Raw genomic sequence first — 72,089 nt, 5'->3', positions numbered from 1 at the left:
TTTTCTTGTGTAATGTGGCTGCCAGAGCTCGGTTCGTGCTAAATCTTAAGGTCCTAGGTCAACTACAAGGCAGCAAAAGCGGCTAAAAATGAGTTTTCAATAACTAAAAGTTGACTTGCTGTGCTCCTTACTTGTCGACTGCAACAATTTAGATGCTTAATTTACGTACAGGGTGGTGCACCCGCAAGGCTCATCACGCGACTTTAACTGCCAGAAGATAAATGTAAACGTTTCCGAGAGAAATGCGTCCATTGTGACGATTTGCAGTTACGTCATTTCGAAAACAAATGTATTAAACTTAAGATTTTCTGCGGTTTTTCTACACATTGCCACTTTTGGCGTTTTCTTGTGTAATGTGGCTGCCAGAGCTCGGTTCGTGCCAAATCGTAAGTTCCTAGGTCAACTACAAGGCAGCAAAAGCGAATAAAATTTGAGTTTTAAAAAACTAAAACTTGACTTGCTGTGCTCCTTACTTGTCAACTGCAGCAACTTAGATGCATAAAATACGTACAGGGTGGTGCACCCGCAAGGCTCATCACGCGACTTTAACTGCCAGAAAATAAATGTAAACCTTTCCGATAGAAATTCGTCCATTGTGACGATTTGCAGTTACGTCATTTCGAAAACGAATGTATTAAACGTAAGATTTTCTGCGGTTTTTCTACACATTGCCACTTTTGTCGTTTTCTTGTGTAATGTGACAGCCAGAGCACGGTTCGTGCCAAATCTTAAGGTCCTAGGACAACTACAAGGCAGCAAAAGCTGCCAAAAATTGAGTTTTCAAAAACTAAAACTTGACTTGCTTTGCTCCTTACTTGTCGACTGCATTAACTTAGATGCTTAAATTACGTACAGGGTGGTGCACCCGAAAGGCTCATCACGCGACTTTAACTGCCATAAGATAAATGTAAACGTTTCCGATACAAATGCGTCCATTGTTACGATTTGCCGTTACGTGATTTGGAAAACAAATGTATTAAACGTAAGATTTTCTACTCTTTTTTCTTAACATTACCACTTCTGGCTTCTTCTTGTGTAATGTGGCTGCCAGAGCTCGGTTCGTGCCAAATCTTAAGGTCCTAAGTCAACTACAATGCAGCAAAAACGGCCAAAAATTGAGTTTTCAAAAAATAAAACTTGACTTGCAGTGCCCCTTAGTTGTCGACTGCAGCAACTTAGATGCTTAAATTACGTACAGAGTGGTGCACCCGCAATGCTCATCACGCGACTTTAACTGCCAGAAGATAAATGTAAACGTTTCCGATAGAAATGCGTCCATTGTGACGATTTTCAGTTACGTTATTTCGAAAATAAATGTACTAAACGTAAGATTTTCTGCGGTTTTTTCTACACATTACCACTTCTGGCTTTTTCTTGTGTAATGTAGCTGCCAGAGCTCGGTTCGTACCAAATCTTAAGGTCCTAGGTCAACCACAAGGCAGCAAAAGTGGCCAAAAATTGAGTTTTAAAAAACTAAAATTTGACTTGCTGTGCTCCTTACATGTCGACTGCAATAACTTAGATGCTTAAATGACGTACAGTGTGGTGCACCCGCAAGGCTCATCACGCGACTTTAACTGCCAGAAGATAAATGTAAACGTTTCCCATAGAAATGCGTCCATTGTGACGGTTTGCAGTTACGTCATTTCTAAACAAATATATTAAACGTAAGATTTTCTACAGTTTTTTCTTCACATTACCACTTCTGGCTTTTTCTTGTGTAATGTGGCGGCCAGAGCTCGGTTCGTGCCAAATCTTAAGGTCCTAGGTCAACAACAAGGCAGCAAAAGCGGCCAAAAATTGAGTTTTCAAAAACTAAAATTTGAATTGCTGTGCTCCTTACTTGTCTACTGCAACAACTTAGATGCTTATATTACGTACATTGTGGTGCACCCGCAAGGCTCAGCACGCGACTTTAACTGCCAGAAGATAAATGTAAACGTTTTCGATTGAAATGCGTCCATTGTGACGATTTGCTGTTACGTCATTTCGAAAACAAATGTATTAAACTCACGATTTTCTGCGGTTTTTTCTACACATTACCACTTCTGGCTTTTTCTTGTGTTATGTGGCTGGCAGAGCTCGGTTCGTGCCAAATCTTATGGTCCTAGGTCAACTACAAGGCAGCAAAAGCGCCAAAAATTGAGTTTTCAAAAACTAAAACTTGACTTGCTGTGCTCCTTACTTGTCGACTGCAACAACTTATATGCTTAAATTACGTACAGAGTGGTGGGCCCGCAAGGCTCATCACGCGACTTTAACTGCCAGAAGCTAAATGTAAACGTCTCCGATAGAAATGCGTCCATTGTGACGATTTGCAGTTACGTCATTTCGAAAACAAATGTATTAAACGTACGATTTTCTGCGGTTTTTTCTACACATTACCACTTCTGGCTTTTTCGTATGTAATGTGGCTGCCAGAGCTCGGTTCGTGCCAAATATTAACGTCCTCGGTCAAGTACAAGGCAGCAAAAGCGGCCAAAAATTGAGTTTTAAAAAACTAAAACTTGTATTGCTGTGCTCCTTACTTGTCAACTGCAACAACTTAGATGCTTAAATTACGTACAGGGTGGTGCACCCGAAAGGCTCATCACGCGACATTAACTGTCATAAGATAAATGTAAACGTTTCCGATAGAAATGCGTCCATTGTGACGATTTGCAGTTACGTCATTTCGAAAACAAATGTATTAAACGTTACGATTTTCTGCGGTTTTTTGTACACATTACCACTTCTGGCTTTTTCTTGTGGTATGTGGCTGCCAGAGCTCGGTTCGTGCCAAATCTTAAGATCCTAGGTCAACTACAAGGCAGCAAAAGCAGCCAAAATTGAGTTTTCAAAAACTAAAACTTTACTTGCTGTGCTCCTTACTTGTCGACTGCAACAACTTAGATGCTTAAATTACGTACAGAGTGGTGCGCCCGCAAGGCTCATCACGCGACTTTAACTGCCAGAAGATAAATGTAAACGTTTCCGATAGAAATGCGTCCATTGTGACGATTTGGAGTTACGTCATTTCAAAAACAAAAGTATTAAACGTAAGATTTTCTGCGGCTTTTTCTACACATTACCACTTCTGGCTTTTTCTTGTGTAATGTGGCTGCCAGAGCTCGGTTCGTGCCAAATCTTAAGGTCCTAGGTCAACTACAAGGCAGCAAAAGCGGCAAAAAATTAAGCTTTCAAAAACTAAAACTTGACTTTCTGTGCTCCGTACTTATCAACTGCAACAACTTAAATGCTTAAATTACGTACAGGGTGGTGCACCCGCAAGGCTCATCACGCGACTTTAACTGCCAGAAGATAAATGTAAACTTTCCGATAGAAATGCGACCATTGTGACGATTTGCAGTTACGTCATTTCGAAAACAAATGTATTAAACGTAAGATTTTCTGCAGTTTTTCCTACACATTACCACTTCTGGCTTTTTCTTGTGTAATGTGGCTGCCAGAACTCGGTTCGTGCCAAATCTTAAGGTCCTAGGTTAACTACAAGGCAGCAAAAGCGGCCAAAAATTGAGTTTTCAAAAACAAAAACTTGACTTGCTGTGCTCCTTACATGTCGACTGCAACAACTTAGATGCTTAAATTACGTACAGATTGGTGCACCCGCAAGGCTCATCACGCCACTTTAACTGCCAGAAGATAAATGTAAACGTTTCCGATAGAAATGCGTCCATTGTGACGATTTGCAGTTACCTCATTTCGAAAACAAATGTATTAAACGTAAGATTTTCTGCGGTCTTTTCTACACATTACCACTTCTGGCTTTTTCTTGTGTAATGTGGCTGCCAGAGCTCGGTTCGTGCCAAATCTGAAGGTCCTAGGTCAACTACAAGGCGGCAAAAGCGGCCAAAATTTGAGTTTTAAAAAACTATAACTTGACTTGCTGTGCTCCTTACTTGTCGACTGCAACAACTTAGATGCTTAAATTACGTACAGAGTGGTGCGCCCGCAAGGCTCATCACGCGACTTTAACTGCCAGAAGATAAATGTAAACGTTTCCGATAGAAATGCGTCCATTGTGACGATTTGGAGTTACGTAATTTCAAAAACTAAAGTATTAAACGTAAGATTTTCTGCATTTTTTTCTACACATTACCACTCCTGGCTTTTTCTTGTGTAATGTGGCTGCCAGGGCTCGGTTCGTGCCAAATCTTAAGGTCGTAGGTCAACTACAAGGCAGCAAATGCGGCAAAAAATTGAGTTTTCAAAAACTAAAACTTGACTTGCTGTGCTCCTTACTTATCTACTGCAACAACTTAAATGCTTAGATTACGTACAGGGTGGTGCACCCGCAAGGCTCATCACGCGACTTTAACTGCCAGAAGATAAATGTAAACGTTTCCGAGAGAAATGCGTCCATTGTGAAGATTTGCAGTTACGTCATTTCGAAAACCAATGTATTAAACGTAAGATTTTCTGCGGTTTTTTCTACACATTACCACTTCTGGCTTTTTCTTGTGTAATGTGGCTGCCAGAGCTCGGTTCGTGCCAAATCTTAAGATCCTAGGTCAACTACAAGGCAGCAAAAGCAGCCAAAATTGAGTTTTCAAAAACTAAAACTTTACTTGCTGTGCTCCTTACTTGTCGACTGCAACAACTTAGATGCTTAAATTACGTACAGAGTGGTGCGCCCGCAAGGCTCATCACGCGACTTTAACTGCCAGAAGATAAATGTAAACGTTTCCGATAGAAATGCGTCCATTGTGACGATTTGGAGTTACGTCATTTCAAAAACAAAAGTATTAAACGTAAGATTTTCTGCGGCTTTTTCTACACATTACCACTTCTGGCTTTTTCTTGTGTAATGTGGCTGCCAGAGCTCGGTTCGTGCCAAATCTTAAGGTCCTAGGTCAACTACAAGGCAGCAAAAGCGGCAAAAAATTAAGCTTTCAAAAACTAAAACTTGACTTTCTGTGCTCCGTACTTATCAACTGCAACAACTTAAATGCTTAAATTATGTACAGGGTGGTGCACCCGCAAGGCTCATCACGCGACTTTAACTGCCAGAAGATAAATGTAAACTTTCCGATAGAAATGCGACCATTGTGACGATTTGCAGTTACGTCATTTCGAAAACAAATGTATTAAACGTAAGATTTTGTGCAGTTTTTCCTACACATTACCACTTCTGGCTTTTTCTTGTGTAATGTGGCTGCCAGAACTCGGTTCGTGCCAAATCTTAAGGTCCTAGGTTAACTACAAGGCAGCAAAAGCGGCCAAAAATTGAGTTTTCAAAAACAAAAACTTGACTTCCTGTGCTCCTTACATGTCGACTGCAACAACTTAGATGCTTAAATTACGTACAGATTGGTGCACCCGCAAGGCTCATCACGCCACTTTAACTGCCAGAAGATAAATGTAAACGTTTCCGATAGAAATGCGTCCATTGTGACGATTTGCAATTACCTCATTTCGAAAACAAATGTATTAAACGTAAGATTTTCTGCGGTCTTTTCTACACATTACCACTTCTGGCTTTTTCTTGTGTAATGTGGCTGCCAGAGCTCGGTTCGTGCCAAATCTGAAGGTCCTAGGTCAACTACAAGGCGGCAAAAGCGGCCAAAATTTGAGTTTTAAAAAACTATAACTTGACTTGCTGTGCTCCTTACTTGTCGACTGCAACAACTTAGATGCTTAAATTACGTACAGAGTGGTGCGCCCGCAAGGCTCATCACGCGACTTTAACTGCCAGAAGATAAATGTAAACGTTTCCGATAGAAATGCGTCCATTGTGACGATTTGGAGTTACGTCATTTCAAAAACTAAAGTATTAAACGTAAGATTTTCTGCATTTTTTTCAACACATTACCACTCCTGGCTTTTTCTTGTGTAATGTGGCTGCCAGGGCTCGGTTCGTGCCAAATCTTAAGGTCGTAGGTCAACTACAAGGCAGCAAAAGCGGCAAAAAATTGAGTTTTCAAAAACTAAAACTTGACTTGCTGTGCTCCTTACTTATCTACTGCAACAACTTAAATGCTTAGATTACGTACAGGGTGGTGCACCCGCAAGGCTCATCACGCGACTTTAACTGCCAGAAGATAAATGTAAACGTTTCCGAGAGAAATGCGTCCATTGTGAAGATTTGCAGTTACGTCATTTCGAAAACCAATATATTAAACGTAAGATTTTCTGCGGTTTTTTCTACACATTACCACTTCTGGCTTTTTCTTGTGTAATGTGGCTGCCAGATCTCGGTTAGTGCCAAATCTTAAGGTCCTAGGTCAACTACAAGGCGGCAAAAGCGGCCAAAAATTGAGTTTTCAAAAACTAAAATTTTACTTGCTGTGCTCCTTACTTGTCGACTGCAACAACTTAGATGCTTAAATTACGTACAGGGTGGTGCACCCGCAAGGCTCATCACGAGACATTAACTGCCAGAAGATAAATGTAAACGTTTCCGATAGAAATGCGTCCGTTGTGACGATTTGCAGTTACGTCATTTCAAAAACAAATGTATTAAACGTAAGATTTTCTGCGGTTTTTCCTACACATTACCACTTCTGGCTTTTTCTTGTGTAATGTGGCTGCCGGAGCTCGGTTCGTGCCAAATCTTAAAGTCCTAGGTCAACTACAAGGCAGCAAAAGCGGCCAAAAATGGAGTTTAAAAAAACTAAAACTTGACTTGCTGTGCTCCTTACTTGTCGACTGCAACAACTTATATGCTTAAATTACGGACAGAATGGTGCACCCGCAAGACTCATCACGCGACTTTAACTGCCAGAAGATAAATGTAAACGTTTCCGATAGAAATGCGTCCATTGTGACGATTAGCAGTTACGTCATTTCGAAAACAAATGTATTAAACGTAAGATTTTCTGCGGTTTTTTCTACACATTACTACTTCTGGCTTTTTCTTGTGTAATGTGGCTGCCAGAGCTCGGTTCGTGCCAAATCTTAAGGTCCTAGATCAACTACAAGGCAGCAAAAGCGGCAATAAATTGAGTTTTCAAAAACTAAAACTTGAATTGCTGTGCTCCTTACTTGTCGACTGCAACAACTTAGATGCTTAAATTACGTACAGGGTGGTGCACCCGCAAGGCTCATCACACGACATTAACTGCCTGAAGATAAATGTAAACTTTCCGATAGAAATGCGACCATTGTGACGATTTGCAGTTACGTTATTTCGAAAACAAATGTATTAAACGTAAGATTATCTGCAGTTTTTCCTACACATTACCACTTCTGGCTTTTTCTTGTGTAATGTGGCTGCCAGAACTCGGTTCGTGCCAAATCTTAAGGTCCTAGGTCAATTACAAGGCAGCAAAAGCGGCCAAAAATTGAGTTTTCACAAACAAAAACTTGACTTGCTTTGCTCCTTACATGTCGACTGCAACAACTTACATGTTTAAATTACGTACCGATTGGTGCACCCGCAAGGCTCATCACGCCACTTTAACTGCCAGAAGATAAATGTAAACGTTTCCGATAGAAATTCGTCCATTGTGACGATTTGCAGTTACGTCATTTCGAAAACGAATGTATTAAACGTAAGATTTTCTGCGGTTTTTCTACACATTGCCACTTTTGGCGTTTTCTTGTGTAATGTGACAGCCAGTGCACGGTTCGTGCCAAATCTTAAGGTCCTAGGACAACTACAAGGCAGCCAAAGCTGCCAAAAATTGAGTTTTCAAAAACTAAAACTTGACTTGCTTTGCACCTTACTTGTCGACTGCATTAACTTAGATGCTTAAATTACGTACAGGGTGGTGCACCCGAAAGGCTCATCACGCGACTTTAACTGCCATAAGATAAATGTAAACCTTTCCGATACAAATGCGTCCATTGTGACGATTTGCCGTTACGTGATTTGGAAAACAAATGTATTAAACGTAAGATTTTCTACTGTTTTTTCTTAACATTACCACTTCTGGCTTCTTCTTGTGTAATGTGGCTGCCAGAGCTCGGTTCGTGCCAAATCTTAAGGTGCTAAGTCAACTACAATGCAGCAAAAACGGCCAAAAATTGAGTTTTCAAAAAATAAAACTTGACTTGCAGTGCCCCTTAGTTGTCGACTGCAGCAACTTAGATGCTTAAATTACGTACAGAGTGGTGCACCCGCAATGCTCATCACGCGACTTTAACTGCCAGAAGATAAATGTAAACGTTTCCGATAGAAATGCGTCCATTGTGACGATTTGCAGTTACGTCATTTCGAAAATAAATGTATTAAACGTAAGATTTTCTGCGGTTTTTTCTACACATTACCACTTCTGGCTTTTTCTTGTGTAATGTAGCTGCCAGAGCTCGGTTCGTACCAAATCTTAAGGTCCTAGGTCAACCACAAGGCAGCAAAAGTGGCCAAAAATTGAGTTTTAAAAAACTAAAATTTGACTTGCTGTGCTCCTTACATGTCGACTGCAATAACTTAGATGCTTAAATGACGTACAGTGTGGTGCACCCGCAAGGCTCATCACGCGACTTTAACTGCCAGAAGATAAATGTAAACGTTTCCGAGATAAATGCGTCCATTGTGACGATTTGCAGTTACGTCATTTCGAAAACAAATGTATTAAACATAAGATTTTCTGCGGTTTTTTCTACACATTACCACTTCTTCATTTTTCTTGTGTAATGTGGCTGCCAGAGCTCGGTTCGTGCCAAATCTTAAGGTCCTAGGTCAACTACAAGGCAGCAAAAGCGGCCAAAAATTGAGTTTTCAAAAACTAAAACTTGACTTGCTGTGCTCCTTACTTGTCGACTGCAACAACTTAGATGCTTAAATTACGTTCAGAGTGGTGCACAAGCAAGGCTCATCACGCGACTTTAACCGCCAGAAGATAAATGTAAACGTTTCCCATAGAAATGCGTCCATTGTGACGGTTTGCAGTTACGTCATTTCGAAAACAAATATATTAAACGTAAGATTTTCTACAGTTTTTTCTTCACATTACCACTTCTGGCTTTTTCTTGTGTAATGTGGCGGCCAGAGCTCGGTTCGTGCCAAATCTTAAGGTCCTAGGTCAACTACAAGGCAGCAAAAGCGGCCAAAAATTGAGTTTTCAAAAACTAAAATTTGACTTTCTGTGCTCCTTACTTGTCTACTGCAACAACTTAGATGCTTATATTACGTACAGGGTGGTGCACCCGCAAGGCTCATCACGCGACTTTAACTGCCAGAAGATAAATGTAAACGTTTCCGATAGAAATGCGTCCATTGTGACGATTTGCAGTTACGTCATTTCGAAAACAAATGTATTAAACGTACGATTTTCTGCGGTTTTTTCTACACATTACCACTTCTGGCTTTTTCGTATGTAATGTGGCTGCCAGAGCTCGCTTCGTGCCAAATATTAAGGTCCTCGGTCAAGTACAAGGCAGCAAAAGCGGCCAAAAATTGAGTTTTCAAAAACTAAAACTTGACTTCCTTTGCTCCTTACTTGTCGACTGCAACAACTTAGATGCTTAAATTACGTACAGAGTGGTGCACCCGCAAGGCTCATCACGCGACTTTAACTGCCAGTAGATAAATGTTAACGTTTCCGATAGAAATGCGTCAATTGTGACGATTTGCAGTTACGTCATTTCGAAAACAAATGTATTACACGTAAGATTTTCTGCGGTTTTTTCTACACATTACCACTTTTGGCTTTTTCTTGTGTAACTTGACAGCCAGAGCTCGGATCGTGCCAAATATTAAGGTCCTCGGTCAAGTACAAGGCAGTAAAAGCGGCCAAAAATTGAGTTTTAAAAAACTAAAACTTGTATTGCTGTGCTCCTTACTTGTCAACTGCAACAACTTAGATGCTTAAATTACGTACAGGGTGGTGCACCCGAAAGGCTCATCACGCGACATTAACTGTCATAAGATAAATGTAAACTTTCCGATAGAAATGCGACCATTGTGACGATTTGCAGTTACGTCATTTCGAAAACAAATGTATTAAACGTTACGATTTTCTGCGGTTTTTTCTACACATTACCACTTCTGGCTTTTTCTGGTGGTATGTGGCTGCCAGAGCTCGGTTCGTGCCAAATCTTAAGATCCTAGGTCAACTACAAGGCAGCAAAAGCAGCCAAAATTGAGTTTTCAAAAACTAAATCTTTACTTGCTGTGCTCCTTACTTGTCGACTGCAACAACTTAGATGCTTAAATTACGTACGGAGTGGTGCGCCCGCAAGGCTCATCACGCGACTTTAACTGCCAGAAGATAAATGTAAACTTTCCGATAGAAATGCGACCATTGTGACGATTTGCAGTTACGTCATTTCGAAAACAAATGTATTAAACGTAAGATTTTGTGCAGTTTTTCCTACACATTACCACTTCTGGCTTTTTCTTGTGTAATGTGGCTGCCAGAACTCGGTTCGTGCCAAATCTTAAGGTCCTAGGTTCACTACAAGGCAGCAAAAGCGGCCAAAAATTGAGTTTTCAAAAACAAAAACTTGACTTCCTGTGCTCCTTACATGTCGACTGCAACAACTTAGATGCTTAAATTACGTACAGATTGGTGCACTGCAAGGCTCATCACGCCACTTTAACTGCCAGAAGATAAATGTAAACGTTTCCGATAGAAATGCGTCCATTGTGACGATTTGCAGTTACCTCATTTCGAAAACAAATGTATTAAACGTAAGATTTTCTGCGGTCTTTTCTACACATTACCACTTCTGGGTTTTTCTTGTGTAATGTGGCTGCCAGAGCTCGGTTCGTGCCAAATCTGAAGGTCCTAGGTCAACTACAAGGCGGCAAAAGCGGCCAAAATTTGAGTTTTAAAAAACTATAACTTGACTTGCTGTGCTCCTTACTTGTCGACTGCAACAACTTAGATGCTTAAATTACGTACAGAGTGGTGCGCCCGCAAGGCTCATCACGCGACTTTAACTGCCAGAAGATAAATGTAAACGTTTCCGATAGAAATGCGTCCATTGTGACGATTTGGAGTTACGTCATTTCAAAAACTAAAGTATTAAACGTAAGATTTTCTGCATTTTTTTCTACACATTACCACTCCTGGCTTTTTCTTGTGTAATGTGGCTGCCAGAGCTCAGTTCGTGCCAAATCTTAAGGTCGTAGGTCAACTACAAGGCAGCAAAAGCGGCAAAAAATTGAGTTTTCAAAAACTAAAACTTGACTTGCTGTGCTCCTTACTTATCAACTGCAACAACTTAAATGCTTAAATTACGTACAGGGTGGTGCACCCGCAAGGCTCATCACGCGACTTTAACTGCCAGAAGATAAATGTAAACGTTTCCGATAGAAATGCGTCCATTGTGACGATTTGCAGTTACGTCATTTCGAAAACCAATGTATTAAACGTAAGATTTTCTGCGGTTTTTTCTACACATTACCACTTCTGGCTTTTTCTTGTGTAATGTGGCTGCCAGATCTCGGTTAGTGCCAAATCTTAAGGTCCTAGGTCAACTACAAGGCGGCAAAAGCGGACAAAAATTGAGCTTTCAAAAACTAAAATTTTACTTGCTGTGCTCCTTACTTGTCGACTGCAACAACTTAGATGCTTAAATTACGTACAGGGTGGTGCACCCGCAAGGCTCATCACGAGACATTAACTGCCAGAAGATAAATGTAAACGTTTCCGATAGAAATGCGTCCATTGTGACGATTTGCAGTTACGTCATTTCAAAAACAAATGTATTAAACGTAAGATTTTCTGCGGTTTTTCCTACACATTACCACTTCTGGCTTTTTCTTGTGTAATGTGGCTGCCGGAGCTCGGTTCGTGCCAAATCTTAAGGTCCTAGGTCAACTACAAGGCAGCAAAAGCGGCCAAAATTTGAGTTTAAAAAAACTAAAACTTGACTTGCTGTGCTCCTTACTTGTCGACTGCAACAACTTATATGCTTAAATTACGGACAGAATGGTGCACCCGCAAGACTCATCACGCGACTTTAACTGCCAGAAGATAAATGTAAACGTTTCCGATAGAAATGCGTCCATTGTGACGATTTGCAGTTACGTCATTTCGAAAACAAATGTATTAAACGTAAGATTTTCTGCGGTTTTTTCTACACATTACCACTTCTGGCTTTTTCTTGTGTAATGTGGCTGCCAGAGCTCGGTTCGTGCCAAATCTTAAGGTCCTAGATCAACTACAAGGCAGCAAAAGCGGCAATAAATTGAGTTTTCAAAAACTAAAACTTGAATTGCTGTGCTCCTTACTTGTCGACTGCAACAACTTAGATGCTTAAATTACGTACAGGGTGGTGCACCCGCAAGGCTCATCACACGACATTAACTGCCTGAAGATAAATGTAAACTTTCCGATAGAAATGCGACCATTGTGACGATTTGCAGTTACGTTATTTCGAAAACAAATGTATTAAACGTAAGATTTTCTGCAGTTTTTCCTACACATTACCACTTCTGGCTTTTTCTTGTGTAATGTGGCTGCCAGAACTCGGTTCGTGCCAAATCTTAAGGTCCTAGGTCAATTACAAGGCAGCAAAAGCGGCCAAAAATTGAGTTTTCAAAAACAAAAACTTGACTTGCTTTGCTCCTTACATGTCGACTGCAACAACTTACATGTTTAAATTACGTACAGATTGGTGCACCCGCAAGGCTCATCACGCCACTTTAACTGCCAGAAGATAAATGTAAACGTTTCCTATAGAAATGCGTCCATTGTGACGATTTGCAGTTACGTCATTTCGAAAACAAATGTATTAAACGTAAGATTTTCTGCGGTTTTTTCTACACATTACCACTTCTGGCTTTTTCTTGTGTAATGTGGCTGCCAGATCTCGGTTCGTGCCAAATCTTAAGGTCCTAGGTCAACTACAAGGCGGCAAAAGCGGCCAAAATTTGAGTTTTCAAAAACTAAAATTTTACTTGCTGTGCTCCTTACTTGTCGACTGCAACAACTTAAATGCTTAAATTACGTACAGGGTGGTGCACCCGCAAGGCTCATCACGCGACTTTAACTGCCAGAAGATAAATGTAAACGTTTCCGATAGAAATGCGTCCATTGTGACGATTTGCAGTTACGTCATTTGAAAAACAAATGTATTAAACGTAAGAATTTCTGCGGTTTTTCCTACACATTACCACTTCTGGCTTTTTCTTGTGTAATGTGGCTGCCAGAGCTCGGTTCGTGCCAAATCATAAGGTTCTAGGTCAACTACAAGGCAGCAAATTCGGCCAAAAATTGAGTTTTCAAAAACTAAAACTTGACTTGCTGTGCTCCTTACTTGTCGACTGCAACAACTTAGATGCTTAAATTACGTACAGAATGGTGCACCCGCAAGGCTCATCACGCGACATTAACTGCCAGAAGATAAATGTAAACGTTTCCGATAGAAATGCGTCCATTGGTACGATTTGCAGTTACGTCATTTCGAAAACAAATGTTTTAAACGTAAGATTTTCTGCGGTTTTTTCTACACATTAACACTTCTGGATTTCTCTTGTGTAATGTGGCTGCCAGAGCTCGTTTCGTGCCAAATCTTAAGGTCCTAGGTCAACTACAAGGCAGCAAAAGCGGCCAAAAAATGAGTTTTCAAAAACTAAAACTTGACTTGCTGTGCTCCTTACATGTCGACTGCAACAACTTAGATGCTTAAATTACGTACAGAGTGGTGCGCCCGCAAGGCCCATCACGCGACATTAACTGCCAGAAGATAAATGTAAACGTTTCCGATTGAAATGCGTCCATTGTGACGATTTGCAGTTACGTCATTTCGAAATCAAATGTATTAAACGTACGATTTTCTGCGGTTTTTTCTACACATTACCACTTCTGGCTTTTTCTTGTGTTATGTGGCTGCCAGAACTCGGTTCGTGCCAAATCTTAAGGTCGTAGGTCAACTACAAGGCAGCAAAAGCGGCCAAAAATTGAGTTTTCAAAAACTAAAACTTGACTTGCTGTGCTCCTTACTTGTCGACTGCAACAACTTAGATGCTTAAATTACGTACAGGGTGGTGCACCCGCAAGGCTCATCACGCGACATTAACAGCCAGAAGATAAATGTAAACGTTTCCGATAGAAATGCGTCCATTGTGACGATTAGCAGTTACGTCATTTCGAAAACAAATGTATTAAACGTAAGATTTTCTGCGGTTTTTTCTACACATAACCACTTCTGGCTTTTTCTTGTGTAATGTGGCTGCCAGATCTCGGTTCGTGCCAAATCTTAAGGTCCTAGCTCAACTACAAGGCGGCAAAAGCGGCCTAAATTTGAGTTTTCAAAAACAAAAATTTTACTTGCTGTGCTCCTTACTTGTCGACTGCAACAAGTTAGATGCTTAAATTACGTACAGGGTGGTGCACCCGCAAGGCTCATCACGCGACATTAACTGCCAGAAGATAAATGTAAACGTTTCCGATAGAAATGCGTCCATTGTGACGATTTGCAGTTACGTCATTTCAAAAACAAATGTATTAAACGTAAGATTTTCTGCGGTTTTTCCTACACAGTACCACTTCTGGCTTTTTCTTGTGTAATGTGGCTGCCAGAGCTCGGTTCGCGCCAAATCATAAGGTCCTAGGTCAACTACAAGGCAGCAAAAGCGGCCAAAAATTGAGTTTTCAAAAACTAAAACTTGACTTGCAGTGCTCCTTACATGTCGACTGCAACGACTTAGATGCTTAAATTACGTACAGAGTGGTGCGCCAGCAAGGCCCATCACGCGACATTAACTGCCAGAAGATAAATGTAAACGTCTCCGATACAAATGCGTCCAATGTGACGATTTGTAGTTACGACATTTCGAAAACAAATGTATTAAACGTAAGATTTTCTGCGGTTTTTTCTACACATTACCACTTCATGCTTTTTCTTGTGTAATGTGGCTGCCAGATCTCGGTTCGTGCCAAATCTTAAGGTCCTAGGTCAACTACAAGGCGGCAAAAGCGGCCAAAATATGAGTTTTCAAAAACTAAAATTTTACTTGCTGTGCTCCTTACTTGTCGACTGCCACAACTTAGATGCTTAAATTACGTACAGGGTGGTGCACCCGCAAGGCTCATCACGCGACATTAACTGCCAGAAGATAAATGTAAACGTTTCCGATAGAAATGCTTCCATTGTGACGATTTGCAGTTACGTCATTTCGAAAACAAATGTATTAAACGTAAGATTTTCCGCGGTTTTTTCTACACATTACCACTTCTGGCTTTCTCTTGTGTAATGTGGCTGCCAGAGCTCGTTTCGTGCCAAATCTTAAGGTCCTAGGTCAACTACAAGGCAGCAAAAGCGGCCAAAAATTGAGTTTTCAAAAACAAAAACTTGACTTGCTTAGCTCCTTACATGTCGACTGCAACAACATACATGCTTAAATTACGTACAGATTGGTGAACCCGCAAGGCTCATCGCGCCACTTTAACTGCCAGAAGATAAATGTAAACGTTTCCGATAGAAATGCGTCCATTGTGACGATTTGCAGTTACCTCACTTCGAAAGCAAATGTATTTAACGTTAGATTTTTTGCGGTCTTTTCTACACATTACCACTTCTGGGTTTTTCCTGTGTAATGTGGCTGCCAGAGCTCGGTTCGTGCCAAATCTGAAGGTCCTAGGTCAACTACAAGGCAGCAAAAGCGGCCAAAAATTGAGTTTCAAAAAACTATAACTTGACTTGCTGTGCTCCATACTTGTCGACTGCAACAACTTAAATGCTTAAATTACGTACAGGGTGGTGCACCCGCAAGGCTCATCACGCGACTTTAACTGCCAGAAGATAAATGTAAACGTTTCCGAGAGAAATGCGTCCATTGTGACGATTTGCAGTTACGTCATTTCGAAAACAAATGTATTAAACGTAAGATATTCTGCGGTTTTTTCTACACATTACCACTTCTGGCTTTTTCTTGTGTAATGTGGCTGCCAGAGCTCGGTTCGTGCCAAATCTTAAGGTCGTAGGTCAACAACAAGGCAGCAAAAGCGGCCAAAAATTGAGTTTTCGAAAACTAAAACTTGACTTGCTGTGCTCCTTACTTGTCGACTGCAACAACTTAGATGCTTAAATTACAGACACATTGGTGCACCCGCAAGGCTCATCACGCGACTTTAACTGGCAGAAGATAAATGTAAACGTTTCCTATAGAAATGCGTCCATTGTGACGATTTGCAGTTACGTCATTTCGAAAACAAATGTATTAAACGTAAGATTTTCTGCGGTTTTTTCTACACATTACCACTTCTGGCTTTTTCTTGTGTGATGTGGCTGCCAGATCTCGGTTCGTGCCAAATCTTAAGGTCCTAGGTCAACTACAAGGCGGCAAAAGCGGCCAAAATTTGAGTTTTCAAAAACTAAAATTTTACTTGCTGTGCTCCTTACTTGTCGACTGCAACAACTTAGATGCTTAAATTACGTACAGGGTGGTGCACCCGCAAGGCCCATCACGCGACATTAACTGCCAGAAGATAAATGTAAACGTTTCCGATAGAAATGCGTCCATTGTGACGATTTGCAGTTACGTCATTTCAAAAACAAATGTATTAAACGTAAGATTTTCTGCGGTTTTTCCTACACATTACCACTTCTGGCTTTTTCTTGTGTAATGTGGCTGCCAGAGCTCGGTTCGTGCCAAATCATAAGGTTCTAGGTCAACTACAAGGCAGCAAATGCGGCCAAAAATTGAGTTTTCAAAAACTAAAACTTGACTTGCTGTGCTCCTTACTTGTCGACTGCAACAACTTAGATGCTTAAATTACGTACAGAATGGTGCACCCGCAAGGCTCATCACGCGACTTTAACTGCCAGAAGATAAATGTAAACGTTTCCGATAGAAATGCGTCCATTGTGACGATTTGCAGTTACGTCATTTCGAAAACAAATGTTTTAACCGTAAGATTTTCTGCGGTTTTTTCTACAGATTACCACTTCTGGATTTCTCTTGTGTAATGTGGCTGCCAGAGCTCGTTTCGTGCCAAATCTTAAGGTCCTAGGTCAACTACAAGGCAGCAAAAGCGGCCAAAAATTGAGTTTTCAAAAACTAAAACTTGATTTGCTGTGCTCCTTACTTGTCGACTGCAACAACTTAGATGCTTAATTTACGTACAGAGTGGTGCGCCCGCAAGGCCCATCACGCGACATTAACTGCTAGAAGATAAATGTAAACGTTTCCGATTGAAATGCGTCCATTGTGACGATTTGCAGTTACGTCATTTCGAAATCAAATGTATTAAACGTACGATTTTCTGCGGTTTTTTCTACACATTACCACTTCTGGATTTTTCTTGTGTTATGTGGCTGCCAGAGCTCGGTTCGTGCCTAATCTTAAGGTCGTAGGTCAACTACAAGGCAGCAAAAGCGGCCAAAAATTGAGTTTTCAAAAACTAAAACATGACTTGCTGTGCTCCTTACTTGTCGACTGCAACAACTTAGATGCTTAAATTACGTACAGGGTGGTGCACCCGCAAGGCTCATCACGCGACTTTAACTGCCAGAAGATAAATGTAAACGTTTCCGATAGAAATGCGTCCATTGTGACGATTTGGAGTTACGTCATTTCGAAAACAAATGTATTAAACGTAAGATTTTCTGCAGTTTTTCCTACACATACCACTTCTGGCTTTTTCTTGTGTAATGTGGCTGCCAGAGCTCGGTTCGTGCCAAATCTTAAGGTCCTAGATCAACTACAAGGCAGCAAAAGCGGCAAAAAATTGAGTTTTCAAAAACAAAAACTTGACTTCCTGTGCGCCTTACATGTCGACTGCAACAACTTAGATGCTTAAATTACGTACAGATTGGTGCACCCGCAAGGCCCATCACGCCACTTTAACTGCCAGAAGATAAATGTAAACGTTTCCGATAGAAATGCGTCCATTGTGACGATTTGCAGTTACCTCATTTCGAAAACAAATGTATTAAACGTAAGAATTTCTGCGGTCTTTTCTACACATTACCACTTCTGGGTTTTTCTTGTGTAATGTGGCTGCCTGAGCTCGGTTCGTGCCAAATCTGAAGGTCCTAGGTCAACTACAAGGCGGCAAAAGCGGCAGAATTTTGAGTTTTAAAAAACTATAACTTGACTTGCTGTGCTCCTTACTTGTCGACTGCAACAACTTAGATGCTTAAATTACGTACAGAGTGGTGCGCCCGCAAGGCTCATCACGAGACTTTAACTGCCAGAAGATAAATGTAAACGTTTCCGATAGAAATGCGTCCATTGTGACGATTTGGAGCTACGTCATTTCAAAAACTCAAGTATTAAACGTAAGATTTTCTGCATTTTTTTCTACACATTAACACTTCTGGCTTTTTCTTGTGTAATGTGGCTGCCAGAGCTCGGTTCGTGCCAAATCTTAAGGTCGTAGGTCAACTACAAGGCAGCAAAAGCGGCAAAAAATTGAGTTTTCAAAATCTAAAACTTGACTTGCTGTGCTCCTTACTTATCAACTGCAACAACTTAAATGCTTAAATTACGTACAGGGTGGTGCAGCTGCAAGGCTCATCACGCGACTTTAACTGCCAGAAGATAAATGTAAACGTTTCCGAGATAAATGCGTCCATTGTGACGATTTGCAGTTACGTCATTTCGAAAACAAATGTATTAAACGTAAGATATTCTGCGGTTTTTTCTACACATTACCACTTCTGGCTTTTTCTTGTGTAATGTGGCTGCCAAAGCTCGGTTCGTGCCAAATCTTAAGGTCGTAGGTCAACTACAAGGCAGCAAAAGCGGCCAAAAATTGAGTTTTCAAAAACTAAAACTTGACTTGCTGTGCTCCTTACTTGTCGACTGCAACAACTTAGATGCTTAAATTACGTACAGGGTGGTGCACCCGCAAGGTTCATCACGCGATTTTAACTGCCAGAAGATAAATGTAAACGTTTCCGAGAGAAATGCGTCCATTGTGACGATTTGCAGTTACGTCATTTCGAAAACAAATGTATTAAACGTAAGATTTTCTGCGGTTTTTACTACACATTACCACTTCTGGCTTTTTCTTGTGTAATGTGGCTGCCAGATCTCGGTTAGTGCCAAATCTTAAGGTCCTAGGTCAACTACAAAGCGGCAAAAGCGGCCAAAATTTGAGTTTTCAAAAACTAAAATTTTACTTGCTGTGCTCCTTACTTGTCGACTGCAACAACTTAGATGCTTAAATTACGTACAGGGTGGTGCACCCGCAAGGCTCATCACGAGACATTAACTGCCAGAAGATAAATGTATACGTTTCCGATAGAAATGCGTCCATTGTGACGATTTGCAGTTACGTCATTTCAAAAACTAATGTATTAAACGTAAGATTCTCTGCGGTTTTTCCTACACATTACCACTTCTGGCATTTTCTTGTGTAATGTGGTTGCCAGAGCTCGGTTCGTACCAAATCTTAAGGTCCTAGGACAAATACAATGCAGCAAAAGCGGCCAAAAATTGAGTTTTCAAAAACTAAAACTTGAATTGCTGTGCTCCATACTTGTCGACCGCTACAACTTAGATGCTTAAATTACGTACAGGGTGGTGCACCCGCAAGGCTCATCACACGACATTAACTGCCTGAAGATAAATGTAAACTTTCCGATAGAAATGCGACCATTGTGACGATTTGCAGTTACGTCATTTCGAAAACAAATGAATTAAACGTAAGATTTTCTGCTGTTTTTCCTACACATTACCACTTCTGGCTTTTTCTTGTGTAATGTGGCTGCCAGAACTCGGTTCGTGCCAAATCTTAAGGTCCTAGGTCAATTACAAGGCAGCAAAAGCGGCCAAAAATTGAGTTTTAAAAAACAAAAACTTGACTTGCTTAGCTCCTTACATGTCGACTGCAACAACATACATGCTTAAATTACGTACAGATTGGTGCACCCGCAAGGCTCATCACGCCACTTTAACTGCCAGAAGATAAATGTAAACGTTTCCGATAGAAATGCGTCCATTGTGACGATTTGCATTTACCTCATTTCGAAAAGAAATGTATTAAACGTTAGATTTTTTGCGGTCTTTTCTACACATTACCACTTCTGGGTTTTTCTTGTGTAATGTGGCTGCCAGAGCTCGGTTCGTGCAAAATCTGAAGGTCCTAGGTCAACTACAAGGCAGCAAAAGCGGCCAAAAATTGAGTTTCAAAAAACTATAACTTGACTTGCTGTGCTCCTTACTTGTCGACTGCAACAACTTAAATGCTTAAATTACGTACAGGGTGGTGCACCCGCAAGGCTCATCACGCGACTTTAACTGCCAGAAGATAAATGTAAACGTTTCCGATAGAAATGCGTCCATTGTGACGATTTGCAGTTACGTCATTTCGAAAACAAATGTATTAAACGTAAGATATTCTGCGGTTTTTTCTACACATTACCACTTCTGGCTTTTTCTTGTGTAATGTGGCTGCCAGAGCTCGGTTCGTGCCAAATCTTAAGGTCGTAGGTCAACAACAAGGCAGCAAAAGCGGCCAAAAATTGAGTTTTCAAAAACTAAAACTTGACTTGCTGTGCTCCTTACTTGTCGACTGCAACAACTTAGATGCTTAAATTACAGACACATTGGTGCCACTGCAAGGCTCATCACGCGACTTTAACTGCCAGAAGATAAATGTAAACGTTTCCTATAGAAATGCGTCCATTGTGACGATTTGCAGTTACGTCATTTCGAAAACAAATGTATTAAACGTAAGATTTTCTGCGGATATTTTCTACACATTACCACTTCTGGCTTTTTCTTGTGTAATGTGGCTGCCAGATCTCGGTTCGTGCCAAATCTTAAGGTCCTAGGTCAACTACAAGGCGGCAAAAGCGGCCAAAATTTGAGTTTTCAAAAACTAAAATTTTACTTGCTGTGCTCCTTACTTGTCGACTGCAACAACTTAGATGCTTAAATTACGTGCATGGTGGTGCACCCGCAAGGCTCATCACGCGACATTAACTGCCAGAAGATAAATGTAAACGTTTCCGATAGAAATGCGTCCATTGTGACGATTTGCAGTTACGTCATTTCAAAAACAAATGTATTAAACGTTAGATTTTCTGCGGTTTTTCCTACACACTACCACTTCTGGCTTTTTCTTGTGTAATGTGGCTGCCAGAGCTCGGTTCGTGCCAAATCATAAGGTTCTAGGTCAACTACAAGGCAGCAAATGCGGCCAAAAATTGAGTTTTCAAAAACTAAAACTTGACTTGCTGTGCTCCTTACTTGTCGACTGCAACAACTTAGATGCTTAAATTACGTACAGAATGGTGCACCCGCAAGGCTCATCACGCGACTTTAACTGCCAGAAGATAAATGTAAACGTTTCCGATAGAAATGCGTCCATTGTGACGATTTGCAGTTACGTCATTTCGAAAACAAATGTTTTAAACGTAAGATTTTCTGCGGTTTTTTCTACAGATTACCACTTCTGGATTTCTCTTGTGTAATGTGGCTGCCAGAGCTCGTTTCGTGCCAAATCTTAAGGTCCTAGGTCAACTACAAGGCAGCAAAAGCGGCCAAAAATTGAGTTTTCAAAAACTAAAACTTGACTTGCTGTGCTCCTTACTTGTCGACTGCAACAACTTAGATGCTTAAATTACGTACAGGGTGGTGCACCCGCATGGCTAATCACGCGACTTTAACTGCCAGAAGATAAATGTAAACGTTTCCGATAGAAATGCGTCCATTGTGACGATTTGCAGTTACGTCATTTCGAAAACAAATGTATTACACGTACGATTTTCTGCGGTTTTTTCTACACATTACCACTTCTGGCTTTTTCTTGTGTTATGTGGCTGCCAGAGCTCGGTTCGTGCCAAATCTTAAGGTCCTAGGTCAACTACAAGGCAGCAAAAGCGGCCAAAAATTGAGTTTTCAAAAACTAAAACTTGACTTGCTGTGCTCTTTACTTGTCGACTGCAACAACTTAGATGCTTAAATTACGTAGAGAGTGGTGCGCCCTCAAGACTCATCACGCGACTTTAACTGCCAGAAGATAAATGTAGACGTTTCCGATAGAAATGCGTCCATAGTGACGATTTGCAGTTACGTCATTTCGAAAACAAATGTATTAAACGTACGATTTTCTGCGGTTTTTACTACACATTACCACTTCTGGCTTTTTCTTGTGTAATGTGGCTGCCAGATCTCGGTTAGTGCCAAATCTTAAGGTCCTAGGTCAACTACAAGGCAGCAAAAGCGGCCAAAATTTGAGTTTTCAAAAACTAAAATTTTACTTGCTGTGCTCCTGACTTGTTGACTGCAACAACTTAGATGCCTAAATTACGTACAGGGTGGTGCACCCGCAAGGCTAATCACGCGACTTTAACTGCCAGAAGATAAATGTAAACGTTTCCTATAGAAATGCGTCCATTGTGACGATTTGCAGTTACGTCATTTCGAAAACAAATGTATTAAACGTAAGATTTTCTGCGGTTTTTTCTACACATTACCACTTCTGGCTTTTTCTTGTGTAATGTGGCTGCCAGATCTCGGTTCGTGCCAAATCTTAAGGTCCTAGGTCAACTACAAGGCGGCAAAAGCGGCCAAAATTTGAGTTTTCAAAAACTAAAATTTTACTTGCTGTGCTCCTTACTTGTCGACTGCAACAACTTAGATGCTTAAATTACGTACAGGGTGGTGCACCCGCAAGGCTCATCACGCGACTTTAACTGCCAGAAGATAAATGTAGACGTTTCCGATAGAAATGCGTCCATAGTGACGATTTGCAGTTACGTCATTTCGAAAACAAATGTATTAAACATACGATTTTCTGCGGTTTTTACTACACATTACCACTTCTGGCTTTTTCTTGTGTAATGTGGCTGCCAGATCTCGGTTGGTGCCAAATCTTAAGGTCCTAGGTCAACTACAAGGCAGCAAAAGCGGCCAAAATTTGAGTTTTCAAAAACTAAAATTTTACTTGCTGTGCTCCTGACTTGTTGACTGCAACAACTTAGATGCTTAAATTACGTACAGGGTGGTGCACCCGCAAGGCTCATCACGCGACTTTAACTGCCAGAAGATAAATGTAAACGTTTCCTATAGAAATGCGTCCATTGTGACGATTTGCAGTTACGTCATTTCGAAAACAAATGTATTAAACGTAAGATTTTCTGCGGTTTTTTCTACACATTACCACTTCTGGCTTTTTCTTGTGTAATGTGGCTGCCAGATCTCGGTTCGTGCAAAATCTTAAGGTCCTAGGTCAAATACAAGGCAGCAAAAGCGGCCAAAATTTGAGTTTTCAAAAACTAAAATTTTACTTGCTGTGCTCCTGACTTGTTGACTGCAACAACTTAGATGCTTAAATTACGTACAGGGTGGTGCACCCGCAAGGCTCATCACGCGACTTTAACTGCCAGAAGATAAATGTAAACGTTTCCGATAGAAATGCGTCCATAGTGACGATTTGCAGTTACGTCATTTCGAAAACAAATGTATTAAACGTACGATTTTCTGCGGTCTTTTCTACACATTACCACTTCTGGGTTTTTCTTGTGTAATGTGGCTGCCTGAGCTCGGTTCGTGCCAAATCTGAAGGTCCTAGGTCAACTACAAGGCGGCAAAAGCGGCAGAATTTTGAGTTTTAAAAAACTATAACTTGACTTGCTGTGCTCCTTACTTGTCGACTGCAACAACTTAGATGCTTAAATTACGTACAGAGTGGTGCGCCCGCAAGGCTCATCACGCGACTTTAACTGCCAGAAGATAAATGTAAACGTTTCCGATAGAAATGCGTCCATTGTGACGATTTGGAGCTACGTCATTTCAAAAACTAAAGTATTAAACGTAAGATTTTCTGCATTTTTTTCTACACATTAACACTTCTGGCTTTTTCTTGTGTAATGTGGCTGCCAGAGCTCGGTTCGTGCCAAATCTTAAGGTCGTAGGTCAACTACAAGGCAGCAAAAGCGGCAAAAAATTGAGTTTTCAAAATCTAAAACTTGACTTGCTGTGCTCCTTACTTATCAACTGCAACAACTTAAATGCTTAAATTACGTACAGGGTGGTGCAGCCGCAAGGCTCATCACGCGACTTTAACTGCCAGAAGATAAATGTAAACGTTTCCGAGATAAATGCGTCCATTGTGACGATTTGCAGTTACGTCATTTCGAAAACAAATGTATTAAACGTAAGATATTCTGCGGTTTTTTCTACACATTACCACTTCTGGCTTTTTCTTGTGTAATGTGGCTGCCAAAGCTCGGTTCGTGCCAAATCTTAAGGTCGTAGGTCAACTACAAGGCAGCAAAAGCGGCCAAAAATTGAGTTTTCAAAAACTAAAACTTGACTTGCTGTGCTCCTTACTTGTCGACTGCAACAACTTAGATGCTTAAATTACGTACAGGGTGGTGCACCCGCTAGGTTCATCACGCGATTTTAACTGCCAGAAGATAAATGTAAACGTTTCCGATAGAAATGTGTCCATTGTGACGATTTGCAGTTACGTCATTTCGAAAACAAATGTATTAAACGTAAGATTTTCTGCGGTTTTTTCTACACATTACCACTTCTGGCTTTTTCTTGTGTAATGTGGCTGCCAGATCTCGGTTAGTGCCAAATCTTAAGGTCCTAGGTCAACTACAAAGCGGCAAAAGCGGCCAAAATTTGAGTTTTCAAAAACTAAAATTTTACTTGCTGTGCTCCTTACTTGTCGACTGCAACAACTTAGATGCTTAAATTACGTACAGGGTGGTGCACCCGCAAGGCTCATCACGAGACATTAACTGCCAGAAGATAAATGTAAACGTTTCCGATAGAAATGCGTCCATTGTGACGATTTGCAGTTACGTCATTTCAAAAACTAATGTATTAAACGTAAGATTCTCTGCGGTTTTTCCTACACATTACCACTTCTGGCATTTTCTTGTGTAATGTGGTTGCCAGAGCTCGGTTCGTACCAAATCTTAAGGTCCTAGGTCAAATACAATGCAGCAAAAGCGGCCAAAAATTGAGTTTTCAAAAACTAAAACTTGAATTGCTGTGCTCCATACTTGTCGACCGCAACAACTTAGATGCTTAAATTACGTACAGGGTGGTGCACCCGCAAGGCTCATCACACGACATTAACTGCCTGAAGATAAATGTAAACTTTCCGATAGAAATGCGACCATTGTGACGATTTGCAGTTACGTCATTTCGAAAACAAATGAATTAAACGTAAGATTTTCTGCTGTTTTTCCTACACATTACCACTTCTGGCTTTTTCTTGTGTAATGTGGCTGCCAGAACTCGGTTCGTGCCAAATCTTAAGGTCCTAGGTCAATTACAAGGCAGCAAAAGCGGCCAAAAATTGAGTTTTAAAAAACAAAAACTTGACTTGCTTAGCTCCTTACATGTCGACTGCAACAACATACATGCTTAAATTACGTACAGATTGGTGCACCCGCAAGGCTCATCACGCCACTTTAACTGCCAGAAGATAAATGTAAACGTTTCCGATAGAAATGCGTCCATTGTGACGATTTGCATTTACCTCATTTCGAAAAGAAATGTATTAAACGTTAGATTTTTTGCGGTCTTTTCTACACATTACCACTTCTGGGTTTTTCTTGTGTAATGTGGCTGCCAGAGCTCGGTTCGTGCAAAATCTGAAGGTCCTAGGTCAACTACAAGGCAGCAAAAGCGGCCAAAAATTGAGTTTCAAAAAACTATAACTTGACTTGCTGTGCTCCTTACTTGTCGACTGCAACAACTTAAATGCTTAAATTACGTACAGGGTGGTGCACCCGCAAGGCTCATCACGCGACTTTAACTGCCAGAAGATAAATGTAAACGTTTCCGAGAGAAATGCGTCCATTGTGACGATTTGCAGTTACGTCATTTCGAAAACAAATGTATTAAACGTAAGATATTCTGCGGTTTTTTCTACACATTACCACTTCTGGCTTTTTCTTGTGTAATGTGGCTGCCAGAGCTCGGTTCGTGCCAAATCTTAAGGTCGTAGGTCAACAACAAGGCAGCAAAAGCGGCCAAAAATTGAGTTTTCAAAAACTAAAACTTGACTTGCTGTGCTCCTTACTTGTCGACTGCAACAACTTAGATGCTTAAATTACAGACACATTGGTGCCACTGCAAGGCTCATCACGCGACTTTAACTGCCAGAAGATAAATGTAAACGTTTCCTATAGAAATGCGTCCATTGTGACGATTTGCAGTTACGTCATTTCGAAAACAAATGTATTAAACGTAAGATTTTCTGCGGATATTTTCTACACATTACCACTTCTGGCTTTTTCTTGTGTAATGTGGCTGCCAGATCTCGGTTCGTGCCAAATCTTAAGGTCCTAGGTCAACTACAAGGCGGCAAAAGCGGCCAAAATTTGAGTTTTCAAAAACTAAAATTTTACTTGCTGTGCTCCTTACTTGTCGACTGCAACAACTTAGATGCTTAAATTACGTGCAGGGTGGTGCACCCGCAAGGCTCATCACGCGACTTTAACTGCCAGAAGATAAATGTAAACGTTTCCGATAGAAATGCGTCCATTGTGACGATTTGCAGTTACGTCATTTCGAAAACAAATGTATTACACGTACGATTTTCTGCGGTTTTTTCTACACATTACCACTTCTGGCTTTTTCTTGTGTTATGTGGCTGCCAGAGCTCGGTTCGTGCCAAATCTTAAGGTCCTAGGTCAACTACAAGGCAGCAAAAGCGGCCAAAAATTGAGTTTTCAAAAACTAAAACTTGACTTGCTGTGCTCTTTACTTGTCGACTGCAACAACTTAGATGCTTAAATTACGTAGAGAGTGGTGCGCCCTCAAGACTCATCACGCGACTTTAACTGCCAGAAGATAAATGTAGACGTTTCCGATAGAAATGCGTCCATAGTGACGATTTGCAGTTACGTCATTTCGAAAACAAATGTATTAAACGTAAGATTTTCTGCGGTTTTTTCTACACATTACCACTTCTGGCTTTTTCTTGTGTAATGTGGCTGCCAGATCTCGGTTCGTGCCAAATCTTAAGGTCCTAGGTCAACTACAAGGCGGCAAAAGCGGCCAAAATTTGAGTTTTCAAAAACTAAAATTTTACTTGCTGTGCTCCTTACTTGTCGACTGCAACAACTTAGATGCTTAAATTACGTACAGGGTGGTGCACCCGCAAGGCTCATCACGCGACATTAACTGCCAGAAGATAAATGTAAACGTTTCCTATAGAAATGCGTCCATTGTGACGATTTGCAGTTACGTCATTTCGAAAACAAATGTATTAAACGTAAGATTTTCTGCGGTTTTTTCTACACATTACCACTTCTGGCTTTTTCTTGTGTAATGTGGCTGCCAGATCTCGGTTCGTGCCAAATCTTAAGGTCCTGGGTCAACTACAAGGCGGCAAAAGCGGCCAAAATTTGAGTTTTCAAAAACTAAAATTTTACTTGCTGTGCTCCTTACTTGTCGACTGCAACAACTTAGATGCTTAAATTACGTACAGGGTGGTGCACCCGCAAGGCTCATCACGCGACATTAACTGCCAGAAGATAAATGTAAACGTTTCCGATAGAAATGCGTCCATTGTGACGATTTGCAGTTACGTCATTTCGAAATCAAATGTATTAAACGTACGATTTTCTGCGGTTTTTTCTACACATTACCACTTCTGGCTTTTTCTTGTGTTATGTGGCTGCCAGAGCTCGGTTCGTGCCAAATCTTAAGGTCCTAGGTCAACTACAAGGCAGCAAAAGCGGCCAAAAATTGAGTTTTCAAAATCTAAAACTTGACTTGCTGTGCTCTTTACTTGTCGACTGCAACAACTTAGATGCTTAAATTACGTACAGAGTGGTGCGCCCTCAAGACTCATCACGCGACTTTAACTGCCAGAAGATAAACATAGACGTTTCCGATAGAAATGCGTCCATTGTGACGATTTGCAGTTACGTCATTTCGAAAACAAATGTATTAAACGTAAGATTTTCTGCGGTTTTTTCTACACATTACCACTTCTGGCTTTTTATTGTGTAATGTGGCTGCCAGATCTCGGTTCGTGCCAAATCTTAAGGTCCTAGGTCAACTACAAGGCGGCAAAAGCGGCCAAAATTTGAGTTTTCAAAAACTAAAATTTTACTTTCTGTGCTCCTTACTTGTCGACTGCAACAACTTAGATGCTTAAATTACGTACAGGGTGGTGCACCCGCAAGGCTCATCACGCGACATTAACTGCCAGAAGATAAATGTAAACGTTTCCGATAGAAATGCGTCCATTGTGACGATTTGCAGTTACGTCATTTCGAAAACAAATGTATTAAACGTACGATTTTCTGCGGTTTTTTCTACACATTTCCACTTCTGGCTTTTTCTTGTGTTATGTGGCTGCCAGAGCTCGGTTCGTGCCAAATCTTAAGGTCCAAGGTCAACTACAAGGCAGCAAAAGCGGCCAAAAATTGAGTTTTCAAAAACTAAAACTTGACTTGCTGTGCTCTTTGCTTGTCGACTGCAACAATTTAGATGCTTAAATTACGTACAGAGTGGTGCGCCCTCGAGACTCATCACGCGACTTTAACTGCCAGAAGATAAATGTAGACGTTTCCGATAGAAATGCGTCCATTGTGACGATTTGCAGTTACGTCATTTCGAAAACAAATGTATTAAACGTACGATTTTCTGCGGTTTTTTTTACACATCACCACTTCTGGCTTTTTCTTGTGTAATGTGGCAGCCAGATCTCGGTTCGTGCCAAATCTTAAGGTCCTAGGTCAACTACAAGGCAGCAAAAGCGGCCAAAAATTGAGTTTTCAAAAACTAAATCTTGACTTGCTGTGCTCCTTACTTGTCGACTGCAACAACTTAGATGCTTAAATTACGTACAGAGTGGTGCGCCCTCAAGACTCATCACGCGACTTTAACTGCCAGAAAATAAATGTAGACGTTTCCGATAGAAATGCGTCCATTGTGACGATTTGCAGTTACGTCATTTCGAAAACAAATGTATTAAACGTAAGATTTTCTGCGGTTTTTTCTTCACATTACCACTTCTGGCTTTTTCTTGTGTAATGTGACTGCCAGATCTCGGTTCGTGCCAAATCTTAAGGTCCTAGGTCAACTACAAGGCGGCAAAAGCGGCCAAAATTTGAGTTTTCAAAAACTAAAATTTTACTTGCTGTGCTCCTTACTTGTCGGCTGCAACAACTTAGATGCTTAAATTACGTACAGGGTGGTGCACCCGCAAGGCTCATCACGCGACATTAACTGCCAGAAGAAAAATGTAAACGTTTCCGATAGAAATGCGTCCATTGTGACGATTTGCAGTTACGTCATTTCGAAAACAAATGTATTAAACGTAAGATTTTCTGCGGTTTTTTCTACACATTACCACTTCTGGCTTTTTCTTGTGTTATGTGGCTGCCAGAGCTCGGTTCGTGCCAAATCTTAAGGTCCTAGGTCAACTACAAGGCAGCAAAAGCGGCCAAAAATTGAGTTTTCAAAAACTAAAACTTGACTTGCTGTGCTCTTTACTTGTCGACTGCAACAACTTAGATGCTTAAATTACGTAGAGAGTGGTGCGCCCTCAAGACTCATCACGCGACTTTAACTGCCAGAAGATAAATGTAGACGTTTCCGATAGAAATGCGTCCATAGTGACGATTTGCAGTTACGTCATTTCGAAAACAAATGTATTACACGTACGATTTTCTGCGGTTTTTACTACACATTACCACTTCTGGCTTTTTCTTGTGTAATGTGGCTGCCAGATCTCGGTTCGTGCCAAATCTTAAGGTCCTAGGTCAACTACAAGGCAGCAAAAGCGGCCAAAAATTGAGTTTCCAAAAACTAAAATTTTACTTGCTGTGCTCCTGACTTGTTGACTGCAACAACTTAGATGCTTAAATTACGTACAGGGTGGTGCACCCGCAAGGCCCATCACGCGACTTTAACTGCCAGAAGATAAATGTAAACGTTTCCTATAGAAATGCGTCCATTGTGACGATTTGCAGTTACGTCATTTCGAAAACAAATGTATTAAACGTACCATTTTCTGCGGTTTTTTCTACACATTACCACTTCTGGCTTTTTCTTGTGTAATGTGGCTGCCAGATCTCGGTTCGTGCCAAATCTTAAGGTCCTAGGTCAACTACAAGGCGGCAAAAGCGGCCAAAATTTGAGTTTTCAAAAACTAAAATTTTACTTGCTGTGCTCCTTACTTGTCGACTGCAACAACTTAGATGCTTAAATTACGTACAGGGTGGTGCACCCGCAAGGCTCATCACGCGACATTAACTGCCAGAAGATAAATGTAAACGTTTCCGATAGAAATGCGTCCATTGTGACGATTTGCAGTTACGTCATTTCGAAATCAAATGTATTAAACGTACGATTTTCTGCGGTTTTTTGTACACATTACCACTTCTGGCTTTTTCCTGTGTTATGTGGCTGCCAGAGCTCGGTTCGTTCCAAATCTTAAGGTCCTAGGTCAACTACAAGGCAGCAAAAGCGGCCAAAAATTGAGTTTTCAAAATCTAAAACTTGACTTGCTGTGCTCTTTACTTGTCGACTGCAACAACTTAGATGCTTAAATTACGTACAGAGTGGTGCGCCCTCAAGACTCATCACGCGACTTTAACTGCCAGAAGATAAATGTAGACGTTTCCGATAGAAATGCGTCCATTGTGACGATTTGCAGTTACGTCATTTCGAAAACAAATGTATTAAACGTAAGATTTTCTGCGGTTTTTTCTACACATTACCACTTCTGGCTTTTTCTTGTGTAATGTGGCTGCCAGATCTCGGTTCGTGCCAAATCTTAAGGTCCTAGGTCAACTACAAGGCGGCAAAAGCGGCCAAAATTTGAGTTTCCAAAAACTAAAATTTTACTTTCTGTGCTCCTTACTTGTCGACTGCAACAACTTAGATGCTTAAATTACGTACAGGGTGGTGCACCCGCAAGGCTCATCACGCGACATTAACTGCCAGAAGATAAATGTAAACGTTTCCGATAGAAATGCGTCCATTGTGACGATTTGCAGTTACGTCATTTCGAAAACAAATGTATTAAACGTACGATTTTCTGCGGTTTTTTCTACACATTACCACTTCTGGCTTTTTCTTGTGTTATGTGGCTGCCAGAGCTCGGTTCGTGCCAAATCTTAAGGTCCAAGGTCAACTACAAGGCAGCAAAAGCGGCCAAAAATTGAGTTTTCAAAAACTAACACTTGACTTGCTGTGCTCTTTTCCTGTCGACTGCAACAACTTAGATGCTTAAATTACGTACAGAGTGGTGCGCCCTCAAGACTCATCACGCGACTTTAACTGCCAGAAGATAAATGTAGACGTTTCCGATAGAAATGCGTCCATTGTGACGATTTGCAGTTACGTCATTTCGAAAACAAATGTATTAAACGTACGATTTTCTGCGGTTTTTTTTACACATTACCACTTCTGGCTTTTTCTTGTGTAATGTGGCTGCCAGATCTCGGTTCGTGCCAAATCTTAAGGTCCTAGGTCAACTACAAGGCGGCAAAAGCGGCCAAAATTTGAGTTTTCAAAAACTAAAATTTTACTTGCTGTGCTCCTTACTTGTCGACTGCAACAACTTAGATGCTTAAATTACGTACAGGGTGGTGCACCCGCAAGGCTCATCACGCGACATTAACTGCCAGAAGATAAATGTAAACGTTTCCGATAGAAATGCGTCCATTGTGACGATTTGCAGTTACCTCATTTCGAAAACAAATGTATTAAACGTAAGATTTTCTGCGGTCTTTTCTACACATTACCACTTTTGGCTTTTTCTTGTGTAATGTGGCTGCCAGATCTCAGTTCGTGCCAAATCTTAAGGTCCTACGTCAACTACAAGGCGGCAAAAGCGGCCAAAATTTGAGTTTTCAAAAACTAAAATTTTACTTGCTGTGCTCCTTACTTGTCGACTGCAACAACTTAGATGCTTAAATTACGTACAGGGTGGTGCACCCGCAAGGCTCATCACGCGACATTAACTGCCAGAAGATAAATGTAAACGTTTCCGATAGAAATGCGTCCATTGTGACGATTTGCAGTTACGTCATTTCGAAAACAAATGTATTAAACGTACGATTTTCTGCGGTTTTTTCTACACATTAAAACTTCTGGCTTTTTCTTGTGTTATGTGGCTGCCACAGCTCGGTTCGTGCCAAATCTTAAGGTCCTAGGTCAACCACAAGGCAGCAAAAGCGGTCAAAAATTGAGTTTTCAAAAACTAAAACTTGACTTGCTGTGCTCTTTACTTGTCGACTGCAACAACTTAGATGCTTAAATTACGTACAGAGTGGTGCGCCCTCAAGACTCATCACGCGACTTTAACTGCCAGAAGATAAATGTAGACGTTTCCGATAGAAATGCGTCCATTGTGACGATTTGCAGTTACGTCATTTCGAAAACAAATGTATTAAACGTACGATTTTCTGCGGTTTTTTCTACACATTACCACTTCTGGCTTTTTCTTGTGTTATGTGGCTGCCAGAGCTCGGTTCGTGCCAAATCTTAAGGTCCTAGGTCAACTACAAGGCAGCAAAAGCGGCCAAAAATTGAGTTTTCAAAAACTAAAACTTGACTTGCTGTGCTCTTTACTTGTCGACTGCAACAACTTAGATGCTTAAATTACGTACAGAGTGGTGCGCCCTCAAGACTCATCACGCGACTTTAACTGCCAGAAGATAAATGTAGACGTTTCCGATAGAAATGCGTCCATAGTGACGATTTGCAGTTACGTCATTTCGAAAACAAATGTATTACACGTACGATTTTCTGCGGTTTTTACTACACATTACCACTTCTGGCTTTTTCTTGTGTAATGTGGCTGCCAGATCTCGGTTCGTGCCAAATCTTAAGGTCCTAGGTCAACTACAAGGCAGCAAAAGCGGCCAAAAATTGAGTTTCCAAAAACTAAAATTTTACTTGCTGTGCTCCTGACTTGTTGACTGCAACAACTTAGATGCTTAAATTACGTACAGGGTGGTGCACCCGCAAGGCCCATCACGCGACTTTAACTGCCAGAAGATAAATGTAAACGTTTCCTATAGAAATGCGTCCATTGTGACGATTTGCAGTTACGTCATTTCGAAAACAAATGTATTAAACGTACCATTTTCTGCGGTTTTTTCTACACATTACCACTTCTGGCTTTTTCTTGTGTAATGTGGCTGCCAGATCTCGGTTCGTGCCAAATCTTAAGGTCCTAGGTCAACTACAAGGCGGCAAAAGCGGCCAAAATTTGAGTTTTCAAAAACTAAAATTTTACTTGCTGTGCTCCTTACTTGTCGACTGCAACAACTTAGATGCTTAAATTACGTACAGGGTGGTGCACCCGCAAGGCTCATCACGCGACATTAACTGCCAGAAGATAAATGTAAACGTTTCCGATAGAAATGCGTCCATTGTGACGATTTGCAGTTACGTCATTTCGAAATCAAATGTATTAAACGTACGATTTTCTGCGGTTTTTTGTACACATTACCACTTCTGGCTTTTTCTTGTGTTATGTGGCTGCCAGAGCTCGGTTCGTTCCAAATCTTAAGGTCCTAGGTCAACTACAAGGCAGCAAAAGCGGCCAAAAATTGAGTTTTCAAAATCTAAACTTGACTTGCTGTGCTCTTTACTTGTCGACTGCAACAACTTAGATGCTTAAATTACGTACAGAGTGGTGCGCCCTCAAGACTCATCACGCGACTTTAACTGCCAGAAGATAAATGTAGACGTTTCCGATAGAAATGCGTCCATTGTGACGATTTGCAGTTACGTCATTTCGAAAACAAATGTATTAAACGTAAGATTTTCTGCGGTTTTTTCTACACATTACCACTTCTGGCTTTTTCTTGTGTAATGTGGCTGCCAGATCTCGGTTCGTGCCAAATCTTAAGGTCCTAGGTCAACTACAAGGCGGCAAAAGCGGCCAAAATTTGAGTTTCCAAAAACTAAAATTTTACTTTCTGTGCTCCTTACTTGTCGACTGCAACAACTTAGATGCTTAAATTACGTACAGGGTGGTGCACCCGCAAGGCTCATCACGCGACATTAACTGCCAGAAGATAAATGTAAACGTTTCCGATAGAAATGCGTCCATTGTGACGATTTGCAGTTACGTCATTTCGAAAACAAATGTATTAAACGTACGATTTTCTGCGGTTTTTTCTACACATTACCACTTCTGGCTTTTTCTTGTGTTATGTGGCTGCCAGAGCTCGGTTCGTGCCAAATCTTAAGGTCCAAGGTCAACTACAAGGCAGCAAAAGCGGCCAAAAATTGAGTTTTCAAAAACTAACACTTGACTTGCTGTGCTCTTTTCCTGTCGACTGCAACAACTTAGATGCTTAAATTACGTACAGAGTGGTGCGCCCTCAAGACTCATCACGCGACTTTAACTGCCAGAAGATAAATGTAGACGTTTCCGATAGAAATGCGTCCATTGTGACGATTTGCAGTTACGTCATTTCGAAAACAAATGTATTAAACGTACGATTTTCTGCGGTTTTTTTTACACATTACCACTTCTGGCTTTTTCTTGTGTAATGTGGCTGCCAGATCTCGGTTCGTGCCAAATCTTAAGGTCCTAGGTCAACTACAAGGCGGCAAAAGCGGCCAAAATTTGAGTTTTCAAAAACTAAAATTTTACTTGCTGTGCTCCTTACTTGTCGACTGCAACAACTTAGATGCTTAAATTACGTACAGGGTGGTGCACCCGCAAGGCTCATCACGCGACATTAACTGCCAGAAGATAAATGTAAACGTTTCCGATAGAAATGCGTCCATTGTGACGATTTGCAGTTACCTCATTTCGAAAACAAATGTATTAAACGTAAGATTTTCTGCGGTCTTTTCTACACATTACCACTTTTGGCTTTTTCTTGTGTAATGTGGCTGCCAGATCTCGGTTCGTGCCAAATCTTAAGGTCCTAGGTCAACTACAAGGCGGCAAAAGCGGCCAAAATTTGAGTTTTCAAAAACTAAAATTTTACTTGCTGTGCTCCTTACTTGTCGACTGCAACAACTTAGATGCTTAAATTACGTACAGGGTGGTGCACCCGCAAGGCTCATCACGCGACATTAACTGCCAGAAGATAAATGTAAACGTTTCCGATAGAAATGCGTCCATTGTGACGATTTGCAGTTACGTCATTTCGAAAACAAATGTATTAAACGTACGATTTTCTGCGGTTTTTTCTACACATTAAAACTTCTGGCTTTTTCTTGTGTTATGTGGCTGCCACAGCTCGGTTCGTGCCAAATCTTAAGGTCCTAGGTCAACCACAAGGCAGCAAAAGCGGCCAAAAATTGAGTTTTCAAAAACTAAAACTTGACTTGCTGTGCTCTTTACTTGTCGACTGCAACAACTTAGATGCTTAAATTACGTACAGAGTGGTGCGCCCTCAAGACTCATCACGCGACTTTAACTGCCAGAAGATAAATGTAGACGTTTCCGATAGAAATGCGTCCATTGTGACGATTTGCAGTTACGTCATTTCGAAAACAAATGTATTAAACGTACGATTTTCTGCGGTTTTTTCTACACATTACCACTTCTGGCTTTTTCTTGTGTTATGTGGCTGCCAGAGCTTGGTTCGTGCCAAATCTTAAGGTCCTAGGTCAACTACAAGGCAGCAAAAGCGGCCAAAAATTGAGTTTTCAAAAACTAAAACTTGACTTGCTGTGCTCTTTACTTGTCGACTGCAACAACTTAGATGCTTAAATTACGTACAGGGTGGTGCACCCGCAAGGCTCATCACGCGACATTAACTGCCAGAAGATAAATGTAAACGTTTCCGATAGAAATGCGTCCATTGTGACGATTTGCAGTTACGTCATTTCGAAAACAAATGTATTAAACGTACGATTTTCTGCGGTTTTTTCTACACATTACCACTTCTGGCTTTTTCTTGTGTTATGTGGCTGCCAGAGCTCGGTTCGTGCCAAATCTTAAGGTCCTAGGTCAACTACAAGGCAGCAAATGCGGCCAAAAATTGAGTTTTCAAAAACTAAAACTTGACTTGCTGTGCTCTTTACTTGTCGACTGCAACAACTTAGATGCTTAAATTACGTAGAGAGTGGTGCGCCCTCAAGACTCATCACGCGACTTTAACTGCCAGGAGATAAATGTAGACGTTTCCGATAGAAATGCGTCCATAGTGACGATTTGCAGTTACGTCATTTCGAAAACAAATGTATTAAACGTACGATTTTCTGCGGTTTTATCTACACATTACCACTTCTGGCTTTTTCTTGTGTTATGTGGCTGCCAGAGCTCGGTTCGTGCCAAATCTTAAGGTCCTAGGTCAACTACAAGGCAGCAAAAGCGGCCAAAAATTGAGTTTTCAAAAACTGAAACTTGACTTGCTGTGCTCTTTACTTGTCGACTGCAACAACTTAGATGCTTAAATTACGTACAGAGTGGTGCGCCCTCAAGACTCATCACGCGACTTTAACTGCCAGAAGATAAATGTAGACGTTTCCGATAGAAATGCGTCCATTGTGACGATTTGCAGTTACGTCATTTCGAAAACAAATGTATTAAACGTAAGATTTTCTGCGGTTTTTTCTACACATTACCACTTCTGGCTTTTTCTTGTGTAATGTGGCTGCCAGATCTCGGTTCGTGCCAAATCTTAAGGTCCTAGGTCAACTACAAGGCGGCAAAAGCGGCCAAAATTTGAGTTTCCAAAAACCAAAATTTTACTTTCTGTGCTCCTTACTTGTCGACTGCAACAACTTAGATGCTTAAATTACGTACAGGGTGGTGCACCCGCAAGGCTCATCACGCGACATTAACTGCCAGAAGATAAATGTAAACGTTTCCGATAGAAATGCGTCCATTGTGACGATTTGCAGTTACGTCATTTCGAAAACAAATGTATTAAACGTACGATTTTCTGCGGTTTTTTCTACACATTACCACTTCTGGCTTTTTCTTGTGTTATGTGGCTGCCAGAGCTCGGTTCGTGCCAAATCTTAAGGTCCAAGGTCAACTACAAGGCAGCAAAAGCGGCCAAAAATTGAGTTTTCAAAAACTAAAACTTGACTTGCTGTGCTCTTTTCTTGTCGACTGCAACAACTTAGATGCTTAAATTACGTACAGAGTGGTGCGCCCTCAAGACTCATCACGCGACTTTAACTGCCAGAAGATAAATGTAGACGTTTCCGATAGAAATGCGTCCATTGTGACGATGTGCAGTTACGTCATTTCGAAAACAAATGTATTAAACGTACGATTTTCTGCGGTTTTTTTTACACATTACCACTTCTGGCTTTTTCTTGTGTAATGTGGCTGCCAGATCTCGGTTCGTGCCAAATCTTAAGGTCCTAGGTCAACTACAAGGCGGCAAAAGCGGCCAAAATTTGAGTTTTCAAAAACTAAAATTTTACTTGCTGTGCTCCTTACTTGTCGACTGCAGCAACTTAGATGCTTAAATTACGTACAGGGTGGTGCACCCGCAAGGCTCATCACGCGACATTAACTGCCAGAAGATAAATGTAAACGTTTCCGATAGAAATGCGTCCATTGTGACGATTTGCAGTTACCTCATTTCGAAAACAAATGTATTAAACGTACGATTTTCTGCGGTTTTTTCTACACATTACCACTTCTGGCTTTTTCTTGTGTTATGTGGCTGCCAGAGCTCGGTTCGTGCCAAATCTTAAGGTCCTAGGTCAACTACAAGGCAGCAAAAGCGGCCAAAAATTGAGTTTTCAAAAACTAAAACTTGACTTGCTGTGCTCTTTACTTGTCGACTGCAACAACTTAGATGCTTAAATTACGTACAGGGTGGTGCACCCGCAAGGCTCATCACGCGACATTAACTGCCAGAAGATAAATGTAAACGTTTCCGATAGAAATGCGTCCATTGTGACGATTTGCAGTTACGTCATTTCGAAAACAAATGTATTAAACGTACGATTTTCTGCGGTTTTTTCTACACATTACCACTTCTGGCTTTTTCTTGTGTTATGTGGCTGCCAGAGCTCGGTTCGTGCCAAATCTTAAGGTCCTAGGTCAACTACAAGGCAGCAAAAGCGGCCAAAAATTGAGGTTTCAAAAACTAAAACTTGAATTGCTGTGCTCTTTACTTGTCGACTGCAACAACTTAGATGCTTAAATTACGTAGAGAGTGGTGCGCCCTCAAGACTCATCACGCGACTTTAACTGCCAGAAGATAAATGTAGACGTTTCCGATAGAAATGCGTCCATAGAGACGATTTGCAGTTACGTCATTTCGAAAACAAATGTATTAAACGTACGATTTTCTGCGGTTTTATCTACTCATTACCACTTCTGGCTTTTTCTTGTGTTATGTGGCTGCCAGAGCTCGGTTCGTGCCAAATCTTAAGGTCCTAGGTCAACTACAAGGCAGCAAAAGCGGCCAAAAATTGAGTTTTCAAAAACTAAAACTTGACTTGCTGTGCTCTTTACTTGTCGACTGCAACAACTTAGATGCTTAAATTACGTACAGAGTGGTGCGCCCTCAAGACTCATCACGCGACTTTAACTGCCAGAAGATAAATGTAGAGGTTTCCGATAGAAATGCGTCCATTGTGACGATTTGCAGTTACGTCATTTCGAAAACAAATGTATTAAACGTAAGATTTTCTGCGGTTTTTTCTACACATTACCACTTCTGGCTTTTTCTTGTGTAATGAGGCTGCCAGATCTCGGTTAGTGCCAAATCTTAAGGTCCTAGGTCAACTACAAGGCGGCAAAAGCGGCCAAAATTTGAGTTTTCAAAAACTAAAATTTTACTTGCTGTGCTCCTTACTTGTCGACTGCAACAACTTAGATGCTTAAATTACGTACAGGGTGGTGCACCCGCAAGGCTCATCACGCGACATTAACTGCCAGAAGATAAATGTAAACGTTTCCGATAGAAATGCGTCCATTGTGACGATTTGCAGTTACGTCATTTCGAAAACAAATGTATTAAACGTAAGATTTTCTGCGGTTTTTTCTACACATTACCACTTCTGGCTTTTTCTTGTGTTATGTGGCTGCCAGATCTCGGTTCGTGCCAAATCTTAAGGTCCTAGGTCAACTACAAGGCGGCAAAAGCGGCCAAAATTTGAGTTTTCAAAAACTAAAATTTTACTTGCTGTGCTCCTTACTTGTCGACTGCAACAACTTAGATGCTTAAATTACGTACAGGGTGGTGCACCCGCAATTCTCATCACGCGACATTAACTGCCAGAATATAAAAGTAAACGATCCGATAGAAATGCGTCCATTGTGACGATTTGCAGTTACGTCATTTCGAAAACAAATGTATTATACGTAAGATTTTCTGCGGTTTTTTCTACACATTACCACTTCTGGCTTTTTCTTGTGTAATGTGGCTGCCAGATCTCGGCTCGTGCCAAATCTTAAGGTCCTAGGTCAACTACAAGGCGGCAAAAGCGGCCAAAATTTGAGTTTTCAAAAACTAAAATTTTACTTGCTGTGCTCCTTACTTGTCGACTGCAACAACTTAGATGCTTAAATTACGTACAGGGTGGTGCACCCGCAAGGCTCATCACGCGACATTAATGCCAGAAGATAAATGTAAATGTTTCCGATAGAAATGCGTCCATTGTGACGATTTGCAGTTACGTCATTTCGAAAACAAATGTATTAAACGTAAGATTTTCTGCTTCTTTTTCTACACATTACCACTTCTGGCTTTTTCTTGTGTAATGTGGCTGCCAGATCTCGGTTCGTGCCAAATCTTAAGGTCCTAGGTCAACTACAAGGCGGCAAAAGCGGCCAAAATTTGAGTTTTCAAAAACTAAAATTTTACTTGCTGTGCTCCTTACTTGTCGACTGCAACAACTTAGATGCTTAAATTACGTACAGGGTGGTGCACCCGCAAGGCTCATCACGCGACATTAACTGCCAGAAGATAAATGTAAACGTTTCCGATAGAAATGCGTCCATTGTGACGATTTGCAGTTACGTCATTTCGAAAACAAATGTATTAAACGTACGATTTTCTGCGGTTTTTTCTACACATTACCACTTCTGGCTTTTTCTTGTGTTATGTGGCTTCCAGAGCTCGGTTCGTGCCAAATCTTAAGGTCCTAGGTCAACTACAAGGCAGCAAAAGCGGCCAAAATTTGAGTTTTCAAAAACTAAAACTTGACTTGCTGTGCTCATTACTTGTCGACTGCAACAACTTAGATGCTTAAATTACGTACAGAGTGGTGCGCCCTCAAGACTCATCACGCGACTTTAACTGCCAGAAGATAAATGTAGACGTTTCCGATAGAAATGCGTCCATTGTGACGATTTGCAGTTACGTCATTTCGAAAACAAATGTATTAAACGTAAGATTTTCTGCGGTTTTTTCTACACATTACCACTTCTGGCTTTTTCTTGTGTAATGAGGCTGCCAGATCTCGGTTAGTGCCAAATCTTAAGGTCCTAGGTCAACTACAAGGCGGCAAAAGCGGCCAAAATTTGAGTTTTCAAAAACTAAAATTTTACTTGCTGTGCTCCTTACTTGTCGACTGCAACAACTTAGATGCTTAAATTACGTACAGGGTGGTGCACCCGCAAGGCTCATCACGCGACATTAACTGCCAGAAGATATATGTAAACGTTTCCGATAGAAATGCGTCCATTGTGACGATTTGCAGTTACGTCATTTCGAAAACAAATGTATTAAACGTAAGATTTTCTGCTTTTTTTTCTACACATTACCACTTCTGGCTTTTTCTTGTGTAATGTGGCTGCCAGATCTCGGTTCGTGCCAAATCTTAAGGTCCTAGGTCAACTACAAGGCGGCAAAAGCGGCCAAAATTTGAGTTTTCAAAAACTAAAATTTTACTTGCTGTGCTCCTTACTTGTCGACTGCAACAACTTAGATGCTTAAATTACGTACAGGGTGGTGCACCCGCAAGGCTCATCACGCGACATTAACTGCCAGAAGATAAATGTAAACGTTTCCGATAGAAATGCGTCCATTGTGACGATTTGCAGTTACGTCATTTCGAAAACAAATGTATTAAACGTACGATTTTCTGCGGTTTTTTCTACACATTACCACTTCTGGCTTTTTCTTGTGTTACGTGGCTGCCACAGCTCGGTTCGTGCCAAATCTTAAGGTCCTAGGTCAACTACAATGCAGCAAAAGCGGCCAAAAATTGAGTTTTCAAAAACTAAAACTTGACTTGCTGTGCTCCTTACTTGTCGACTGCAACAACTTAGATGCTTAAATTACGTACAGGGTGGTGCACCCGCAAGGCTTATCACGCGACATTAACTGCCAGAAGATAAATGTAAACGTTTCCGATAGAAATGCGTCCATTGTGACGATTTGCAGTTACGTCATTTCGAAAACAAATGTATTAAACGTAAGATTTTCTGCGGTTTTTTCTACACATTACCACTTCTGGCTTTTTCTTGTGTAATGTGGCTGCCAGATCTCGGTTCGTGCCAAATCTTAAGGTCCTAGGTCAACTACAAGGCAGCAAAAGCGGCCAAAAATTGAGTTTTCAAAAACTAAAATTTTACTTGCTGTGCTCCTTACTTGTCGACTGCAACAACTTAGATGCTTAAATTACGTACAGGGTGGTGCACCCGCAAGGCTCATCACGCGACATTAACTGCCAGAAGATAAATGTAAACGTTTCCGATAGAAATGCGTCCATTGTGACGATTTGCAGTTACGTCATTTCGAAAACAAATGTATTAAACGTACGATTTTCTGCGGTTTTTTCTACACATTACCACTTCTGGCTTTTTCTTGTGTTATGTGGCTGCCAGAGCTCGGTTCGTGCCAAATCTTAAGGTCCTAGGTCAACTACAAGGCAGCAAAAGCGGCCAGAAAGTGAGTTTTCAAAAACTAAAACTTGACTTGCTGTGCTCTTTACTTGTCGACTGCAACAACTTAGATGCTTAAATTACGTACAGAGTGGTGCGCCCTCAAGACTCATCACGCGACTTTAACTGCCAGAAGATAAATGTAGACGTTTCCGATAGAAATGCGTCCATAGTGACGATTTGCAGTTACGTCATTTCGAAAACAAATGTATTAAACGTACGATTTTCTGCGGTTTTTTCTACACATTACCACTTCTGGCTTTTTCTTGTGTTATGTGGCTGCCAGAGCTCGGTTCGTGCCAAATCTTAAGGTCCTAGGTCAACTACAATGCAGCAAAAGCGGCCAAAAATTGAGTTTTCAAAAACTAAAACTTGACTTGCTGTGCTCCTTACTTGTCGACTGCAACAACTTAGATGCTTAAATTACGTACAGGGTGGTGCACCCGCAAGGCTTATCACGCGACATTAACTGCCAGAAGATAAATGTAAACGTTTCCGATAGAAATGCGTCCATTGTGACGATTTGCAGTTACGTCATTTCGAAAACAAATGTATTAAACGTAAGATTTTCTGCGGTTTTTTCTACACATTACCACTTCTGGCTTTTTCTTGTGTAATGTGGCTGCCAGATCTCGGTTCGTGCCAAATCTTAAGATCCTAGGTCAACTACAAGGCGGCAAAAGGGGCCAAAATTTGAGTTTTCAAAAACTAAAATTTTACTTGCTGTGCTCCTTACTTGTCGACTGCAACAACTTAGATGCTTAAATTACGTACAGGGTGGTGCACCCGCAAGGCTCATCACGCGACATTAACTGCCAGAAGATAAATGTAAACGTTTCCGATAGAAATGCGTCCATTGGGACGATTTGCAGTTACGTCATTTCGAAAACAAATGTATTAAACGTACGATTTTCTGCGGTTTTTTCTACACATTACCACTTCTGGCTTTTTCTTGTGTTATGTGGCTGCCAGAGCTCGGCTCGTGCCAAATCTTAAGGTCCTATGTCAACTACAATGCAGCAAATGCGGCCAAAAATTGAGTTTTCAAAAACTAAAACTTGACTTGCTGTGCTCCTTACTTGTCGACTGCAACAACTTAGATGCTTAAATTACGTACAGGGTGGTGCACCCGCAAGGCTTATCACGCGACATTAACTGCCAGAAGATAAATGTAAACGTTTCCGATAGAAATGCGTCCATTGTGACGATTTGCAGTTACGTCATTTCGAAAACAAATGTATTAAACGTACGATTTTCTGCGGTTTTTTCTACACATTACCACTTCTGGCTTTTTCTTGTGTAATGTGGCTGCCAGATCTCGGTTCGTGCCAAATCTTAAGGTCCTAGGTCAACTACAAGGCGGCAAAAGCGGCCAAAATTTTAGTTTTCAAAAACTAAAATTTTACTTGCTGTGCTCCTTACTTGTCGACTGCAACAACTTAGATGCTTAAATTACGTACAGGGTGGTGCACCCGCAAGGCTCATCACGCGACATTAACTGCCAGAAGATAAATGTAAACGTTTCCGATAGAAATGCGTCCATTGTGACGATTTGCAGTTACGTCATTTCAAAAACAAATGTATTAAACGTAAGATTTTCTGCGGTTTTTCCTACACATTACCACTTCTGGCTTTTTCTTGTGTAATGTGGCTGCCAGAGCTCGGTTCGTGCCAAATCATAAGGTTCTAGGTCAACTACAAGGCAGCAAATGCGGCCAAAAATTGAGTTTTCAAAAACTAAAACTTGACTTGCTGTGCTCCTTACTTGTCGACTGCAACAACTTAGATGCTTAAATTACGTACAGAATGGTGCACCCGCAAGGCTCATCACGCGACTTTAACTGCCAGAAGATAAATGTAAACGTTTCCGATAGAAATGCGTCCATTGTGACGATTTGCAGATACGTCATTTCGAAAACAAATGTTTTAAACGTAAGATTTTCTGCGGTTTTTTCTACACATTACCACTTCTGGCTTTTTCTTGTGTAATGTGGCTGCCAGATCTCGGTTCGTGCCAAATCTTAAGGTCCTAGGTCAACTACAAGGCGGCAAAAGCGGCCAAAATTTGAGTTTTCAAAAACTAAAATTTTACTTGCTGTGCTCCTTACTTGTCGACTGCAACAACTTAGATGCTTAAATCACGTACAGGGTGGTGCACCCGCAGTGCTCATCACGCGACATTAACTGCCAGAAGACAAATGTAAACGTTTCCGATAGAAATGCGTCCATTGTGACGATTTGCAGTTACGTCATTTCGAAAACAAATGTATTAAACGTACGATTTTCTGCGGTTTTTTCTACACATTACCACTTCTGGCTTTTTCTTGTGTTATGTGGCTGCCAGACCTCGGTTCGTGCCAAATCTTAAGGTCCTAGGTCAACTACAAGGCAGCAAAAGCGGCCAAAAATTGAGTTTTCAAAAACTAAAACTTGACTTGCTGTGCTCTTTACTTGTCGACTGCAACAACTTAGATGCTTAAATTACGTACAGAATGGTGCACCCGCAAGGCTCATCACGCGACATTAACTGCCAGAAGATAAATGTAAACGTTTCCGATAGAAATGCGTCCATTGTGACGATTTGCAGTTACGTCATTTCGAAAACAAATGTATTAAACGTAAGATTTTCTGCGGTTTTTTCTACACATTACCACTTCTGGCTTTTTCTTGTGTAATGTGGCTGCCAGATCTCGGTTCGTGCCAAATCTTAAGGTCCTAGGTCAACTACAAGGCGGCAAAAGCGGCCAAAATTTGAGTTTTCAAAAACTAAAATTTTACTTGCTGTGCTCTCTACTTGTCGACTGCAACAACTTAGATGCTTAAATTACGTACAGGGTGGTGCACCCGCAAGGCTCATCACGCGACATTAACTGCCACAAGATAAATGTAAACGTTTCCGATAGAAATGCGTCCATTGTGACGAATTGCAGTTACGTCATTTCGAAAACAAATGTATTAATCGTAAGATTTTCTGCGGTTTTTTCTACACATTACCACTTCTGGCTTTTTCTTGTGTAATGTGGCTGCCAGATCTCGGTTCGTGCCAAATCTTAAGGTCCTAGGTCAACTACAAGGCGGCAAAAGCGGCCAAAATTTGAGTTTTCAAAAACTAAAATTTTACTTGCTGTGCTCCTTACTTGTCGACTGCAACAACTTAGATGCTTAAATTACGTACAGGGTGGTGCACCCGCAAGGCTCATCACGCGACATTAACTGCCAGAAGATAAATGTAAACGTTTCCGATAGAAATGCGTCCATTGTGACGATTTGCAGTTACGTCATTTCGAAAACAAATGTATTAAACGTACGATTTTCTGCGGTTTTTTCTACACATTACCACTTCTGGCTTTTTCTTGTGTTATGTGGCTGCCAGAGCTCGGTTCGTGCCAAATCTTAAGGTCCTAGGTCAACTACAATGCAGCAAAAGCGGCCAAAAATTGAGTTTTCAAAAACTAAAACTTGACTTGCTGTGCTCCTTACTTGTCGACTGCAACAACTTAGATGCTTAAATTACGTACAGGGTGGTGCACCCGCAACGCTTATCACGCGACATTAACTGCCAGAAGATAAATGTAAACGTTTCCGATAGAAATGCGTCCATTGTGACGATTTGCAGTTACGTCATTTCGAAAACAAATTTATTAAACGTACGATTTTCTGCGGTTTTTTCTACACATTACCACTTCTGGCTTTTTCTTGTGTAATGTGGCTGCCAGATCTCGGTTCGTGCCAAATCTTAAGGTCCTAGGTCAACTACAAGGCGGCAAAAGCGGCCAAAATTTTAGTTTTCAAAAACTAAAATTTTACTTGCTGTGCTCCTTACTTGTCGACTGCAACAACTTAGATGCTTAAATTACGTACAGGGTGGTGCACCCGCAAGGCTCATCACGCGACATTAACTGCCAGAAGATAAATGTAAACGTTTCCGATAGAAATGCGTCCATTGTGACGATTTACAGTTACGTCATTTCAAAAACAAATGTATTAAACGTAAGATTTTCTGCGGTTTTTCCTACACATTACCACTTCTGGCTTTTTCTTGTGTAATGTGGCTGCCAGAGCTCGGTTCGTGCCAAATCATAAGGTTCTAGGTCAACTACAAGGCAGCAAATGCGGCCAAAAATTGAGTTTTCAAAAACTAAAACTTGACTTGCTGTGCTCCTTACTTGTCGACTGCAACAACTTAGATGCTTAAATTACGTACAGAATGGTGCACCCGCAAGGCTCATCACGCGACTTTAACTGCCAGAAGATAAATGTAAACGTTTCCGATAGAAATGCGTCCATTGTGACGATTTGCAGATACGTCATTTCGAAAACAAATGTTTTAAACGTAAGATTTTCTGCGGTTTTTTCTACACATTACCACTTCTGGCTTTTTCTTGTGTAATGTGGCTGCCAGATCTCGGTTCGTGCCAAATCTTAAGGTCCTAGGTCAACTACAAGGCGGCAAAAGCGGCCAAAATTTGAGTTTTCAAAAACTAAAATTTTACTTGCTGTGCTCCTTACTTGTCGACTGCAACAACTTAGATGCTTAAATCACGTACAGGGTGGTGCACCCGCAATGCTCATCACGCGACATTAACTGCCAGAAGACAAATGTAAACGTTTCCGATAGAAATGCGTCCATTGTGACGATTTGCAGTTACGTCATTTCGAAAACAAATGTATTAAACGTACGATTTTCTGCGGTTTTTTCTACACATTACCACTTCTGGCTTTTTCTTGTGTTATGTGGCTGCCAGACCTCGGTTCGTGCCAAATCTTAAGGTCCTAGGTCAACTACAAGGCAGCAAAAGCGGCCAAAAATTGAGTTTTCAAAAACTAAAACTTGACTTGCTGTGCTCTTTACTTGTCGACTGCAACAACTTAGATGCTTAAATTACGTACAGAATGGTGCACCCGCAAGGCTCATCACGCGACATTAACTGCCAGAAGATAAATGTAAACGTTTCCGATAGAAATGCGTCCATTGTGACGATTTGCAGTTACGTCATTTCGAAAACAAATGTATTAAACGTAAGATTTTCTGCGGTTTTTTCTACACATTACCACTTCTGGCTTTTTCTTGTGTAATGTGGCTGCCAGAGCTCGGTTCGTGCCAAATCTTAAGGTCCTAGGTCAACTACAAGGCGGCAAAAGCGGCCAAAATTTGAGTTTCCAAAAACTAAAATTTTACTTGCTGTGCTCCTTACTTGTCGACTGCAACAACTTAGATGCTTAAATTACGTACAGGGTGGTGCACCCGCAAGGCTCATCACGCGACATTAACTGCCACAAGATAAATGTAAACGTTTCCGATAGAAATGCGTCCATTGTGACGAATTGCAGTTACGTCATTTCGAAAACAAATGTATTAATCGTAAGATTTTCTGCGGTTTTTTCTACACATTACCACTTCTGGCTTTTTCTTGTGTAATGTGGCTGCCAGATCTCGGTTCGTGCCAAATCTTAAGGTCCTAGGTCAACTACAAGGCGGCAAAAGCGGCCAAAATTTGAGTTTTCAAAAACTAAAATTTTACTTGCTGTGCTCCTTACTTGTCGACTGCAACAACTTAGATGCTTAAATTACGTACAGGGTGGTGCACCCGCAAGGCTCATCACGCGACATTAACTGCCAGAAGATAAATGTAAACGTTTCCGATAGAAATGCGTCAATTGTGACGATTTGCAGTTACGTCATTTCGAAAACAAATGTATCAAACGTAAGATTTTCTGCGGTTTTTTCTACACATTACCACTTCTGGCTTTTTCTTGTGTAATGTGGCTGCCAGATCTCGGTTCGTGCCAAATCTTAAGGTCCTAGGTCAACTACAAGGCGGCAAAAGCGGCCAAAATTTGAGTTTTCAAAAACTAAAATTTTACTTGCTGTGCTCCTTACTTGTCGACTGCAACAACTTAGATGTTTAAATTACGTACAGGGTGGTGCACCCGCAAGGCTCATCACGCGACATTAACTGCCAGAAGATAAATGTAAACGTTTCCGATAGAAATGCGTCCATTGGGACGATTTGCAGTTACGTCATTTCGAAAACAAATGTATTAAACGTACGATTTTCTGCGGTTTTTTCTACACATTACCACTTCTGGCTTTTTCTTGTGTTATGTGGCTGCCAGAGCTCGGTTCGTGCCAAATCTTAAGGTCCTAGGTCAACTACAATGCAGCAAAAGCGGCCAAAAATTGAGTTTTCAAAAACTAAAACTTGACTTGCTGTGCTCCTTACTTGTCGACTGCAACAACTTAGATGCTTAAATTACGTACAGGGTGGTGCACCCGCAAGGCTTATCACGCGACATTAACTGCCAGAAGATAAATGTAAACGTTTCCGATAGAAATGCGTCCATTGTGACGATTTGCAGTTACGTCATTTCGAAAACAAATGTATTAAACGTACGATTTTCTGCGGTTTTTTCTACACATTACCACTTCTGGCTTTTTCTTGTGTAATGTGGCTGCCAGAGCTCGGTTCGTGCCAAATCATATGGTTCTAGGTCAACTACAAGGCAGCAAATGCGGCCAAAAATTGAGTTTTCAAAAACTAAAACTTGACTTGCTGTGCTCCTTACTTGTCGACTGCAACAACTTAGATGCTTAAATTACGTACAGAATGGTGCACCCGCAAGGCTCATCACGCGACTTTAACTGCCAGAAGATAAATGTAAACGTTTCCGATAGAAATGCGTCCATTGTGACGATTTGCAGATACGTCATTTCGAAAACAAATGTTTTAAACGTAAGATTTTCTGCGGTTTTTTCTACACATTACCACTTCTGGCTTTTTCTTGTGTAATGTGGCTGCCAGATCTCGGTTCGTGCCAAATCTTAAGGTCCTAGGTCAACTACAAGGCGGCAAAAGCGGCCAAAATTTGAGTTTTCAAAAACTAAAATTTTACTTGCTGTGCTCCTTACTTGTCGACTGCAACAACTTAGATGCTTAAATCACGTACAGGGTGGTGCACCCGCAATGCTCATCACGCGACATTAACTGCCAGAAGACAAATGTAAACGTTTCCGATAGAAATGCGTCCATTGTGACGATTTGCAGTTACGTCATTTCGAAAACAAATGTATTAAACGTACGATTTTCTGCGGTTTTTTCTACACATTACCACTTCTGGCTTTTTCTTGTGTTATGTGGCTGCCAGACCTCGGTTCGTGCCAAATCTTAAGGTCCTAGGTCAACTACAAGGCAGCAAAAGCGGCCAAAAATTGAGTTTTCAAAAACTAAAACTTGACTTGCTGTGCTCTTTACTTGTCGACTGCAACAACTTAGATGCTTAAATTACGTACAGAATGGTGCACCCGCAAGGCTCATCACGCGACATTAACTGCCAGAAGATAAATGTAAACGTTTCCGATAGAAATGCGTCCATTGTGACGATTTGCAGTTACGTCATTTCGAAAACAAATGTATTAAACGTAAGATTTTCTGCGGTTTTTTCTACACATTACCACTTCTGGCTTTTTCTTGTGTAATGTGGCTGCCAGATCTCGGTTCGTGCCAAATCTTAAGGTCCTAGGTCAACTACAAGGCGGCAAAAGCGGCTAAAATTTGAGTTTTCAAAAACTAAAATTTTACTTGCTGTGCTCCTTACTTGTCGACTGCAACAACTTAGATGCTTAAATTACGTACAGGGTGGTGCACCCGCAAGGCTCATCACGCGACATTAACTGCCACAAGATAAATGTAAACGTTTCCGATAGAAATGCGTCCATTGTGACGAATTGCAGTTACGTCATTTCGAAAACAAATGTATTAATCGTAAGATTTTCTGCGGTTTTTTCTACACATTACCACTTCTGGCTTTTTCTTGTGTAATGTGGCTGCCAGATCTCGGTTCGTGCCAAATCTTAAGGTCCTACGTCAACTACAAGGCGGCAAAAGCGGCCAAAATTTGAGTTTTCAAAAACTAAAATTTTACTTGCTGTGCTCCTTACTTGTCGACTGCAACAACTTAGATGCTTAAATTACGTACAGGGTGGTGCACCCGCAAGGCTCATCACGCGACATTAACTGCCAGAAGATAAATGTAAACGTTTCCGATAGAAATGCGTCCATTGTGACGATTTGCAGTTACGTCATTTCGAAAACAAATGTATTAAACGTACGATTTTCTGCGGTTTTTTCTACACATTACCACTTCTGGCTTTTTCTTGTGTTATGTGGCTGCCAGAGCTCGGTTCGTGCCAAATCTTAAGGTCCTAGGTCAACTACAATGCAGCAAAAGCGGCCAAAAATTGAGTTTCCAAAAACTAAAACTTGACTTGCTGTGCTCCTTACTTGTCGACTGCAACAACAGAGATGCTTAAATTACGTACAGGGTGGTGCACCCGCAACGCTTATCACGCGACATTAACTGCCAGAAGATAAATGTAAACGTTTCCGATAGAAATGCGTCCATTGTGACGATTTGCAGTTACGTCATTTCGAAAACAAATTTATTAAACGTACGATTTTCTGCGGTTTTTTCTACACATTACCACTTCTGGCTTTTTCTTGTGTAATGTGGCTGCCAGATCTCGGTTCGTGCCAAATCTTAAGGTCCTAGGTCAACTACAAGGCGGCAAAAGCGGCCAAAATTTTAGTTTTCAAAAACTAAAATTTTACTTGCTGTGCTCCTTACTTGTCGACTGCAACAACTTAGATGCTTAAATTACGTACAGGGTGGTGCACCCGCAAGGCTCATCACGCGACATTAACTGCCAGAAGATAAATGTAAACGTTTCCGATAGAAATGCGTCCATTGTGACGATTTGCAGATACGTCATTTCGAAAACAAATGTTTTAAACGTAAGATTTTCTGCGGTTTTTTCTACACATTACCACTTCTGGCTTTTTCTTGTGTAATGTGGCTGCCAGATCTCGGTTCGTGCCAAATCTTAAGGTCCTAGGTCAACTACAAGGCGGCAAAAGCGGCCAAAATTTGAGTTTTCAAAAACTAAAATTTTACTTGCTGTGCTCCTTACTTGTCGACTGCAACAACTTAGATGCTTAAATCACGTACAGGGTGGTGCACCCGCAATGCTCATCACGCGACATTAACTGCCAGAAGACAAATGTAAACGTTTCCGATAGAAATGCGTCCATTGTGACGATTTGCAGTTACGTCATTTCGAAAACAAATGTATTAAACGTACGATTTTCTGCGGTTTTTTCTACACATTACCACTTCTGGCTTTTTCTTGTGTTATGTGGCTGCCAGACCTCGGTTCGTGCCAAATCTTAAGGTCCTAGGTCAACTACAAGGCAGCAAAAGCGGCCAAAAATTGAGTTTTCAAAAACTAAAACTTGACTTGCTGTGCTCTTTACTTGTCGACTGCAACAACTTAGATGCTTAAATTACGTACAGAATGGTGCACCCGCAAGGCTCATCACGCGACATTAACTGCCAGAAGATAAATGTAAACGTTTCCGATATAAATGCGTCCATTGTGACGATTTGCAGTTACGTCATTTCGAAAACAAATGTATTAAACGTAAGATTTTCTGCGGTTTTTTCTACACATTACCACTTCTGGCTTTTTCTTGTGTAATGTGGCTGCCAGATCTCGGTTCGTGCCAAATCTTAAGGTCCTAGGTCAACTACAAGGCGGCAAAAGCGGCCAAAATTTGAGTTTTCAAAAACTAAAATTTTACTTGCTGTGCTCCTTACTTGTCGACTGCAACAACTTAGATGCTTAAATTACGTACAGGGTGGTGCACCCGCAAGGCTCATCACGCGACATTAACTGCCACAAGATAAATGTAAACGTTTCCGATAGAAATGCGTCCATTGTGACGAATTGCAGTTACGTCATTTCGAAAACAAATGTATTAATCGTAAGATTTTCTGCGGTTTTTTCTACACATTACCACTTCTGGCTTTTTCTTGTGTAATGTGGCTGCCAGATCTCGGTTCGTGCCAAATCTTAAGGTCCTAGGTCAACTACAAGGCGGCAAAAGCGGCCAAAATTTGAGTTTTCAAAAACTAAAATTTTACTTGCTGTGCTCCTTACTTGTCGACTGCAACAACTTAGATGCTTAAATTACGTACAGGGTGGTGCACCCGCAAGGCTCATCACGCGACATTAACTGCCAGAAGATAAATGTAAACGTTTCCGATAGAAATGCGTCCATTGTGACGATTTGCAGTTACGTCATTTCGAAAACAAATGTATTAAACGTACGATTTTCTGCGGTTTTTTCTACACATTACCACTTCTGGCTTTTTCTTGTGTTATGTGGCTGCCAGAGCTCGGTTCGTGCCAAATCTTAAGGTCCTAGGTCAACTACAATGCAGCAAAAGCGGCCAAAAATTGAGTTTTCAAAAACTAAAACTTGACTTGCTGTGCTCCTTACTTGTCGACTGCAACAACTTAGATGCTTAAATTACGTACAGGATGGTGCACCCGCAACGCTTATCACGCGACATTAACTGCCAGAAGATAAATGTAAACGTTTCCGATAGAAATGCGTCCATTGTGACGATTTGCAGTTACGTCATTTCGAAAACAAATTTATTAAACGTACGATTTTCTGCGGTTTTTTCTACACATTACCACTTCTGGCTTTTTCTTGTGTAATGTGGCTGCCAGATCTCGGTTCGTGCCAAATCTTAAGGTCCTAGGTCAACTACAAGGCGGCAAAAGCGGCCAAAATTTTAGTTTTCAAAAACTAAAATTTTACTTGCTGTGCTCCTTACTTGTCGACTGCAACAACTTAGATGCTTAAATTACGTACAGGGTGGTGCACCCGCAAGGCTCATCACGCGACATTAACTGCCAGAAGATAAATGTAAACGTTTCCGATAGAAATGCGTCCATTGTGACGATTTGCAGTTACGTCATTTCAAAAACAAATGTATTAAACGTAAGATTTTCTGCGGTTTTTCCTACACATTACCACTTCTGGCTTTTTCTTGTGTAATGTGGCTGCCAGAGCTCGGTTCGTGCCAAATCATAAGGTTCTAGGTCAACTACAAGGCAGCAAATGCGGCCAAAAATTGAGTTTTCAAAAACTAAAACTTGACTTGCTGTGCTCCTTACTTGTCGACTGCAACAACTTAGATGCTTAAATTACGTACAGAATGGTGCACCCGCAAGGCTCATCACGCGACTTTAACTGCCAGAAGATAAATGTAAACGTTTCCGATAGAAATGCGTCCATTGTGACGATTTGCAGATACGTCATTTCGAAAACAAATGTTTTAAACGTAAGATTTTCTGCGGTTTTTTCTACACATTACCACTTCTGGCTTTTTCTTGTGTAATGTGGCTGCCAGATCTCGGTTCGTGCCAAATCTTAAGGTCCTAGGTCAACTACAAGGCGGCAAAAGCGGCCAAAATTTGAGTTTTCAAAAACTAAAATTTTACTTGCTGTGCTCCTTACTTGTCGACTGCAACAACTTAGATGCTTAAATCACGTACAGGGTGGTGCACCCGCAATGCTCATCACGCGACATTAACTGCCAGAAGACAAATGTAAACGTTTCCGATAGAAATGCGTCCATTGTGACGATTTGCAGTTACGTCATTTCAAAAACAAATGTATTAAACGTAAGATTTTCTGCGGTTTTTTCTACACATTACCACTTCTGTCTTTTTCTTGTGTAATGTGGCTGCCAGATCTCGGTTCGTGCCAAATCTTAAGGTCCTAGGTCAACTACAAGGCGGCAAAAGCGGCCAAAATTTGAGTTTCCAAAAACTAAAATTTTACTTGCTGTGCTCCTTACTTGTCGACTGCAACAACTTAGATGCTTAAATTACGTACAGGGTGGTGCACCCGCAAGGCTCATCACGCGACATTAACTGCCACAAGATAAATGTAAACGTTTCCGATAGAAATGCGTCCATTGTGACGAATTGCAGTTACGTCATTTCGAAAACAAATGTATTAATCGTAAGATTTTCTGCGGTTTTTTCTACACATTACCACTTCTGGCTTTTTCTTGTGTAATGTGGCTGCCAGATCTCGGTTCGTGCCAAATCTTAAGGTCCTAGGTCAACTACAAGGCGGCAAAAGCGGCCAAAATTTGAGTTTTCAAAAACTAAAATTTTACTTGCTGTGCTCCTTACTTGTCGACTGCAACAACTTAGATGCTTAAATTACGTACAGGGTGGTGCACCCGCAAGGCTCATCACGCGACATTAACTGCCAGAAGATAAATGTAAACGTTTCCGATAGAAATGCGTCCATTGTGACGAATTGCAGTTACGTCATTTCGAAAACAAATGTATTAAACGTAAGATTTTCTGCGGTTTTTTCTACACATTACCACTTCTGGCTTTTTCTTGTGTAATGTGGCTGCCAGGTCTCGGTTCGTGCCAAATCTTAAGGTCCTAGGTCAACTACAAGGCGGCAAAAGCGGCCAAAAATTGAGTTTTCAAAAACTAAAATTTTACTTGCTGTGCTCCTTACTTGTCGACTGCAACAACTTAGATGCTTAAATTTCGTACAGGGTGGTGCACCCGCAAGGCTCATCACGCGACATTAACTGCCAGAAGATAAATGTAAACGTTTCCGATAGAAATGCGTCCATTGTGACGATTTGCAGTTACGTCATTTCGAAAACAAATGTATTAAACGTAAGATTTTCTGCGGTTTTTTCTACACATTACCACTTCTGGCTTTTTCTTGTGTAATGTGGCTGCCAGATCTCGGTTCGTGCCAAATCGTAAGGTCCTAGGTCAACTACAAGGCGGCAAAAGCGGCCAAAATTTGAGTTTTCAAAAACTAAAATTTTACTTGCTGTGCTCCTTACTTGTCGACTGCAACAACTTAGATGCTTAAATTACGTACAGGGTGGTGCACCCGCAAGGCTCATCACGCGACATTAACTGCCAGAAGATAAATGTAAACGTTTCCGATAGAAATGCGTCCATTGTGACGATTTACAGTTACGTCATTTCAAAAACAAATGTATTAAACGTAAGATTTTCTGCGGTTTTTCCTACACATTACCACTTCTGGCTTTTTCTTGTGTAATGTGGCTGCCAGAGCTCGGTTCGTGCCAAATCATAAGGTTCTAGGTCAACTACAAGGCAGCAAATGCGGCCAAAAATTGAGTTTTCAAAAACTAAAACTTGACTTGCTGTGCTCCTTACTTGTCGACTGCAACAACTTAGATGCTTAAATTACGTACAGAATGGTGCGACCGCAAGGCTCATCACACGACTTTAACTGCCAGAAGATAAATGTAAACGTTTCCGGTAGAAATGCGTCCATTGTGACGATTTGCAGTTACGTCATTTCGAAAACAAATGTATTAATCGTAAGATTTTCTGCGGTTTTTTCTACACATTACCACTTCTGGCTTTTTCTTGTGTAATGTGGCTGCCAGATCTCGGTTCGTGCCAAATCTTAAGGTCCTAGGTCAACTACAAGGCGGCAAAAGCGGCCAAAATTTGAGTTTTCAAAAACTAAAATTTTACTTGCTGTGCTCCTTACTTGTCGACTGCAACAACTTAGATGCTTAAATTACGTACAGGGTGGTGCACCCGCAAGGCTCATCACGCGACATTAACTGCCAGAAGATAAATGTAAACGTTTCCGATAGAAATGCGTCCATTGTGACGATTTGCAGTTACGTCAATTCGAAAACAAATGTACTAAACGTAAGATTTTCTGCGGTTTTTTCTACACATTACCACTTCTGGCTTTTTCTTGTGTAATGTGGCTGCCAGATCTCGGTTCGTGCCAAATCTTAAGGTCCTAGGTCAACTACAAGGCGGCAAAAGCGGCCAAAATTTGAGTTTTCAAAAACTAAAATTTTACTTGCTGTGCTCCTTACTTGTCAACTGCAACAACTTAGATGCTTAAATTACGTACAGGGTGGTGCACCCGCAAGGCTCATCACGCGACATTAACTGCCATAAGATAAATGTAAACGTTTCCGATAGAAATGCGTCCATTGTGACGATTTGCAGTTACGTCATTTCGAAAACAAATGTATTAAACGTAAGATTTTCTGCGGTTTTTTCTACACATTACCACTTCTGGCTTTTTCTTGTGTTATGTGGCTGCCAGAGCTCGGTTCGTGCCAAATCTTAAGGTCCTAGGTCAACTACAAGACAGCAAAAGCGGCCAAAAATTGAGTTTTCAAAAACTAAAACTTGACTTGCTGTGCTCTTTACTTGTCGACTGCAACAACTTAGATGCTTAAATTACGTACAGGGTGGTGCACCCGCAAGGCTCATCACGCGACATTAACTGCCAGAAGATAAATGTAAACGTTTCCGATAGAAATGCGTCCATTGTGACGAATTGCAGTTACGTCATTTCGAAAACAAATGTTTTAAACGTAAGATTTTCTGCGGTTTTTTCTACACATTACCACTTCTGGCTTTTTCTTGTGTAATGTGGCTGCCAGATCTCGGTTCGTGCCAAATCTTAAGGTCCTAGGTCAACTACAAGGCGGCAAAAGCGGCCAAAATTTGAGTTTTCAAAAACTAAAATTTTACTTGCTGTGCTCCTTACTTGTCGACTGCAACAACTTAGATGCTTAAATTACGTACAGGGTGGTGCACCCGCAAGGCTCATCACGCGACATTAACTGCCAGAAGATAAATGTAAACGTTTCCGATAGAAATGCGTCCATTGTGACGATTTGCAGTTACGTCATTTCGAAAACAAATGTATTAAACGTAAGATTTTCTGCGGTCTTTTCTACACATTGCCACTTCTGGCTTTTTCTTGTGTAATGTGGCTGCCAGATCTCGGTTCGTGCCAAATCTTAAGGTCCTAGGTCAACTACAAGGCGGCAAAAGCGGCCAAAAATTGAGTTTTCAAAAACTAAAATTTTACTTGCTGTGCTCCTTACTTGTCAACTGCAACAACTTAGATGCTTAAATTACGTACAGGGTGGTGCACCCGCAAGGCTCATCACGCGACATTAACTGCCAGAAGATAAATGTAAACGTTTCCGATAGAAATGCGTCCATTGTGACGATTTGCAGTTACGTCATTTCGAAAACAAATGTATTAAACGTAAGATTTTCTGCGGTTTTTTCTACACATTACCACTTCTGGCTTTTTCTTGTGTAATGTGGCTGCCAGATCTCGGTTCGTCCAAATCTTAAGGTCCTAGGTCAACTACAAGGCAGCAAAAGCGGCCAAAATTTGAGTTTTCAAAAACTAAAATTTTACTTGCTGTGCTCCTTACTTGTCGACTGCAACAACTTAGATGCTTAAATTACGTACAGGGTGGTGCACCCGCAAGGCTCATCACGCGACATTAACTGCCAGAAGATAAATGTAAACGTTTCCGATAGAAATGCGTCCATTGTGACGATTTGCAGTTACGTCATTTCAAAAACAAATGTATTAAACGTAAGATTTTCTGCGGTTTTTCCTACACATTACCACTTCTGGCTTTTTCTTGTGTAATGTGGCTGCCAGAGCTCGGTTCGTGCCAAATCATAAGGTTCTAGGTCAACTACAAGGCAGCAAATGCGGCCAAAAATTGAGTTTTCAAAAACTAAAACTTGACTTGCTGTGCTCCTTATTTGTCGACTGCAACAACTTAGATGCTTAAATTACGTACAGAATGGTGCGACCGCAAGGCTCATCACACGACTTTAACTGCCAGAAGATAAATGTAAACGTTTCCGATAGAAATGCGTCCATTGTGACGATTTGCAGTTACGTCATTTCGAAAACAAATGTATTAAACGTAAGATTTTCTGCGGTTTTTTCTACACATTACCACTTCTGGCTTTTTCTTGTGTAATGTGGCTGCCAGATCTCGGTTCGTGCCAAATCTTAAGGTCCTAGGTCAACTACAGGGCGGCAAAAGCGGCCAAAATTTGACTTTTCAAAAACTAAAATTTTACTTGCTGTGCTCCTTACTTGTCGACTGCAACAACTTAGATGCTTAAATTACGTACAGGGTGGTGCACCCGCAAGGCTCATCACGCGACATTAACTGCCAGAAGATAAATGTAAACGTTTCCGATAGAAATGCGTCCATTGTGACGAATTGCAGTTACGTCATTTCGAAAACAAATGTATTAATCGTAAGATTTTCTACGGTTTTTTCTACACATTACCACTTCTGGCTTTTTCTTGTGTAATGTGGCTGCCAGATCTCGGTTCGTGCCAAATCTTAAGGTCCTAGGTCAACTACAAGGCGGCAAAAGCGGCCAAAATTTGAGTTTTCAAAAACTAAAATTTTACTTGCTGTGCTCCTTACTTGTCGACTGCAACAACTTAGATGCTTAAATTACGTACAGGGTGGTGCACCCGCAAGGCTCATCACGCGACATTAACTGCCTGAAGATAAATGTAAACGTTTCCGATAGAAATGCGTCCATTGTGACGATTTGCAGTTACGTCATTTCGAAAACAAATGTTTTAAACGTAAGATTTTCTGCGGTTTTTTCTACACATTACCACTTCTGCCTTTTTCTTGTGTAATGTGGCTGCCAGATCTCGGTTCGTGCCAAATCTTAAGGTCCTAGGTCAACTACAAGGCGGCAAAAGCGGCCAAAATTTGAGTTTTCAAAAACTAAAATTTTACTTGCTGTGCTCCTTACTTGTCGACTGCAACAACTTAGATGCTTAAATTACGTACAGGGTGGTGCACCCGCAAGGCTCATCACGCGACATTAACTGCCAGAAGATAAATGTAAACGTTTCCGATAGAAATGCGTCCATTGTGACGATTTGCAGTTACGTCATTTCGAAAACAAATGTATTAAACGTAAGATTTTCTGCGGTTTTTTCTACACATTACCACTTCTGGCTTTTTCTTGTGTAATGTGGCTGCCAGATCTCGGTTCGTGCCAAATCTTAAGGTCCTAGGTCAACTACAAGGCAGCAAAAGCGGCCAAAAATTGAGTTTTCAAAAACTAAAACTTGACTTGCTGTGCTCTTTACTTGTCGACTGCAACAACTTAGATGCTTAAATTACGTACAGAATGGTGCACCCGCAAGGCTCATCACGCGACATTAACTGCCAGAAGATAAATGTAAACGTTTCCGATAGAAATGCGTCCATAGTGACGATTTGCAGTTACGTCATTTCGAAAACAAATGTATTAAACGTAAGATTTTCTGCGGTTTTTTCTACACATTACCACTTCTGGCTTTTTCTTGTGTAATGTGGCTGCCAGATCTCGGTTCGTGCCAAATCTTAAGGTCCTAGGTCAACTACAAGGCGGCAAAAGCGGCCAAAAATTGAGTTTTCAAAAACTAAAATTTTACTTGCTGTGCTCCTTACTTGTCAACTGCAACAACTTAGATGCTTAAATTACGTACAGGGTGGTGCACCCGCAAGGCTCATCAAGCGACATTAACTGCCAGAAGATAAATGTAAACGTTTCCGATAGAAATGCGTCCATTGTGACGATTTGCAGTTACGTCATTTCGAAAACAAATGTATTAAACGTAAGATTTTCTGCGGTTTTTTCTACACATTACCACTTCTGGCTTTTTCTTGTGTAATGTGGCTGCCAGATCTCGGTTCGTGCCAAATCGTAAGGTCCTAGGTCAACTACAAGGCGGCAAAAGCGGCCAAAATTTGAGTTTTCAAAAACTAAAATTTTACCTGCTGTGCTCCTTACTTGTCGACTGCAACAACTTAGATGTTTAAATTACGTACAGGGTGGTGCACCCGCAAGGCTCCTCACGCGACATTAACTGCCAGAAGATAAATGTAAACGTTTCCGATAGAAATGCGTCCATTGTGACGATTTGCAGTTACGTCATTTCGAAAACAAATGTATTAAACGTAAGATTTTCTGCGGTTTTTTCTCTACATTACCACTTCTGGCTTTTTCTTGTGTAATGTGGCTGCCAGATCTCGGTTCGTGCCAAATCTTAAGGTCCTAGGTCAACTACAAGGCGGCAAAAGCGGCCAAAATTTGAGTTTTCAGAAACTATAATTTTACTTGCTGTGCTCCTTACTTGTCAACTGCAACAACTTAGATGCTTAAATTACGTACAGGGTGGTGCACCCGCAAGGCTCATCACGCGACATTAACTGCCAGAAGATAAATGTAAACGTTTCCGATAGAAATGCGTCCATTGTGACGATTTGCAGTTACGTCATTTCGAAAACAAATGTATTAAACGTAAGATTTTCTGCGGTTTTTTCTACACATTACCACTTCTGGCTTTTTCTTGTGTAATGTGGCTGCCAGATCTCGGTTCGTGCCAAATCTTAAGGTCCTAGGTCAACTACAAGGCGGCAAAAGCGGCCAAAATTTGAGTTTTCAAAAACTAAAATTTTACTTGCTGTGCTCCTTACTTGTCGACTGCAACAACTTAGATGCTTAAATTACGTACAGGGTGGTGCACCCGCAAGGCTCATCACGCGACATTAACTGCCAGAAGATAAATGTAAACGTTTCCGATAGAAATGCGTCCATTGTGACGATTTGCAGTTACGTCATTTCGAAAACAAATGTATTAAACGTAAGATTTTCTGCAGTTTTTTCTACACATAACACTTCTGGCTTTTTCTTGTGTAATGTGGCTGCCAGATCTCGGTTCGTGCCAAATCTTAAGGTCCTAGGTCAACTACAAGGCAGCAAAAGCGGCCAAAAATTGAGTTTTCAAAAACTAAAACTTGACTTGCTGTGCTCCTTACTTGTCGACTGCAACAACTTAGATGCTTAAATTACGTACAGGGTGGTGCACCCGCAAGGCTCATCACGCGACTTTAACTGCCAGAAGATAAATGTAAACGTTTCCGATAGAAATCCGTCCATTGTGACGAATTGCAGTTACGTCATTTCGAAAACAAATGTTTTAAACGTAAGATTTTCTGCGGTTTTTTCTACACATTACCACTTCTGGCTTTTTCTTGTGTAATGTGGCTGCCAGATCTCGGTTCGTGCCAAATCTTAAGGTCCTAGGTCAACTACAAGGCGGCAAAAGCGGCCAAAATTTGAGTTTTCAAAAACTAAAACTTGACTTGCTGTGCTCCTTACTTGTCGACTGCAACAACTTAGATGTTTAAATTACGTACAGGGTGGTGCACCCGCAAGGCTCATCACGCGACATTAACTGCCAGAAGATAAATGTAAACGTTTCCGATAGAAATGCGTCCATTGTGACGATTTGCAGTTACGTCATTTCGAAAACAAATGTTTTAAACGTAAGATTTTCTGCGGTTTTTTCTACACATTACCACTTCTGGCTTTTTCTTGTGTAATGTGGCTGCCAGATCTCGGTTCGTGCCAAATCTTAAGGTCCTAGGTCAACTACTAGGCGGCAAAAGCGACCAAAATTTGAGTTTTCAAAAACTAAAATTTTACTTGCTGTGCTCCTTACTTGTCGACTGCAACAACTTAGATGCTTAAATTACGTACAGGGTGGTGCACCCGCAAGGCTCATCACGCGACATTAACTGCCGGAAGATAAATGTAAACGTTTCCGATAGAAATGCGTCCATTGTGACGATTTGCAGTTACGTCATTTCGAAAACAAATGTATTAAACGTAAGATTTTCTGCAGTTTTTTCTACACATAACACTTCTGGCTTTTTCTTGTGTAATGTGGCTGCCAGATCTCGGTTCGTGCCAAATCTTAAGGTCCTAGGTCAACTACAAGGCAGCAAAAGCGGCCAAAAATTGAGTTTTCAAAAACTAAAACTTGACTTGCTGTGCTCCTTACTTGTCGACTGCAACAACTTAGATGCTTAAATTACGTACAGGGTGGTGCACCCGCAAGGCTCATCACGCGACTTTAACTGCCAGAAGATAAATGTAAACGTTTCCGATAGAAATGCGTCCATTGTGACGATTTGCAGTTACGTCATTTCGAAAACAAATGTTTTAAACGTAAGATTTTCTGCGGTTTTTTCTACACATTACCACTTCTGGCTTTTTCTTGTGTAATGTGGCTGCCAGATCTCGGTTCGTGCCAAATCTTAAGGTCCTAGGTCAACTACAAGGCGGCAAAAGCGGCCAAAATTTGAGTTTTCAAAAACTAAAACTTGACTTGCTGTGCTCCTTACTTGTCGACTGCAACAACTTAGATGCTTAAATTACGTACAGGGTGGTGCACCCGCAAGGCTCATCACGCGACATTAACTGCCAGAAGATAAATGTAAACGTTTCCGATAGAAATGCGTCCATTGTGACGATTTGCAGTTACGTCATTTCAAAAACAAATGTATTAAACGTACGATTTTCTGCGGTTTTTTCTACACATTACCACTTCTGGCTTTTTCTTGTGTTATGTGGCTGCCAGAGCTCGGTTCGTGCCAAATCTTCAGGTCCTAGGTCAACTACAAGGCAGCAAAAGCGGCCAAAATTTGAGTTTTCAAAAACTAAAACTTTACCTGCTGTGCTCCTTACTTGTCGACTGCAACAACTTAGATGCTTCAATTACGTACAGAGTGGTGCGCCCTGAAGACTCATCACGCGACTTTAACTGCCAGAAGATAAATGTAAACGTTTCCTATAGAAATGCGTCCATTGTGACGGTTTGCAGTTACGTCATTTCGAAAACAAATGTATTAAACGTAAGATTTTCTGCGGTTTTTTCTACACATTACCACTTCTGGCTTTTTCTTGTGTTATGTGGCTGCCAGATCTCGGTTCGTGCCAAATCTTAAGGTCCTAGGTCAACTACAAGGCGGCAAAAGCGGCCAAAATTTGAGTTTCCAAAAACTAAAATTTTACTTGCTGTGCTCCTTACTTGTCGACTGCAACAACTTAGATGCTTAAATTACGTACAGGGTGTTGCACCCGCAAGGCTCATCACGCGACATTAACTGCCAGAAGATAAATGTAAACGTTTCCGATAGAAATGCGTCCATTGTGACGATTTGCAGTTACGTCATTTCGAAAACAAATGTATTAAACGTAAGATTTTCTGCGGTTTTTTCTACACATTACCACTTCTGGCTTTTTCTTATGTTATGAGGCTGCCAGAGCTCGGTTCGTGCCAAATCTTAAGGTCCTAGGTCAACTACAAGGCAGCAAAAGCGGCCAAAAATTGAGTTTTCAAAAACTAAAACTTGACTTGCTGTGCTCCTTACTTGTCGACTGCAACAACTTAGATGCTTAAATTACGTACAGGGTGGTGCACCCGCAAGGCTCATCACGCGACTTTAACTGCCAGAAGATAAATGTAAACGTTTCCGTTAGAAATGCGTCCATTGTGACGATTTTCAGTTACGTCATTTCGAAAACAAATGTATTAAACGTAAGATTTTCTGCGGTTTTTTCTACACATTACCACTTCTGGGTTTTTCTTGTGTAATGTGGCTGCCAGATCTCGGTTCGTGCCAAATCTTAAGGTCCTAGGTCAACTACAAGGCGGCAAAAGCGGCCAAAATTTGAGTTTTCAAAAACTAAAATTTTACTTGCTGAGCTCCTTACTTGTCGACTGCAACAACTTAGATGCTTAAATTACGTACAGGGTGGTGCACCTGCAAGGCTCATCACGCGACATTAACTGCCAGAAGATAAATGTAAACGTTTCCGATAGAAATGCGTCCGTTGTGACGATTTGCAGTTACGTCATTTCAAAAACAAATGTATTAAACGTAAGATTTTCTGCGGTTTTTTCTACACATTACCACTTCTGGCTTTTTCTTGTGTTATGTGGCTGCCAGATCTCGGTTCGTGCCAAATCTTAAGGTCCTAGGTCAACTACAAGGCAGCAAAAGCGGCCAAAAGTTGAGTTTTCAAAAACTAAAACTTGACTTGCTGTGCTCCTTACTTGTCGACTGCAACAACTTAGATGCTTAAATTACGTACAGAGTGGTGCGCCCTCAAGACTCATCACGCGACTTTAACTGCCAGAAGATAAATGTAAACGTTTCCTATAGAAATGCGTCCATTGTGACGATTTGCAGTTACGTCATTTCGAAAACAAATGTATTAAACGTAAGATTTTCTGCGGTTTTTTCTACACATTACCACTTCTGGCTTTTTCTTGTGTTATGTGGCTGCCAGATCTCGGTTCGTGCCAAATCTTAAGGTCCTAGGTCAACTACAAGGCGGCAAAAGCGGCTAAAATTTGAGTTTTCAAAAACTAAAATTTTACTTGCTGTGCTCCTTACTTGTCGACTGCAACAACTTAGATGCTTAAATTACGTACAGGGTGTTGCACCCGCAAGGCTCATCACGCGACATTAACTGCCAGAAGATAAATGTAAACGTTTCCGATAGAAATGCGTCCATTGTGACGATTTGCAGTTACGTCATTTCTAAAACTAAAGTATTAAACGTAAGATTTTCTACATTTTTTCTACGTATTACCACTTCTGGCTTTTTCTTGTGTAATGTGGCTGCCAGAGCTCGGTTCGTGCTAAGTCTTAAGGTCGTAGGTCAACTACAAGGCAGCAAAAGCGGCCTAAAATTAAGTTTTCAAAAACTAAGACTTGACTTGCTGTGCTCCTTACATGTCGACTGCAACAACTTAGATGCTTAAATTACGTACAGAGTGGTGCGCCCGCAAGGCCCATCACGCGACATTAACTGCCAGAAGATAAATGTAAACGTTTCCGATTGAAATGCGTCCATTGTGACGATTTGCAGTTACGTCATTTCGAAATCAAATGTATTAAACGTACGATTTTCTGCGGTTTTTTCTACGCATTACCACTTCTGGCTTTTTCTTGTGTTATGTGGCTGCCAGAGCTCGGTTCGTGCCAAATCTTAAGGTCCTAGGTCAACTACAAGGCAGCAAATGCGGCCAAAAATTGAGTTTTCAAAAACTAAAACTTGACTTGCTGTGCACCTTACTTGTCGACTGCAACAACTTAGATGCTTAAATTACGTACAGGGTGGTGCACCCGCAAGGCTCTTCACGCGACTTTAACTGCCAGAAGATAAATGTAAACGTTTCCGATAGAAATGCGTCCATTGTGACGATTTGCAGTTACGTCATTTCGAAAACAAATGTATTAAACGAAAGGTTTTCTGCGGTTTTTTCTACACATTACCACTTCTGGCTTCTTCTTGTGTAATGTGGCTGCCAGATCTCGGTTCGTGCCAAATGTTAAGGTCCTAGGTCAATTACAAGGCGGCAAAAGCGGCAAAAATTTGAGTTTTCACAAACTAAAATTTTACTTGCTGTGCTCCTTACTTTTCGACTGCAACAACTTAGATGCTTAAATTACGTACAGGGTAGTGCACCCGCAAGGCTCATCACGCGACATTAACTGCCAGAAGATAAATGTAAACGTTTCCGATAGAAATGCGTCCAGTGTGACGATTTGCAGTTACGTCATTTCGAAAACAAATGTATTAAACGTAAGATTTTCTGCGGTTTTTTCTACACATTACCACTTCTGGCTTTTTCTTGTGTAATGTGGCTGCCAGAGCTCGGTTCGTGCCAAATCTTATGGTCCTAGGTCAACTACAAGGCAGCAAAAGCGGCCAAAAATTGAGTTTTCAAAAACTAAAACTTGACTTGCTGTGCTCCTTACTTGTCGACTGCAACAACTTAGATGCTTAAATTACGTACAGAGTGGTGCGCCCTCAAGACTCATCACGCGACTTTAACTGCCAGAAGATAAATGTAAACGTTTCCGATAGAAATGCGTCCATTGTGACGATTTGCAGTTACGTCATTTCAAAAACAAATGTATTAAACGTAAGATTTTCTGCGGTTTTTTCTACACATTACCACTTCTGGCTTTTTCTTGTGTAATGTGGCTGCCAGATCTCGGTTCGTGCCAAATCTTAAGGTCCTAGGTCAACTACAAGGCGGCAAAAGCGGCCAAAATTTGAGTTTTCAAAAACTAAAATTTTACTTGCTGTGCTCCTTACTTTTCGACTGCAACAACTTAGATGCTTAAATTACGTACAGGGTGGTGCACCCGCAAGGCTCATCACGCGACATTAACTGCCAGAAGATAAATGTAAACGTTTCCGATAGAAATGCGTCCATTGTGACGATTTGCAGTTACGTCATTTTAAAAACAAATGTATTAAACGTAAGATTTTCTGCGGTTTTTCCAACACATTACCACTTCTGGCTTTTTCTTGTGTAATGTGGCTGCCAGAGCTCGGTTCGTGCCAAATCATAAGGTCCTAGGTCAACTACAAGGCAGCTAATGCGCCCAAAAATTGAGTTTTCAAAAACTAAAACTTGACTTGCTCTGCTCCTTACTTGTCGACTGCAACAACTTAGATGCTTAAATTACGTACAGAGTGGCGCGCCCGCAAGGCACATCACGCGACATTAACTGCCAGAAGATAAATGTAAACGTTTCCGATAGAAATGCGTCCATTGTGACGATTTGCAGTTACGTCATTTCGAAAACAAATGTATTAAACGTAAGATTTTCTGCGGTTTTTTCTACACATTACCACTTCTGGGTTTTTCTTGTGTAATGTGGCTGCCAGAGCCCGGTTCGTGCCAAATCTTAAGGTCCTAGGTCAACTACAAGGCAGCAAAAGCAGCCAAAAATTGAGTTTTCAAAACTAATACTTGACTTGCTGTGCTCCTTAATTGTCGACTGCAACAACTTAGATGCTTAAATTACGTACACACTGGTGCACCCACAAGGCTCATCACGCGACTTTAACTGCCAGAAGATAAATGTAAACGTTTCCTATAGAAATGCGTCCATTGTGACGATTTGCAGTTACGTCATTTCGAAAACAAATGTATTAAACGTAAGATTTTCTGCGGTTTTTTCTACACATTACCACTTCTGGCTTTTTCTTGTGTAATGTGGCTGCCAGATCTCGGTTCGTGCCAAATCTTAAGGTCTTAGGTCAACTACAAGGCGGCAAAAGCGGCCAAAATTTGAGTTTTCAAAAACTAAAATTTTACTTGCTGTGCTCCTTACTTGTCGACTGCAACAACTTAGATGCTTAAATTACGTACAGGGTGGTGTACCCGCAAGGCTCATCACGCGACATTAACTGCCAGAAGATAAATGTAAACGTTTCCGATAGAAATGCGCCCATTGTGACGATTTGCAGTTACGTCATTTCGAAAACAAATGTATTAAACGTAAGATTTTCCGCGGGTTTTTCTACACATTACCACTTCTGACTTTCTCTTGTGTAATGTGCTTGCCAGAGCTCGTTTCGTGCCAAATCTTAAGGTCCTAGGTCAACTACAAGGCAGCAAAAGCGGCCAAAAATTGAGTTTTCAAAAACTAAAACTTGACTTGCTGTGCTCCTTACATGTCGACTGCAACAACTTAGATGCTTAAATTACGTACAGAGTGGTGCGCCCACAAGGCTCATCACGCGACATTAACTGCCAGAAGATAAATGTAAACGTTTCCGATTGAAATGCGTCCATTTTGACGATTTGCTGTTACTTCATTTCGAAAACAAATGTATTAAGCGTAAGATTTTCCGCGGTTTTTTCTACACATTACCACTTCTGGCTTTTTCTTGTGTTATGTGGCTGCCAGAGCTCGGTTCGTGCCTAATCTTAAGGTCCTAGGTCAACTACAAGGCAGCAAAGGCGGCCAAAAATTGAGTTTTCAAAACTAATACTTGACTTGCTGTGCTCCTTACATGTCGACTGCAACAACTTAGATGCTTAAATTACATACAGAGTGGTGCGCCCGCAAGGCTCATCACGCGACATTAACTGCCAGAAGATAAATGTAAACGTTTCCGATTGAAATGCGTCCATTGTGACGATTTGCAGTTACGTCATTTCGAAAACAAATGTATTAAACGTACAATTTTCTGCGGTTTTTTCTACACATTACCACTTCTGGCTTTTTCTTGTGTTATGTTGCTGCCACAGCTCGGTTCGTGCCAAATCTGAAGGTCCTAGGTCAACTACAAGGCAGCAAAAGCGGCCAAAAATTGAGTTTTACAAAACTAAAACTTGACTTGCTGTGCTCCTTACTTGTCGACTGCAACAACTTAGGTGCTTAAATTACGTACAGAGTGGTGCGCCTGTAAGGCTCATCACGCGACATTAACTGCCAGAAGATAAATGTAAACGTTTCCGATAGAAATGTTTCCATTGTGACGATTAGGATTTACGTCATTTCAAAAACTAAAGTATTAAACGTAAGATTTTCTACATTTCTTCTACATATTACCACTTCTGGCTTTTTCTTGTGTAATGTGGCTGCCAGAGCTCGGTTCGTGCTAAGTCTTAAGGTCATAGGTCAACTACAAGGCAGCAAAAGCGGCCTAAAATTGAGGTTTCAAAAACTAAGACTTGACTTGCTGTGCTCCATACATGTCGACGCCAACAACTTATTTGCTTAAATTACGTACAGAGTGGTGCGCCCGCAAGGCCCATCACGCGACATTAACTGCCAGAAGATAAATGTAAACGTTTCCGATTGAAATGCGTCCATTGTGACGATTTGCAGTTACGTCATTTCGAAATCAAATGTATTAAACGTACGATTTTCTGCGGTTTTTTCTACACATTACCACTTCTGGCTTTTTCTTGTGTTATGTGGCTGCCAGAGCTCGGTTCGTGCCAAATCTTAAGGTCCTAGGTCTACTACAAGGCAGCAAAAGCGGCCAAAAATTGAGTTTTCAAAAACTAAAACTTGACTTGCTGTGCTCCTTACATGTCGACTGCAACAACTTAGATGCTTAAATTACGTACAGGTTGGTGCACCCGCAAGGCTCATCACGCGACATTAACTGCCAGAAGATAAATGTAAACGTTTCCGATAGAAATGCGTCCATTGTGACGATTTGCAGTTACGTCATTTCGAAAACAAATGTATTAAACGAAAGATTTTATGCGGTTTTTTCTACACATTACCACTTCTGGCTTCTTCTTGTGTAATGTGGCTGCCAGATCTCGGTTCGTGCCAAATCTTAAGGTCCTAGGTCAACTACAAGGCGGCAAAAGCGGCCAAAATTTGAGTTTTCAAAAACTAAAATTTTACTTGCTGTGCTCCTTACTTTTCAACTGCAACAACTTAGATGCTTAAATTACGTACAGGGTAGTGCACCCGCAAGGCTCATCACGCGACATTAACTGCCAGAAGATAAATGTAAACGTTTCCGATAGAAATGCGCCCATTGTGACGATTTGCAGTTACGTAATTTCGAAAACAAATGTATTAAACGTAAGATTTTCTGCGGTTTTTTCTACACATTACCACTTCTGGCATTTTCTTGTGTAATGTGGCTGCCAGAGCTCGGTTCGTGCCAAATCTTATGGTCCTAGGTCAACTACAAGGCAGCAAAAGCGGCCAAAAATTGAGTTTTCAAAAACTAAAACTTGACTTGCTGTGCTCCTTACTTGTCGACTGCAACAACTTAGATGCTTAAATTACGTACAGAGTGGTGCGCCCTCAAGACTCATCACGCGACTTTAACTGCCAGAAGATAAATGTAAACGTTTCCGATAGAAATGCGTCCATTGTGACGATTTGCAGTTACGTCATTTCGAAAACAAATGTATTAAACGTAAGATTTTCTGCGGTTTTTTCTACACATTACCACTTCTGGCTTTTTCTTGTGTAATGTGGCTGCCAGATCTCGGTTCGTGCCAAATCTTAAGGTCCTAGGTCAACTACAAGGCGGCAAAAGCGGCCAAAATTTGAGTTTTCAAAAACTAAAATTTTACTTGCTGTGCTCCTTACTTGTCGACTGCAACAACTTAGATGCTTAAATTACGTACAGGGTGGTGCACCCGCAAGGCTCATCACGCGACATTAACTGCCAGAAGATAAATGTAAACGTTTCCGATAGAAATGCGTCCATTGTGACGATTTGCAGTTACGTCATTTCAAAAACAAATGTATTAAACGTAAGATTTTCTGCGGTTTTTCCTACACATTACCACTTCTGGCCTTTTCTTGTGTAATGTGGCTGCCAGAGCTCGGTTCGTGCCAAATCTTAAGGTCCTAGGTCAACTAAAAGGCAGCAAATGCGGCCAAAAATTGAGTTTTCAAAAACTAAAACTTGACTTGCTGTGCTCCTTACTTGTCGACTGCAACAACTTAGATGCTTAAATTACGTACAGGGTGGTGCACCCGCAAGGCTCATCACGCGACTTTAACTGCCAGAAGATAAATGTAAACGTTTCCGATAGAAATGCGTCCATTGTGACGATTTGCAGTTACGTCATTTCGAAAACAAATGAATTAAACGTAAGATTTTCTGCGGTTTTTTCTACACATTACCACTTCTGGCTTTTTCTTGTGTAATGTGGCTGCCAGATCTCGGTTCGTGCCAAATCTGAAGGTCCTAGGTCAACTACAAGGCAGCAAATGCGGCCAAAAATTGAGTTTTCAAAAACTAAAACTTGACTTGCTGTGCTCCTTACTTGTCGACTGCAACAACTTAGATGCTTAAATTACGTACAGAGTGGTGCGCCCGCAAGGCTCATTACGCGACTTTAACTGCCATAAGATAAATGTAAACGTTTCCGATAGAAATGTGTCCGTTGTGACGATTTGGAGTTACGTCATTTCCAAAACTAAAGTATTAAACGTAAGATTTTCTGCGGTTTTTTCTACACATTACCACTTCTGGCTTTTTCTTGTGTAATGTGGCTGCCAGAGCTCGGTTCGTGCCAAATCATAAGGTCCTAGGTCAACTACAAGGCAGCAAATGCGGCCAAAAATTGAGTTTTCAAAAACTAAAACTTGACTTGCTGTGCTCCTTACTTGTCGACTGCAACAACTTAGATGCTTAAATTACGTACAGAATGGTGCACCCGCAAGGCTCATCACGCGACTTTAACTGCCAGAAGATAAATGTAAACGTTTCCGATAGAAATGCGTCCATTGTGACGATTTGCAGTTACGTCATTTCGAAAACAAATGTTTTAAACGTAAGATTTTCTGCGGTTTTTTCTACACATTACCACTTCTATATTTCTCTTGTGTAATGTGGCTGCCAGAGCTCGTTTCGTGCCAAATCTTAAGGTCCTAGGTCAACTACAAGGCAGCAAAAGCGGCCAAAAATTGAGTTTTCAAAAACTAAAACTTGACTTGCTGTGCTCCTTACTTGTCGACTGCAACAACTTAAATTACGTACAGAGTGGTGCGCCTGTAAGGCTCATCACGCGACTATAACTGCCAGAAGATAAATGTAAACGTTTCCGATAGAAATGCGTCCATTGTGACGATTAGGATTTACGTCATTTCAAAAACTAAAGTATTAAAAGTAAGATTTTCTGCATTTTTTCTACATATTACCACTTCTGGCTTTTTCTTGTGTAATGTGGCTGCCACAGCTCGGTTCGTGCTAGGTCTTAAGGTCGTAGGTCAACTACAAGGCAGCAAAAGAGGCAAAAAATTGAGTTTTCAAAAACTAAAACTTGACTTGCTGTGCTCCTTACTTATCAACTGCAACAACTTAAATGCTTAAATTACGTACAGGGTGTTGCACCCGCAAGGCTCATCACGCGACTTTAACTGCCAGAAGATAAATGTAAACGTTTCCGAGAGAAATGCGTCCATTGTGACGATTTGCAGTTACGTCATTTCTAAAACAAATGTATTAAACGTAAGATTTTCTGCGGTTTTTCCTACACATTACCACTTCTGGCTGTTTCTTGTGTAATGTGGCTGCCAGAGCTCGGTTCGTGCCAAATCATAAGGTCCTAGGTCAACTACAAGGCCGCAAATGCGGCCAAAAATTGAGTTTTCAAAAACTAAAACTTGACTTGCTGTGCTCCTTACTTGTCGACTGCAACAACTTAGATGCTTAAATTACGTACAGAATGGTGCACCCGCAAGGCTCATCACGCGACTTTAACTGCCAGAAGATAAATGTAAACGTTTCCGATAGAAATGCGTCCATTGTGACGATTTGCAGTTACGTCATTTCGAAAACAAATGTTTTAAACGTATGATTTTCTGCGGTTTTTTCTACACATTACCACTTCTATATTTCTCTTGTGTAATGTGGCTGCAAGAGCTCGTTTCGTGCCAAATCTTAAGGTCCTAGGTCAACTACAAGGCAGCAAAAGCGGCCAAAAATTGAGTTTTAAAAAACTAAAACTTGACTTGCTGTGCTCCTTACTTGTCGACTGCAACAACTTAGGTGCTTAAATTACGTACAGAGTGGTGCGCCTGTAAGGCTCATCACGCGACTTTAACTGCCAGAAGATAAATGTAAACGTTTCCGATAGAAATGCGTCCATTGTGACGATTTGCAGTTACGTCATTTCGAAAACAAATGTTTTAAACGTATGATTTTCTGCGGTTTTTTCTACACATTACCACTTCTATATTTCTCTTGTGTAATGTGGCTGCCAGAGCTCGGTTCGTGCTAAGTCTTAAGGTCGTAGGTCAACTACAAGGCAGCAAAAGAGGCAAAAAATTGAGTTTTCAAAATCTAAAACTTGACTTGCTGTGCTCCTTACTTATCAACTGCAACAACTTAAATGCTTAAATTACGTACAGGGTGGTGCACCCGCAAGGCTCATCACGCGACTTTAACTGCCAGAAGATAAATGTAAACGTTTCCGAGATAAATGCGTCCATTGTGACGATTTGCAGTTACGTCATTTCTAAAACAAATGTATTAAACGTAAGATATTCTGCGGTTTTTTCTACACATTACCACTTCTGGCTTTTTCTTGTGTAATGTGGCTGCCAGAGCTCGGTTCGTGCCAAATCTTAAGGTCCTAGGTCAACTACAAGGCGGCAAAAGCGGCCAAAATTTGA

Source organism: Schistocerca cancellata, unplaced genomic scaffold (genome assembly GCF_023864275.1).
Source record: "Schistocerca cancellata isolate TAMUIC-IGC-003103 unplaced genomic scaffold, iqSchCanc2.1 HiC_scaffold_1151, whole genome shotgun sequence".
In the NCBI taxonomy this organism is placed as follows: Eukaryota; Metazoa; Arthropoda; class Insecta; order Orthoptera; family Acrididae; genus Schistocerca; species Schistocerca cancellata.
This window is presented reverse-complemented; position numbering follows the sequence as displayed.